At 36.7% G+C, this 72,089-nt stretch overlaps 5 protein-coding genes across 16 annotated transcripts; 1 reads left to right on the top strand and 4 right to left on the bottom strand.

Moving 5' to 3' along the window:
- Positions 1 to 15,786: 15,786 nt before the first annotated feature.
- Positions 15,787 to 27,091, bottom strand: LOC104088468 (uncharacterized). 12 transcript variants are annotated; one of them, XM_070181812.1, is made up of 10 exons: positions 26,869 to 27,075; positions 26,691 to 26,761; positions 26,108 to 26,179; positions 21,016 to 25,005; positions 20,642 to 20,944; positions 19,046 to 19,341; positions 18,628 to 18,872; positions 18,318 to 18,533; positions 17,940 to 18,056; positions 17,107 to 17,864 (listed from the first exon to the last, which is right to left on the bottom strand). In XM_070181812.1, exons 7-10 carry the CDS (start codon positions 18,709 to 18,711, stop codon positions 17,613 to 17,615), a joined length of 669 nt encoding a protein of 222 aa, XP_070037913.1. In that variant the 5' UTR covers positions 18,712 to 18,872; positions 19,046 to 19,341; positions 20,642 to 20,944; positions 21,016 to 25,005; positions 26,108 to 26,179; positions 26,691 to 26,761; positions 26,869 to 27,075; the 3' UTR covers positions 17,107 to 17,612. The 12 variants fall into 12 exon arrangements, 7 of the variants coding, with proteins under 7 accessions (XP_070037913.1, XP_033509934.1, XP_033509933.1 ...); XR_011409908.1 differs by lacking the exons at positions 20,642 to 20,944; positions 21,016 to 25,005 and adding an exon at positions 15,787 to 16,139 and having other exon boundaries at positions 17,417 to 17,864; XR_011409907.1 differs by lacking the exons at positions 20,642 to 20,944; positions 21,016 to 25,005 and adding an exon at positions 15,787 to 16,139 and having other exon boundaries at positions 17,439 to 17,864.
- Positions 27,092 to 31,896: 4,805 nt separating this feature from the next.
- Positions 31,897 to 32,295, bottom strand: LOC138896157 (uncharacterized mitochondrial protein AtMg00810-like). The gene has a single exon (XM_070180942.1). It carries the CDS (start codon positions 32,293 to 32,295, stop codon positions 31,897 to 31,899), a length of 399 nt encoding a protein of 132 aa, XP_070037043.1.
- A 16,672-nt stretch (positions 32,296 to 48,967) lies between these two features.
- On the bottom strand, positions 48,968 to 50,118 carry LOC104100482 (universal stress protein PHOS32-like). The gene is made up of 4 exons (XM_009607722.4): positions 49,815 to 50,118; positions 49,568 to 49,677; positions 49,369 to 49,487; positions 48,968 to 49,215 (listed from the first exon to the last, which is right to left on the bottom strand). Exons 1-4 carry the CDS (start codon positions 49,987 to 49,989, stop codon positions 49,125 to 49,127), a joined length of 495 nt encoding a protein of 164 aa, XP_009606017.1. The 5' UTR covers positions 49,990 to 50,118; the 3' UTR covers positions 48,968 to 49,124.
- Positions 50,119 to 52,620: 2,502 nt separating this feature from the next.
- Positions 52,621 to 54,337, bottom strand: LOC104100490 (universal stress protein PHOS32-like). Its single transcript, XM_009607728.4, has 4 exons — positions 54,036 to 54,337; positions 53,218 to 53,327; positions 53,004 to 53,122; positions 52,621 to 52,857 (listed from the first exon to the last, which is right to left on the bottom strand). Exons 1-4 carry the CDS (start codon positions 54,208 to 54,210, stop codon positions 52,767 to 52,769), a joined length of 495 nt encoding a protein of 164 aa, XP_009606023.1. The 5' UTR covers positions 54,211 to 54,337; the 3' UTR covers positions 52,621 to 52,766.
- Positions 54,338 to 69,681: 15,344 nt separating this feature from the next.
- On the top strand, positions 69,682 to 70,257 carry LOC138896156 (uncharacterized). The gene has a single exon (XM_070180941.1). It carries the CDS (start codon positions 69,682 to 69,684, stop codon positions 70,255 to 70,257), a length of 576 nt encoding a protein of 191 aa, XP_070037042.1.
- Positions 70,258 to 72,089: the final 1,832 nt, after the last annotated feature.

Genomic DNA, 72,089 nt, shown 5'->3' with positions numbered 1-72,089 from the left:
CAAGTGCTTCTTGTTGGAGTCCCCGACCGAAGAACAAGCAACCAAAATGAAGGCTTTTCCTCCGCGGCTGGGGGAAAGAAAAAGAGGGCGAAGAATGCTGCCCCCAAATTATCTCTAGAAATATGGTGACGAGCCCTCCACCCGGGCCGACCATAGATATCGTGATGATTGACAATGATGGAGAAGCTAGCGAGGAGGGAGCTTCTCTACAAAGAAGATGACGACCTTCCTCAACTCAAAAGACCGCTCAATTATTGAGTTAGTTACACCAACCGAGGACATGTCTCGGCGCTCTAGGGGAGTATGAAATGGTGGAAAATGTCAACTCCCGCTTCCGGATCCCAGTTGCTGCACACGGTACTGTGGGGCTGAGTACGGGGTCTATGTCTTCTTCGGTTGATGAACAACCAGTAACCAGCACTGCATTTGTCACTGCTGCTTCTCCCCATTCAACATTATCGGCTTCATCTCCATCTTTACCAACACCAGCAACTGCTATATCATCTCCATTGGCCGCATCTGCCCGAGAAAAGAGTGTTCTTCTCCCCCAGTCCCTAGTTCATGGGAATTTGGGGCTAAATTATGCTCCCCCCCCCCCAAGAAGATCCACAAAGGAGGAGGAGCGTTACTCGGTCTCCACCAAATGCAATTTGCTATCCCGGCCGGTGGAACTTGCTAATTATCTGAAGCCTTTGGCTTCAGAAAAAGATTGGGAAAAGATACATGCTCTCTCGGGAGAGTGCTTGTTGAACAATGCCATGCACAACGCTGTAGTGGTAAGTTCTTCACTTCTTTTACTACTTATTCTATTTTTTACTAAAAATATCCTGAGTTTGCCTTTCTTATTTTGTAGGCCAATTTCCTTGCTTCCGAGGGCCTCCAGAGGTTGATTCGATAAAAATAAGAACTTACCTCTGCATGGGATCAACTTTTGGTCGAGCGGGAGAAAACCGTTGCTCGCCTTTCAAAATTGGAAGCCAAAGCCGCTGAGGTCGTTGTATTGTAGACTCATTTGCAGAAAAGCGAGCAATAAGTGGAAACCCTTACCCCAAGAGATTGGCCTGCTGAGGGTTCAATTTGATGAGGCCAAGGCCAAATGGGCTGATTTCCATAGCGTCATTCTTGTTGCAAACGATCGCGAGGCTGTCTCTACGGAAAGATTGACCAACTTAGAGGCAGTCTTTGACTCCAAAACTAAAGAGCTTGCTGTGAAACATGACCAATTGGAGAAGGATTATAAGAAGATTATTGAGCACAATATGAATTTTAGCTCAACTATCCGTGACGTTGATGTTAACCTCAAATCCATTAGATCTACCCAAGAAAACCTTTCTGCCGAGGTTATCCAACTCAAAGAAAAACTTAATCGCCGAGCAGCTTCCTTCGTTGTTGAGAAAACTTATGTTATGTACAACATGAGGAGAAAAACCTTGGAAAAGTCTAAAGTGGGTATCATTGACTTTGATGCCAAAATCGCTAAGGCCCGTGAGCTTGAGTCGGCTGCTAAAAGGGGTCTCCCACAGGGCCTGATACTTCTGGTTCCAGTTCCGAAACTTTGGGAACTAAAGAGGAAACAAAGGAGAAGATGTTGAAGACCAAACTGATGAGGGACAAGATGTTGAGCTATCGGCGAATCTACCCACTTCCCCTGGGGGCGGGGACACTTCTCTTCCTTCAAGTTTCGGAGATGCAGTAGTTTAGATTTTCCTTTCTTTTTCCAACTTTTGTATCTGTGCCGCTTTGAAACGTTTATTGTGAATAAAAACATCTTTTGCTCAAGTATTGCATGAGTCTTTCTTTCGTTTGAACATTTATGCAAGTTTTAATCTTTGCATTCTTTTTTGCTTTAGTGTTTTGTGCAAGTTTTACTGTTTGCGTCTTATTATGTGAGGCTTTGGATGTATTTTTCCCCCGAAAGCATATGGATTTCGGGCACAAGTTCTTCTGAAATCAACCCTTTATCGTGAGAGTTTTTGTAAGAGAGGTCCCTCTTATGTTTATGGTGCTCTTGAAGAGGACGTCTCATATTCATCACAGCACTAGCATTTTAAGTACTTGTTTAACTTTCAAATGATAAAATCAATTCATCGGTCAAATAAGAAACAAGATGGAAAATAAATCCTTTTTAAAAAGTACATAAGCATTCGTTATGCTAAAAATAAATTGCCATTTCTAGTGGCTAACTTGTACAAATTGTTTATACGGGGCTGGCCGCGCAGTCCCCGATCCCGATGACACAACTATGTTCCCGATTTTCTTATTCCGTTCGACGTGGCAGTCTTTGTTGCCGTATTCACATATCATCCCCTCCAGTGTTCAAATGCGAAGAATGCGAATTGGAACACTGGAAGTTTTGCACCTTCGTGGACCCCACTAATGAATTGCTAGATAATCTTGAGCTCGGTAATAAACTTCGCTTCCCCTTAGGAATTTATGCTATCGAGCAAAATACTATCTAACAATCCTCTAGTGGCTTGCACTTGTAAATGGTTAGGTAACCTTTAGTTGATAGCAAATTCACTTTCCCGGTGGGAATTTTGCTATCGAGCCAAAGATTATCTAACAGCTCCAGAGTGGTTCTTCGCTTGTGTTCCTTGCTATTAAAGGTCTTATTGCTGCTGCTGAAATCTTCTTCGTAGTATGCTTTCTATTGCTGCGTCGTTAAAAACCTTGCCAGAAAAATCCAATTGGGATAAAAACTTGACGAAGGGAAAAAGAGAGCAGCACATACTTTTAGTACAGTTGATGTTTGTCACCAATAATATCTTTTGAGGTGTTCCACATTCCAGTTACTTGGAAACTTTTCTCCATCCTGATTCTACAACTCGTATGAACCTTTCCCAGTGACAGTTGAAACCCGGTAGGGGCCTTCCCAGGTTGGACCTACCTTCCCTACATTGAGTTCCCGGGTGTTTTAAGTTACTTTCCTTAAAACCAAGTCTCCCACTTTGAAATAACGGAGGTTGGCTCTTTGATTATAATATCTTTCTATTCTCTACTTTTGGGTTGCCATTCTTATATGTGCCAAGTCCCTGCGCTCATCGAGTAGCTCCAAGTTGACTAACATTACTTCATTATTCATCTCTTCACTTGCCTAGAAATATCTCAAGGTAGGATCTCCTACTTCTACTGGGATTAAGCCTTATGATCCGTACACAAGGGAAAAATGAGTTTCTCCTATGCTCGATTTAGCTGTTGTTCGGTATGCCCATAGCACTCCAGGCAGTTCCTCAGGCCATTTACCTTTAGCCGCTTCCAACCTCTTCTTGAGATTTTGTATAATTACTTTGTTCGTTGATTCTGCTTGACCATTTGTAACGACCCTACCGGTTATTTTTCTTTCTAGATACTTGTTCCCGTAATTAAAGACTCCCTGTATGTTCTTTTACTATTTTATGACTTACGGGGATGTTTAATTCGGGTTGAAAGGGTTTGGGTTGAAATCAGAACACTTAGTACACTAATAATGCCTTAAAATGGATAAGTTTGACTTGAGTCAACATTTTGAGTAAATGACCTCAGAATCGAGATTTAAAGGTTCCAATAGGTTCGTATGATGATTTTGGATTTGGGCGCGTGTTCGGATCAGGTTTCGGATAACCCGTGAGCGTTTCAGCGCTTAATATTGAAAGTTGGCACATTGAAGGTTTTTAAGTTCTTTAAGTTTGGTTTGGAGTAAGTTTGGGTGATATCAAGGTCTGTTTGGGATTCCGAGCTTGGGAATAGTTCTGTATGATGATTTAAGACTTGCACGCAAAATTAGACATCATTCCTAGTTGATTTGATAAGAATTTGACGCGCGGAAGTGTTTATAGAAGTTTTTGAGTTTCATAATTTGATCCATGCGTTTGGGCGTCAAATTCATACTTCTAGATATTATTTTGGAGATTTAATTGCGTGCGCGGGTCGAGTTATGTTGTTGGATGTGTGAGTGTGATTGGATGGAGTCCCGAGTGGCCCTGATATGAAACAAATTGGAATCGTACTTAGACATTTTGCATGGGGGACTACTGGTGCTCTAGTTGTGGTGCGTTCGCACCTGCATGATTTTGGCCACAGGTACGAGCTCGCAGAAGCGAGCCCGTGATCGCAAAAGCGGCCTAGGGTGAGTGGCCAGTGATCTGCAGATGCGGAGAAGTTTCGCGGAAGCGAACTCGCTTCTGCGATGATGGGGTCGCAGATGCGAACCAAGGTCAACCAGACGTGGGTCGCATGTGCGACAGGCTTTCCGCAGAAGCGGGTTCCCAGAAGCAAAAACCCGTCTGCAGAAGCGAAGGGAGGCAGGATATGCTAGAACCGCACCTGCGATTGATTTTTCCGCAGGTGCGGCGTCGCAGGTGCGATCCAAGGTCCGCAGAAATAGAAATCGCTGGAGGAAAAGGGGTTTTTAATCTGAGACTTAGGCCTTTTTCCTCACAATTTCACTTAGTCTTGTGAGATTTTGAGAGCTCATTGAAGGGGGATTTCCATAAATATCCTTAGGTAAGTAACTTCCACCAATTTCCAAGTTAATTGTACGGGTTTTAGGTAGATTAAACACGAAAAGATTATGAAAACTTGTAGGATTCATGAAGAACTTAGGGTTTTGGTAAAAGTGGAATTTGACCACGAAATTGGTTATGAAATTGAGTGAAAATTATATATTTGAGTTCGTGAGGCTATGGTGAATAATTATCTTCAAAAATTTTTGGAATCCGAGTACGTGGACCCGGGGACAAATTTTTAGAATCTTCTAATTTGGGTTGGGAAATTACTCTAATAGCTAAGTTATGAGCTTTTGAGAATATATTGATTAATTATTATAATATTTCGCTAGCTTCGGATTATTCGGTACCGACTTGAGGCTTTAGAGTGAATTTGTGGACCGGAAGTGAGTTTTGGAGCGAGGTAAGTCTCTTGCCTAACCTTGTAAGTGGGAACTCATTCGCTTAGGTATATTTTGTGGTGTATTTCTTGTGTGGGGATCTATGTACACATGAGGTGACGAGAGTCCGTGCATCATATCAGATAGAGGCCCTCAATTCACTTCGCACTTCTGGAGAGAAGTTCAGAGCGAGTTGCGTACCCGGGTAGAGCTCAGCACAGCATTTCATCTACAGACCAATGGGCAGTCAGAGCGGACAGTTCAGATTCTAGAGGATATGCTTAGAGCATGTGTCATTGACTTCAAAGGTCAGTAGAATAGATTCTTGCCCTTGGCCGAGTTTGCTTACAATAATAGTTATCAGTCCAGCATCGAGATGGCTCTATTTGAGGCTTTATATGGTCGGAGATGTCGTTCGCCCATCGGATGGTTTGAGCCCGATGAATCTAAGTTATATGGTACTGATTTGGTGAAGGATGCCTTAGAGAAGGTAAAGTTGATTTAGGAGCGACTTCGCACAGCACAGTCTAGAAAGAAGAGTTACGCGGGTGAGAAGGTGCATGATCTATCATTTATGGTAGGCGAGAGGTTCTCTAAAAGGTTTCGTCGATGAAGGGGATCATGAGGTTCGGGAAGAAGGGCAAGTTGATCCCAAGGTTTATTGGCCCATCTGAGGTGTTGCGATGAGTTGGGGAAGTTGCTTATGAGCTTGCTCTACCTCCCAATCTATCATGAGTTCATCCAATCTTCCATGTGTCTATTCTCCGGAGGTATCACGCTGATAGGTCGCACATGCTAGATTACAGCACAGTTCAGCTAGATGAGAGTTTGGGTTATGAGGAGGAGACAGTAGCCATTATTGACAGACCATCAGTTGAGGTTCAAGAAAATTGCTGCGATAAATTTCTAGTGGAGGGGTCAACCAGTCGAGAAAGCGACTTGAGATGTCGAGTAGGACATGAGGAGCAGATATACACACCTATTCAACACTCCAAGTATGATTCTAGCCCCATTCGAGGACGAACGTTTGTTTAAGAGGTGGAAAATGTAATGACCCGATCAGTCATTTTGCTTCCTAGATTCTTGTTCCTCTAATTAAGACTCCCCGTATTTGCTTTTACTATTTTATGACTTGCGGGGATGGTTAGTTCAGGTTTGGAAGGATTCGGGTTGAAATCAAAACACTTAGTTCCTTTATAATGGCTTAAAATGGATAAGTTTGACTTGAGTCAACATTTTGAATAAATGGCCCTAAAATGGATATGTTTGCCTTAAGTCAACATTTTGAGTAAATGACCCCAAAATCGGGATTCAAAGGTTCCAATAGGGTTTTATGATGATTTTGGACTTGGGCGCATGTTCGGATGACCCGTGAGCGTTTCGACGAGTAATGTTAAAAATGGGTGCATTGAAGGTTTTTAAGTTCTTTAAGTTTGGTTTGGAGTAATTTTTGATGATATCGAGATCGGTTTGGGATTCCGAGCCTAGGACTAGTTCTGTATGATGATTTAAGACTTGCACGCAAAATTTAGCATCATTCCGAGTTGATTTGATAGGAATTGGACGCGCAGAAGTGTTTTTAGAAGTTTTTAAGTTTCATAATTCGATTCATGCGTTTGGGCGTCCGATTCGTATTTTTAGGTGCTATTTCAGAGTTTTGATCGCGCGAGTGGGTCCGTCTTATGTTGTTGGATGTGTGAGTGTGATTGGATGAGGTCCTGGGGGGGCCGGATGCGAAATGGATTGGAACCGGGCTCGAATATTTTGCATGGGGGAGCTGCTGGTGCTCCAGTTCTGGTGCTTTTGCACCTGCATGATTTTGGCCGCCGATGCATTCGCACCTCCGTGATTTTGGCCGTTGGTGCGAGCTCGAAGAAGCAAGCATGTGATCGCAGAAGAGATCACATGCTTGAGCTGGGGTGAGTGGCCAGTGGTCCGCATAAGAGAAAACTCGCATGCAGAAGCGAAGGGAGGCTGCCTGGGCTAGGACCACACCTACGATTGATTTTTCCGCAGATGCAGCATCGCAGGTACGACCCAAGGTTCGCAGAAGCAAAAATCGTTGCAGGCAGTGGGGTTTTTAATCCTAGACTTAGACTCCTCACAATTTCATTTAGTCTTGGGCAATTTTGAGAGCTCATTGGAGGTGGATTTCCATCAATATCCTACGGTAAGTAACTTCCACCCAATTCCAAGTTAATTGTACGGGTTTTAGGTAGATTAAACACTAAAAGATAGTGAAAACTTGTAGGATTCATGAAGAACCTAGGGTTTTGGTAAAAGTGGAATTTAACCATGAAATTGGTTATGGAATTGAGTGAAAATTATATATTTGAGTTCGTGAGGCTATGGGTAATAATTATCTTTAATAATTTCCGGAATCCGGGCATGTGGGCCCGGGGCGGATTTTTAGAATCTTCTAATTTGTGTTAGGAAATTACTCTAATAGCTAAATTATGAGCTTTGGAGCATATATTGATTAATTCTTATAATATTTGGCTAGCTTCGGATTGTTCGGCACCGACTTGAGGCTTTAGAGTGAATTTGTGGACCGGAAGTGAGCTTTGGAGCGAGGTAAGTCTCTTGCCTAACCTTGTAAGAGGGAACTCATCCCCTTAGGTATATTTTGTGGTGTATTTATTGTGTGGGGATCTAAGCACATATGAGGTGACGAGAGTCTGTGCGTAGCTATATTCCATGATATGGCTCGGTAGACTTAGATCCACAACATGCTTTAATTGTACTATTGTGATTACCTTGCGTATTGACTGTCTTGAATAGAGCTAATACTAGGAATTTTATGTTTCAAGTATCTATGTAGCCTTCTCCTTTGGAAAATTGAGGAATATTTAATAACTATGAAAAATCCATGTCCTCTCGCGTCGCAAGTACTTCCGCGAGCGAGGTAAACTTCTCTACTCTAATGGGATCGGGCCGTTCGCCTTGGCAGTAGCACTACTCTTATGGGATCGGGCCATTCGCCTCGGCAGTATCTCTACTCTTATGGGATCTGGTCGTTTGCCTCGGCAATGCCACTTCTCTTATGGGATCGGGCCGTTCGCCTCGGCAGTATCATATTCTTGTGGGATCGGGCCGTTCGCCTCGGCAATACCACTACTCTTATGGGATCGGTCTATTCGCCTCGGTAGTATTGAGTACTACTATTCTTATGGGATCGGACCGTTCGCCTCGTCAATTTTGTGCTAAATAATAGGAACGTATTCCAGTTTGGGCATAATTGAGTTAGGGTCTTCATGACCAGTTATGAGATATTGGTTATATGCCACGGATTCCTGTTACATTATTGTAGTTGCTTCTATTTGTTTCATTGATACATGTTATATGTTAACCATGTCTACCATATGCACTCTCATTATTATTATCGAACTTTAGTAAGTGTCCAGTCGACCCCTCGTCACTACTTCTTCGAGGTTAGACTAGATATTTACAGGATACATGTTGTTCTTCGTATTCATGCTACACTTCTTCACTGATGTGCAAGTACTGAGACAGGTTCCACCAGTAGTCACGTGGGCGTGTAGCCGATCTGTTACGGAGACTTAGGGGTGAGCTGCTTGCCTTGCTACGATCTGCAGCACTGGAGTCTCCTTCTATATTATTTACTATTTTTGTCTATTACTTTCAGATAGTAGTCTTAGTGGTTTGTATATTCCTTAGATTGCTCAAGTACTTGTGACGCCGGGTTTTGGGGATTTGTAGCACTTTTGTACTATTGTACTCGTCCCTTCTATCGCAATAGACTATATATAGTTTTATATTGAAACTTGTTTAAAATGGCTTATCATCATTGCATGAAATTACTGTAATTAAAATATGTTAAAAAGAGGATAAATAAATGGTAGATTTGCATATGTGCTTACCTAGCGGTTGCATTGGGTGCAGTCTCGACCAAGTACGGAATTGGGTCGTGACACCATTTGCACTCGGATGATAGGGTGAAGATGTGATTCTCTTGATTTTTAAATCTTCAAGAAACTTTGTGATCTTTGTGCCTATAAATTATTACACGTTATTCCAGGCTATCTCTTTTAGTATTCCAAATCTCCAAATTATGTTCACCTATAAGAAATCCACCACTTCATGTTCGCCGATCTTCTGATAAGGACCTGCTTCAACACACTTAGAAAAATAGTCAGTTAAAATTAAAATAAACTTTACCTTACCAGGGGCTGGTGGCAGCGGTACGGCGATATCCATTCCCCACATCATGAACGGCCACGGAGATAGAACTGAATGTAATGGTTATGCTGGTTGATGTACCAGTGGTGCGTAGCATTGACACTTACCACATTTTTGCACGAAAGCTTTGGCGTCTTGTTCCATTCAGGGCCAATAATATCCTGCCCTTACCAGTTTCAGCACTAAGGAATTTGTGCCGGAATGATTTCTACATATCACTTCGTGGACATCTCGCATAACATAATTAGCTTCGGAAACTCCCAAGCATCGGGCCAGCGGGCCTTGGAAAGATTTCCTATACAGTTGGCCTCCTTTGAAGCTATATCCTGTTTCTTTAGCGCGCAGCGCCCGTGACGCTTTGGAGTCTTCGGGCAACTTCTCGTGCTCGAGCTAATCGTTGATCTCATTCCTCTAATCCCATACCAGATTAGTCGTATTTACCTTATAGTCGCTATCTACATCGAAAACCGAGTGCATGAGCTGTATTACCGTCCTGGAATCCTATCCCTTCATTTTCGTTGATGAACCGAGGTTAGCTAATACATCTGCTTCTGCATTTTCTTCCCTCATGATGTGAGTAATCGACCACCCCCGAAATCGATCTAGCAGATCCTGGACCTTCATTATGTATTATTGCATGCGCTCTTATTTGGCTTCGAAGATCCCGTAGACTTGATTTACCATCAGTTGGAAGTCGCATTTGATTTCTATGACCTCAGAATATAGTCCACATGCTAGTTCGAGTCCTGCAATCAAAGATTCATATTATGCTTCGTTGTTATTAGAAGGGACCGTTCTTATGGCTTTCCTTAGGTTTTCTCCCGAAGGCGTGGTTAATACTATGCCAAGCCCAAACCCCTCTACGTTGGAAGCTCCGTCCGTAAATAAGGTCCAAACTCTCGATGTCAATTTGGACACCATCACTACTCATTTGGTTGCTAGAGGAAGCAATCCCGGACTGAAATCGGCCACAAAGTCGGCCAAAACCTATGACTTAATCACAGTCCTTGCTTTATATTCTATGTTAAATTCACTCAGTTTGACAGACCATTTGGCCAATATACAAGAGAGTTTTGGTTTGTGGAGGATGTTTCACAGGGGAAAGGTGGTCACCACAACTATCGGGTGACATTGGAAGTAAGGCCTCAGCTTCCGAGCGGCGACTATGAGAGCTAAGGCCAGCTTCTCCAAATGCGAGTAGCGAGTTTCTGCTCCCATTAAAATTCTACTAATGTAATAAATGGGAAATTACGTACCTTCATCCTCACGGACTAAAATGGCGCTTACCGCTACCTCCGATACTGCGAGGTAAACTAACAGTGCTTCACATTCCTTCGGATTTGAATGTAACGGAGGGCTTGACAAGTACCTTTTCAAACCTCTCAAAGCCTTCTAGCATTCTGGGGTCCATTCCAAGTTGTTTTTCTTTTTGAGCAGCGCGATGAAACTGTGGCATTTCTCTGATGAAAGGGAAATAAACCTGCTCAAAGCGGACAATCTCCCTGTGAGCCTTTCAATTTCTTTCACGTTTGATAGATGGTCCGAGATATCTTCGATGGCTTTGATCTTATCGGGGTTTACCTCAATCCTCCTTTGTGATACTAGAAATCCTAGGAACTCGCCGGAGCTGACCCTAAATACATATTTCTCAAGGTTAAGCTTCATGTTATGCTTCCTTAGGATGTCGAAAGTTTCTTGCAAATTCTTAAGATGATCACCTGTGTTCAAAGACTTAACGAGCATATTTTCTATATAAAATTCCATAGTATTCCCTATCTGTTTTCAAATATCTTGTTTACGAGCCGTTGATAAGTGGCTCCGGCGTTCTTTAGCCCGAAGGGCATCGCATTATAGCAATATGTATCGAAATTCGTTATGAACAAAGTTTTTTCCTGATCCTCCGGGTTCATCTTCATTTGGTTGTACTCGGAATAAGCATCGAGGAAACTCATTAACTCATGCCCGGCCGTCACATCAATCATTTGATCGATGTTTAGCAGTGGGAACGAGTCTTTTGGGCATGCCTTATTCAATTCCTTATAATCTACACACGTGCAAAATGTATTGTTCTTCTTAGGAACTCCTACATTAGCTAGCCAGTCTGGATAATTTACCTCTCGGATCAAACCAATATCAAGTAGGCGAGTTACCTCTTCTTTGACAAATTTATTCCTGGCCACCGCAATAGGGTATTTCTTTTGTCTTACCGGAGGTATGTTGGGATCTAAGCTAAGCATGTGTACGGCCACTTCCGTTGGGATACCTGTCATATCCGCATGTGACCATGCAAAACAATCGGCATGATATTTAAGAAATTCAATAAAGTCAGACCTGATCTAGGGGTGAAGTCTTGTCCCCAAGTGGAATTTTCTCTCCAAGAACTTTCCAAACAACGCAACTTGCTCGAGCTCTTCTGCTATGGATTTTGTTGCATCCGTCTTTTCTGGTACCTGAAAATATCTCGGTACCTAGTAAGATTCTGACGTTTCTCCCCCAGGCTAACTTCACTCGATTCTAGAGCAGGTGCTAGTTCCTGTAATTGCTATGCCGTATGCTCCTTCCCTTTGCTGTTGGAGACCGAAATCGCATTCATCTCCCTTGCCGCCATTTGGTCGCCTCTTATCTATTTTATTCCTTCGGGTGTTAAGAATTTCAGCAACTTTGTACGGCTCTCATCTGGTGCAACCACGGTCTTCCCAGAATAATATTATAACTCATATCACCATCCACCACTTCAAGAAGAGTCATCTTCATCAACCCTTCGGCGTTCGTGGGCAGCAGGATCTCTTCTCGAGTTGTCACGCTTGCGAGGTTAAATCCGGTGAGGAGTTTTGTGGCCGGAATGATGCTTCTGGTGAGTTTGGATTGCTCCAATACCCTACATTATATAATAATGGATGAACTTCCTGGATCAACCAGAATAAATTTGATTTTAAAATCTAGTACATTTAAAGAAATTACAAGTGCGTCATTGTGTTGTAGCAACAGTCCGTCCGCGTCCTCCTCTGTGAAAGTGATATCATCTTCAATGACTTCTCGGAGTATCTTGCTATGGATTATTGATACCTTCATCTTTTTTGCTACTGAGAAGGTGACCCCGTTGATCTCGTTCCCCCCGAAGATCATGTTGATCGTCTGGCACGGGGGATCTTCTCCTACTTTCGAGGGCTCCGCATTATCACGGTTGTGGCTGTAGGTGTTCTTTGCCCGATCACTTAAGAATTCTCTGAGATGACCATTTTTAAGCAGTGGTGCCACCTCTTCCCCCAGATGTCGATAGTCCCCAGTCCGGTGGCCATTCGTCCCGTGGTATTTGCTCCACAAATTTGGATCCCTCTGGCAGGGATCAGACCTGATCGTCTTCGGGAATCGTGCTTCTTTAATGTTCCTCAAAGCCGATACCAACTCAATTACACTGACGTTGAAGTTGTATTCTGATAGCCTGGGGTAGGAAGGATATCGTGCATCTGACGCTTCTTTATCCTGCAATGATCTGTTGTTCCGGCCGCGATCGATTCTTCTGTCGGTAAAGAACCTGTATGCCTACCGGACCCTCTGCCGCGTCCTTCGGATAATTCGTAGGGCAAAACTCGGCCCCTCGATGACCGTCTTTCTGTGTCAAAATCTTCTTTTGATTTTTCTTTATTCTTCTCTCGTCCTTTTGCTGACGATGGGAAGCCAATTTGATCATCTTCAATCCTTATCTTAGACTTGTACCGGTTGTGGACATCCACCCTAGTCGTCACTTGGAACTCAAGCAAGCATTCCTTCAATTTACAGGAAGCATCAAAACTTCTTGGATTCAGATCCTTGGTGAATGCTTTAGCCGCCCATTCATCCGGAACAGTCGGGAGCAACATTCCTCCTTTTGGAACCGGGTGACGAATTCCCGCAGCAACTCGGACTCTCCTTGTGCAATTCTGAATATGTCGGCCTTTCGGACCTGAACCTTTTTGGCCTCGACATGCACCATAATAAAATAGTCCGCGAGCATCTCAAAGCATTCTATGGAATGCTCGGGTAACAAAGAATACCACGTCAAGGCTTCCCCCGTGAGGATCTCTCCAAATTTCTTCAGAAAAAAAGATTCAATCTCTTGGGGAGCTAAATCGTTCCCATTCACCGTCATTGTATAGGTGGTAATATGCTATTGAGGGTCTGAATTTCCATTATACTTCGACATGCCGGGCATTTGAAACTGTTTCAGAATTAATTCTGGTGCCGCGCTTGGTTTGTACGAAAATTGAGTATATTTCTTTGAGTCCGGCCATTTCAGCACTGGTGGTACACCCGGGATTTGGTCCATGCGGGCGTTCACTTCCCTCATAAATCGTAAGATTTTGCTCTTGAAGGGATCATTATCGTTGTTGGGGCCAGTTCTGCTCCCCCCAGCCTCATCAGAGCCAACCTCGCTCCTCGGGGTGTTGTTGTCGACCCTCTATGTTGTTTGATTCGCGGGAGCACCGGAAAGAACTAGACCTCGTCCATTTACATTATTGGAAGCCCCCCAACAACGCTTCCTTCAATTCCGTCATAACTTTATCCTGTCATATAAGATGGCCTAGAATGATCGCTTGTGGATCTTGCAGGACCCTTACCGCTTCAAAAACATGCTCCTCTTCAGCATCATCGGGAGTCGCCTCCCAAACATGTCGCGGGTACCGCCTGTCATGGACCAGCGTAGCATCGTTCCCCTCATTGCGGGTGTCACTAACTAAATCCTCGTGATGACGCTGGTCTCCTCTGGCCTCAAGATTGTGTGTGTTGTTAATACCATTATCTGCCATTTTTGTTATCTTTTGATAAGAAAAATAATCAAAACACGTTAATAAAAGAAGCAAGGACCAACTTAATTACATGACTTTTTAGGTCCCACGGTATGCACCAAACTGTTTACCCGTAAAAGGGTATAGTTGAATTTATATCTGGTTTCTAGATAAGTAAATTAATTTGATCCCGAAATAAAAAAAATAACTGAAGAAATATGTAATACATAGCCTTGAAATGAAGACAAAACAGCAAAAACAATAATTCCGGAAGCAGGGCTTCCGGGCACAACAGTAATGAAATCAAGGAGTAAGAAGATAAAATTGTATAAAGCTTTGAATTGATTATAGCATGAGTTTGCCAGAAAATTCGTGTGCTTTATAATGATAACAGAGCTCACTACTTATAGTTGCACCTAGGGAACAAGGTCCTAGGATCATGCCTTTCTTTAATGTCAATTTTGAGGGCCATTGAAGAATGTGTAACGGTGAGCATAAATGACAAATTCTTTATAACGGGCAGTGTACTAAATGCTATGGAATATTCTCCATTAAATGCTACCGGGTGAAAGGTATTTATTGCATCTTTATGAGCGTCATTGATTTCGATGACAAATGGAACAGTTGTCTTCGGTTTAAACTATCATCTGCTTTCGGCTCCACGTGTCACTCTCTTATGCAACTACTTGGCATAACATATTTTATCCTATACAATATCGATATTATATATCATTGGATTCAAGAAACGATAAGGGATGAATCTATGTAGGTTAAGAAGATCCATACAAGTGAAAATCCTTTAGATATGCTGACCACGGTGGTACCAAAAGACAAGTTCGAATTGTGCAAAGAACTTGTCGGCATGCACTCAAACTAGAACCTGGTGCTACCTCCATCAGGTGAATGGGACTGGAGGGAGAGATTGTGAGGTCCATCCCATTGGTTGAAAATAGTTGGCAATAGACTTATGCCTATTTTTCCCATAGTATGAAAGAGAAGCATTGGTGAAAGATCTTACTTGGAGCCAAAGTTTGAAAATAAGTGGAGGTAATTAAAAGTGCTCATGTGCATACTTGGAGTCTACGACTCTTTTTCTCCTATAAAAGGAGGACCTCTTTCACTTGTTTATGCATATCATCAGAAAGAGAGAAAGAAGAGTGATGCATCACAGACAGGATATAAGAAAATAGTCTGTGAGAAAAATAGAAAGTGTGAGCGATATTGTAGTGAGGTGAAAATATCAAAAGAGGGATATTTCTTTTGAGTGTTGTTGTGGTCTTTGAAATATTTTACTCGAACCTATAAAGTGTAAAATTTCTTGCTATAGTGATATCAGTTGCTCCTCTCGGGGTCTAACCATTCCCTTATTCATAAGAGTTTCACTACAAAAAATTTGTCTTTTAGTGGCGACCAAAGTCACAACAAAATCATTGATAGTCGCCACTAAATATTTACAGTAGTGACAATGGAACTGCTGCAAGTACTTCCATTACTGAATGTTACTTATGGCGACAACATGAGGTCGCCACAGAATGTATACATTTTGTGGCGATGTTGTCGCTACAAAAACTAAATGTACTCGCCACAAGAAAGAGTTCCACCAAACTGATTTTATTGAAGTCGCTACTGAAGAGTAACATTTAGTGGCGACTTAGTCGCCACAAAAATAATAAATCATCAGTGGCAACTCTAATAGCGCTACTGTAGAGTGACATTTAGTGGCGCGACTTAGTTGCCACAAAATGATAAGCCATCAGTGGAAACTCTAATAACGCTACTGAATAGTGGCAACACTACTGACAATGATAAGCCATTAGTGGCAACTCGCCATTAATATTACTCTAGTAGCAACTGAATACTAGAGTTTACTCTAGTATTAATAGTAATATTAATCTAGAAACTGATTAATATATAAGTTTAAGATCATCCAATAGTATTTAATAAACACCAAAAGAATTTCCTAAACCAAATACTAAATACTTCCATTACTAAAAGTTCAGTTACATAGATACTATGCAATACTTCATTGTCATTGTACACATATACATATAACCAAAAAGCAAAATTTTGAGTGCCTTAGCTTCAAGCTCCTCCGCATATACACTACGTAATACTTCATTGTCATTGTACGCATATACATATAACCAAAAAGTAAAATATTGAGTGCCTTAGATTCAAGTTCCTCCGCATATATACTACGTAATACTTCATTGTCATTGTACTCATTTATATATAACCAAAAAGCAAAATATTGAGTGCCTTAGCTTCAAGTTCTCCTTCATTGTCACAACTGTTTAAGAACCTTGTCCCTATTATTAAAGAAAAAAATACAACATAACATTGTTAGAGCATGAAGATAACATCAAGGTGAAAAAAGATACAGATAAGAACATTAGGTCGAAGAAGCGACTTAAGCTTCAATTTGAAGATGAGACATTTAGACCCCCTATTTGGCGAAGAATGACTAGATCATCTAATTTGCAATTAAAAGAATTACTACTTGATCTTTGGCCACTTAAATATCATTTGTTTCTGGCAGGAAGCAGCTATTAACTTGAAACTACCAAGAAGAAGTCTATTAGTGACGTTCACATGTAATGCTTGTGGTGTTCGATCACAAAGACTAATAAATAGATTAGCATATGAAAGAGGGACAGTGTTCATACAAGTACTTGGTTTGAGTGTGTGCAGTGTTGTTAAGCTTCTGATAATTGCAAAGCCAAGCTAATCTTTTTATGATTAATAGCAAAACCAAAATAACTTCCCTTAATTGTGTATGTTCACCAAGATTTGTTAAGGCTAGAACTGTTAGATGGGTGATTTAACCGTTGAAGGTATTAATGGGTAATCGTCTTACTAGAACTTGTTTTGTACAATGTTGCATTTATTCTCTTCAATTGGAACTGTTTTTTTCTAAAACATTTGGCTAAATATAAGCTTGCAAGTATTGATTGGAATATCTGAGCCAACTCAATTGTAAGAGACATATGGGATCTTTCAACACTACCTTACTGCGTGAATAAAATAACTTTTAGCTCATGCACATTTATCTATTGTGACTTTCCTTCAGTAGTATGTTGGACGCTAATGTTGATCGTATACTTCACATGTATGATTCAGACTTAACAACTACAATTCCAAGATTTAAGTATTTGACATCTTGTTTGCATCAGTACTTCTAACAATTGTCTTAAGTGAAATAATATCGCCTACAACTCTTTGTAGTCCAAATGTTGTAGGCGATAGTAGTACTTTCTACACCAAACTATCCAACTATAAGAAAAGTCAATTTATCTTTTACTTATCCAAAAAAGTCACTATGTTCATATCCAAAAGGGCTTTTAAAACACTGTCTTTAAATCTCTGTCTACAACTATCCAACTGTAGGAATATTTTCAACCTGACCATTACCACTTGGTTGATCAACAAGGATCCAAACTCTATTGCAACAATGTGCCTCATAAAAGAAGGTATTTTATCAAACACATTATATTCCTCACAAAAGATATGAAGAGAAGAATTTCCAAGAAGGAACCAAAATTCAAGAAAAAAAGAAGAAGAATAGTCAAGAAGGAAGGAAGAGTACAGAAACATTAAGAGTAGATCACTTGTTGCATTCCAGTCATGATAGCAGCCAGTTGTTCTTGAATCCTCTTGGCTACTTCTACACTGATCCGGTTGTCTACTTCCACATTCACGTACTCAAGTTTCTCTTCCAACTTCCTTTGCAACTCTTGCTCCATGTTACTTCTTAATTCGGCAGCCATTTGTTCACGTTTTTCTTACAACTTTCGACTCATCTCAGCTTGCATTTCAGCTTGCATTTTTTGACGTACAGTTGCCATAGCAGAAGACACATTAGCCTCTAAGTTTGCTGCTTGAATGTGACTCTTTTTTGGAGGATTCTTTCTGTACCCTTTACTATGAACATAGCTTGTTCTTTCACCGAGAACGAAGGATAAAATCTCATCTCTAGTCATGGGATGCTCGTTCTCTTCAGATTGTTGCTGATCTACTAGTTCCTGTAGTTGGCCCTACAATTAAGCGTAGTCATTTACAGTAAAAAAAAAACATAAAAAGATAAGAATGTAGTGATTTAAGAATATTACATGAATTTGTTGGGATTGTGGATCCACCCACACAATTTCTCCATTATCATTTTTATGTATATATTGGATCTCCCAAACTCGATCTGGTGTTTCTTTTTCTCCAGTGGCAGGATTTTTCTACAATATAGTTCAATAGGAAACATAAATAATCAAATAAATTAATAGACATGTAACAAGAAGTATGTATGATAGCATGATAATAAATATATTTTCACCGCCGATTCCTCTACTTCTACAAAAGACCTTATACCACAAGTATGCTTAGTTATCTGCTTTTCCATGTTCTTTCTATTTCTCTCACTTACAGCCTGCACTAAATCAACAGATTATGAAACTATTATTCAAAGAGTAGTGAACCAAACACTATTATTAAGTTACCTTAAATTCAGAACTTCCAAAATATTCTACTAGGTATTTCCAGTCCTCGAGCTCAACATCTTCAGGTCGATGAGATAATATAATTCTATCAGCAATGTGGCGAGAGTAGTGACTGGTCAATCGAATTTTCCATGCTCTAAAAAGTCTTTGCATAGTACTGATGACCAAGGCTTGCAACACACGCTCTCGCACACTGCCAAGAACTTCAAACTTATCCTAAACATATATAAATGTAAAATTATATTGATTTTAACTACAATAATAAACCATGTAATTTGAAGCCAACACAGTATTGAAAATAACTTGTTACCTTAACTATTAACCACATTATTTCTCCATTTTTCGAAACAATCTTTTGCCAATACCCATCCCGGAATGAGATAGTGCTCCTCATGATCAAACCACAGTAATTAACAATATCTCTTGCCCCAGCACCTACTGCTCTATCAATGTCATCTGGGATCGTAATTGTGATTTTTCCGCCGTAATTAGTTTTAATATCTACAGTTTTAGATTTATATTTTCCTCTTCCTCTATTTTTGTTCGTGGAAGAAACTGCAAAGGAAACAAAAATTTACTGAGAAAGCATAGTATTGATACTTGTACCAATCAATTTAAGAAATAATATATGTGGCCAAATATATATATATATATATATATATATATGTGTGTGTGTGTGTGTGTGTGTGTGTGTGTAGTTACATTAAAGGGAAAAATAAAAAACTAACATGCACTACCACTTTTAGCTTCTGGAGAAAGATACGCACTTCTATCCAGATTTCTTGATGAAACGGTCTCTATAGAAGGTCTTTGCAATTGGTTGCTTGATATCTGTCATGTCTCTATAGGTTCTTGACAATGATTATTTGATTCTCCTATCTCTAGGGATGCTCTAGTATTTCCCCTTAGCTGCAATTGTAGTTGAAACGTCGCTCCTGAATTGCTACGTCCTTGAAAATGGCCACGTCCACGGCCCGTTTCACCTCGACCTTTGCCACGTCCAATTCCTGTCATGTTGAACCTCCTGCATGATATAGAAAAATATTAGTAAGAACCAAGGCACAATTAGGGTTAAGATCTTATCATTATACATAAAAAATTAAAATTAAGCTTAGTGCACATAGAAGGCAGGTAACAATTCAATTCACAAAAGCTTAATAGATAACTAGTTATGAAATTAAAGTTACAATCATCATGATTAATGTCATCATCAGTTTAATAACGAGTAAGATACAGAGAACTTTTTAAAATAAAATGATATATCTAACTACATCCGTTTTTGCTTCTCAATCATCAAAAGCATCATCAGTGTCTTCTCCATCACCAAGTAAATCTTCTTCGCTTTCTTCATCATCAGATACATCTATATGATTGCCATCAATGAAACTCATATTCCTCTTCATGCATACTTATCTGAGCTTGTATGCTTGCATCAATACTTTATGGTTCAACATCGTCTCTATGTAAAGCCACATCGATATTATTTTCCTAGTCATTGGTTTGCAAAATATTCAATTCAACTTCCTCTTGTTGATAAGCTTCTTCATTCAGTAATGCTTCATCTTCAACTTCTACAGAATTATCATCAACTTCAGGCATATTGAAAAGGTCGCAAGGATTTGTCTCTACAACGACAAGCCAATCTTTATCAACCATGTCTTCTAAGTAGAAGACTTGTTCAGACTGAGATGCCAACACAAATGGCTCATTAGTGTTCAAGGAACAATGAGTATTTACACTTGTAAAGCCATATTTGTCAATCTTATATCCTCTTCCTAAGCGAGCCACATCCCACCAATGATACTTGAATAGGTAGAACTTCCTATTTCCCGCATATGACAACTCATAAATGTCCTCTAATACACCATAATACTCCTTATTAGAATCTGAATCATCTCCTTTTACAAGGACTCCACTGTTCTGAGTTTTTCTTCTCAACTCAAGATCTTTTGTATGGAATCTGAATCCATTGACTACAAAACAAAAATATCGATGCACCATTGGTGCAGGACCAACGGCTAAGCTTATGATCTCATCATTTGCGCGTCCTTGTGCAAATAATATAAAGCTTTACAAAGACAAACAACACCCTTGTGACTAATAACACTATGTGATAATTACACTAATATTAAAATTATCATTTAACTCGACACATACACGTGCACGAAACCAATCAAGAAACTCATTGTTAGGCCCGTCTCTCCTTGAACCATGTCTTTCAATCTCTTCCTTGTATTCCTTATATTTTGATAATGGAGTTCGTTAAGACAGTGTATTCAAACCATTTTAATGTGAGCCTATCTTAGAATTAATAATTAACTTACTCATTGAATGGTGAAACCTCTTCACAATTTTGAAGCACATACATACAAGCTTGTTTGAACTCATCATGAGATAACCTGATGCCTTCTGAACCACCTTTTGTTTGCTCACTTTTCTTAAAGATAGACATCTCACCATTTGACACGGAACCATCATCATTTCTAGCTGGTTTATTTAACTTGGTTGAGATATTCTTTAAGTATCGTGAGCAAAATATGAAACTTTCCGTTGCCAAATAACCTTCTACAATCGAACCTTCAGGACGAGCATTGTTGCGGACATATGACTTTTGTGTTCGCAAATACCTATATGCAAATGATTCATTAATGTAATGTGTCATTAACAAATATGGCATTTTTATTATAGAACACATTACCTCTCAAAAGGATACATCCATCGAAATTGAGCTGGTCCACCAAGTTTTGCCTCTCTTGCCAAGTGAATTGGCAAATGAACCATGACATCAAAAAATGCCGGAGGAAAAACAATTTCTAGTTTGCATAATGTGCATGCACATTCAGCCTCCAAGATATCAAGACCTTCAATTGTCAAGGACTTAGAGCATACATTTTTGAAAATTTTGCCTAGTTTTATAATTGGTTCACACACTTCCTTAGGCAATAAGCCACGTATTGCAACTGGAATAATGTCTTGCAATAATACATAGTGATCATGACTTTTCAATCCATAAATCTTTTTTTCAAGTACGTTGACACACCTTGAAATGTTTGATGAAAAGGCATCAGGAACCTTCAATATTAGCCAAGAAATTGCATAACTTCAACTTCTCTGCTGAGGACAATGCATAACATGTTGCAGGTAATAATACATTATCCCCATCCTCTATCGGATGCAACTCTTTCCTAATACCAAGGTCTACCAAATTATATCTACTTTTTAGTGTGTCCTTTGTCTTTTCAACCATATTCATCACGGTTGATATAATATTATCAGACGCATTTCTCTCAATGTGCATTACATCAAGGTTACGCCGTAACAAAAAGTACTCCAATAAGGCAATTAAAAAAAAAACTTTTCTTCCTCCAATTGTAAGAACTTTTTGGAAAATCATGATTTCGCTTTTTTCCCTTCCCATAACTAATATTTCCCAACCCTTGTAATTGTATAAGTGCTTCATCGCCTATTAAAGGATTAGGTGCAACCCCATTTTCTACCTTCCCATCAAATTTCCTCCTATTTCGGCACCATGGATGATCTATTAGGAGAAGGCGACGATGACTCATATAACACAACTTATTACGTAAAGAAACTAATTTTGTGTCTTTGTGGCAACAAGGGCATGCAAGCTTGCCTTTCGTTGACCATCCTGAAAGGTTTTCATACGCAGGAAAGTCATTAATCGTCCACATGATAGTTTCACGCATCTTAAAATTAGATTTTGAGTATGCATCATAAGTTTCCACTCCATCTCATAATTCTTTTAACTCTTCAATCATTGGTTGTAAGTATACATCTATATCATTACCTGGACACTTGGATCCTGGAATAAGAAGTGTCATCATAAAATATGAATCCTTCATGCAATCCCATGGTGGCAAATTATATGTAGCTAGTAAGACTAGCCAAATACTATGATTGGCACTCATGTTACCAAAAGGTTGGAACCCGTCACTTGCTAATCCTAATCAAATATTTCTTAATTCAGCTGAAAAGGTGGGATGTCGCTCATCAAAGGATTTCCAGGCAATGGAGTCGGACAGATGTCGCAAGATACCATCATCAATATTTCCCTCCTTGTGCCACCTCATCTTTTTTGCTGTCTCTTTTTCAATTGTCAAGGACTTAGAGCATACATTTTTGAAAATTTTGCCTAGTTCTATAATTGGTTCACACACTTCCTTAGGCAATAAGCCACGTATTGCAACTGGGATAATGTCTTGCAATAATACATGATGATCATGACTTTTCAATCCATAAATCATTTTTTCAAGTACGTTGACACACCTTGAAATGTTTGATGAAAAGGCATCAGGAACCTTCAATATTATCCAAGAAATTGCATAACTTCAACTTCTCTGCTAAGGACAATGCATAACATGTTGCAGGTAATAATACATTATCCACATCCTCTATCGGATGCAACTCTTTCCTAATACCAAGGTCCACCAAATTATATCTACTTTTTAGTGTGTCCTTTGTCTTTTCAACCATATTCATCACGGTTGATATAATATTATCAGAAGCATTTCTCTCAATGTGCATTACATCAAAGTTATGCCGTAACAAAAGAGTACTCCAATAAGGCATTTGAAAAAAAAAAAATTCTTTCTCCAATTGTAAGCACTTTTTGGAAAATCACATTTTCACTTTTTTCCCTTCCCATAACTAATATTTCCCAACCCTTGTAATTGTATAAGTGCTTCATCACCTATTAAAGGATTAGGTGCAACCCCATTTTCTACCTTCCCATCAAATTTCCTCCTATTTCGGCACCATGGATGATCTATTAGGAGAAGGCGACGATGACTCATATAACACAACTTATTACGTAAAGAAACTAATTTTGTGTCTTTGTGGCAACAAGGGCATGCAAGCTTGCCTTTCGTTGACCATCCTGAAAGGTTTTCATACGCAGGAAAGTCATTAATCGTCCACATGATAGTTGCACGTATCTTAAAATTAGATTTTGAGTATGCATCATAAGTTTTCACTCCATCTCATAATTCTTTTAACTCTTCAATCATTGGTTGTAAGTATACATCTATATCATTACCTGGACACTTAGGTCCTGGAATAAGAAGTGTCAACATAAAATATGAATCCTTCATGCAATCCCATGGTGGCAAATTATATGTAGCTAGTAAGACTAGCCAAATACTATGATTGGCACTCATGTTACCAAAAGGTTGGAACTCGTCACTTGCTAATCCTAATCGAATATATCTTAATTCAGCTGAAAAGGTGGGATGTCGCTCATCAAAGGATTTCCAGGCAATGGAGTCGGACAGATGTCGCAAGACACCATCATCAATATTTCCCTCCTTGTGCCACCTCATCTTTTTTGCTGTCTCTTTTGCCATATACAATCTATGAAGCCTTGGTTTGATTGGAAAATATCGCAATACTTTACAAGCTACGTTATTTCCTTTCTGTTCGTCTGACTTTCATCTAGACTTACCACACTTAGGACATGATTGAGCATTGGCATAATCGCGCCAATATAAAATACAATCATTCTGACATGCATCTATTTTGTTGTACCCCAAGCCTAGGTCACGAAGAACTTTCTTCGCTTCATAGAAAGAATTTGGTACAAATGACCCCTCCGGAAGAATTTCTTTCAAAAAGCTCAACAATGCATCCATCGATTTGTTGCTCCAATGGTTAAGGCACTTCAAATGAAGTAGTTTAACAACAAAAGATAACTTTGAGACTTTACTACAACCAGGATAAAGTTCTATCTAGGCATCTTCTAATAATTTATAGAACTTTGTTGCATGTATATTTAGCTCTTCATTATCCTCTGAAACATTATTATCATCCGCCACATTAGTATAACCACAAGCATCGTGAATCATTTCTGTAATATTATCCACTTCAATGCTATCATCTCCTACTTCATTATTGCGTGCTACATTAGAATTTTTACCTCTAACTAACACTTCTCCATGCAAGTCCCACACTTTATAAGAATCCTAGAAACCCTTCCTCTATAAGTCTCCTCTTACATCGGTTCTTAGCTTGAATACAGTATAAGAATCCCAGAAACCCTTTCTCAATAAGTCTCCTCTTACATCGGTTCTTAGCTTGAACACAGTATTCATACACCCTTTACAAGGACATCGAATCATAGTACTCACCCTTGGTTGGTCGAATGCCCAAATAAGAAAACCATCTACTCCATCTCTGTATCTTTGGTCTCTTCTATTCCTAAGATTCAACCAACTTTTATCCATTCCAATTTTTTTAGGATAAAAGGCAATCAATTAATTAACTAAAAGTGAAGTGCAACAAGAACCAACATATCAACAAGAACATAAGTGGAAAATATGAACAAATCAAATCACCCATAAAAAATTAGCATTGCAGCAACAACCTTTTCCTATTAAGAGTAGGATCACAATACAAACAGTGCATCAAACGAAAATACAATAATACTATACTAGTCAAAGAGGGAAATGTTTACTGTCCAACATGGTCATTTTCCATAAAATATCTCAATTAGATGTGAAATATTAAGCCAAGATGATATAGTGAGGCCATTAAGGCATCAAGTATTAGATGATTAATATCTGAAATCCACTTATATAAACACAAAAACAAAGCATTCCACAGGTAAAAACAATCTGAAAAAAGGATTTTGTAGCTTGCCATTATCTTAAGAGTATCTGTTCAGTCACAAATACTGCAAGAAGAGAAGACATTCCCATGTTAAATCATTCCATGTTAAAAATAACAATTTAAAGGACCAGTGATTGGATCTTTTGAAACATTTAATGAGGTACGAAGTGAAAAAAGAGGAAAATAGAGTCTATATCGGTCAGTAAGTGAATATATGAGACAAGACAGTTTAGCTCTTAGATTCATAAAGAGTGTGAGCAAATCAATGAAATTGAACCACATTGGAGATAAGTAGCAACAAGTTTCATGGAAAGAGGCATACGAAGTGGCAGGGCATGTTTATGGGACTAATTTGACCTAAATTCTTTGAAGGTTTATTTATTCCTCATAAGCAGGAAAATATGCCTTGGCATGATTCAGTTCTTGGTGTCATCACTCATGAGTAGTATTTTCTATGCCAATTCCAAGACTATAACAAGAATTAAAATGTTAAACTCTCTCCATTCCAGATTCATGACAACTTTATCATAGTTGATCCATTTCATAAGTATTTGAAACCGGCAAAAAAGGGAAACAAAAAACTTAAAGCCTCTATCATGCATGAGACTTGAGACTTAAGTTTCGATCACTTTATCTAAAGTTTTATAGTCTTTGAAAATTAATCAACTGCCAAAAATCAACCCTCTCCCTCCCCTCAAGACCTCCAAAATCCTAATGCAAGTGGAAAAATATCCTTATGACCATATATATCTTCCTTGATTATGATCTGAAGACAATGTCAGTATATATATTTTCCTTTTTCATTAATTAGTAAATATTTACAAAAGAGAATGTTATATATGTTCAGGTTATCGTGGGTTTATTCAGCATTGTATGCTTGTTCATTCTTTCATCAAGTTATAAATTCGTCGGAATTTGGGTTGCTCTGACCATCTACATGATCCTAAGAGCTTTTGCAGGCTTCTGGAGGTATGGTTAATTGCTAATGTACTCCAGATAAAGTGAATTTAAGTAAAGCACTTAGAAGCATAAGGCAATAACCAAGGCTTCAGAGCTCAGACAATTAACTTTTTTTTGTCAACGCAGAGAATATCAGTTAATGCATTGGTTTATGAAAGAAAAACACTATTGTTTAAAAGGAGAAACTAAAGAAGTTTTCAACTTACCCAACGAAAGAGCAGTCGGCACTGAGAAAGGGCTTTAGGCGATGGCTATTCAAGAAAAATTACTTCTGATTTCTGTATATTTTCAAATGGGTCAGAGAAATTAAAGGTGAAATAGAAGAAATAACCATTCTCGCTAGCTGCATGTACCTAAAAACGTAGTTGTAAAAACAGTTTTTGCATTTGGAGATTCAATTGTGGATCAAAAATCACATCAAAATCAAATTAATCATACTTAAAAATCAAAATTAGGGTTTTGCTAGTACCCCAATTATCTCGATAATTTAAGCATAACCCTAAAAGCAAATCGAAAGCTACAACCTTAACAAGTACAGTAAAAAAAAAAAGACGAGGAAAATAAATAAACCAACCAAATAAACAAAAAGGGAAAAACAAAATCGCTTAAAAAACAAAGAATTGAGTAAAAAACAAAAGAATCAGTTGAAAACTACTCTTTGGAATTTTGTCGAAAAATATCACGAAAAATAACAGACCCATACCACACAACATCTCATTTCAGCATTTTGAGAGGAATACCAAACATGCAATCACGAAAAAGTTCAGAATTTCAAAACAAAAAACTTACCCAGCGAAGAGATCGTCAACACCGAGAAGGGCTTTACACGATGATATTGTTCGAAAAATTACTTTCTAGTCCTGTAGATTTCAAATGGGTTAAAGAAATTAGAGGTGAATATGATGAAATAGTAACTCTTGCTAACTGCATTTAACACCCTAAAGGATTTGGGGTTTGGACACATTACCTGATTTGAGTACAATCTTAAAATACAAATGGTGTTAGGGCTTTTGGGTTTTATAAATTAGGTTCACATCTTGTGATTAAACAAAAGTGAAAGATTTAATTTGAGAATTTGGAAGAAGTAATGGAGCTTTTGCAGAGAGAAAACAAGAAGAGGGAAGAAGAAAGGGACCTTCGGCCTTCTTTTATTAAACGAGAAGATTTAAGTTAGGGTCTTTTATTTAGTTTTTTATTTTTAAATGTCAGATATTTAAACCATTAGAGGCGACCCAGTCACCCCAAAATACCTTCAGCGGCGACTCTCTATTAGTCGCTACTAAATATTTGGAGCCAAATTTTTTGTCACAGTGGGAACAAATAATTCAGGATTTAGTGGCACATATTAGAGGCGACCTGCAAAAGTCGCCGCTAAAGGTTTTTATTTTGTAGCCACTTATCAGTTCGCCCCAATTAATATACCATTTGTAGCAATAAATAAAGTCGCTACTAAATATCGCCACTAAAAGACAGATTTCTTGTAGTATTTTTCACGTAAAAATCTTGATGTCGTTGTCACTCTTTTATTCTTGTTGATTACCGTATTTCGGTGTTACGTTATTATTCCGCTTTTATTACCGTGAGTATTATTTATTGTGGGGGGTTTATTCCCGACGACAACTGACTTGTTACCATTTGTTGCACTTATAATGAAAGAAAAAGTTACAATGTTGATACTCCATAGTAGTTTTTCAAGAAAAGTGCTACATTTGGTTAATGAATTCTTCAAAATGTCTATTTATGCAACATTAGACACCTGAGTCATCATTCAAGCTTGAATATTCAGTGCCGTGAGATAAGTATGTATGACATATTACAGGAAGAGTATGTAGCAAGACATTTTTCGATTAGATAGAAGTCATATTCAGGTTACGGAAAAACCACATAACAAAAGGCTAGAGCCCTGAAATAAAAATTATTTCTCCTGAGTGCAAAACAAACTGATGGAATAAGTGATACAGTCTTGAAAATTAAGAGGATTGAAGATGAGTAAATTGGCGTCTTGGCGATGATCTGCGATAGGATGAGACGCGTGCTTGTTCAAGATGGAAAAACCAATTTATGTCTAGTGATTTTTGTATGTCTAGATGAAAATGCAGTTGCGTCATGCCTATAGATCCTTAGTAGAGCCACAGCCATTCTTGGCTAGAACTTTGTAGATGAAAACACATTGTTTTCTGTAATTCATGTTTTACCATGTCTGTATCTCTTCTGGTGCTTGCCTCTACGTACAAGTTGCAAAAGTTGATAAAAAGGAGGGCGCGCAACAGCAAGGGGTAAAATCAGTGAGCTGTTGAATTTCTTTGGAATGATTTCTCTAAGAAAAAACTATTGGATACTGTCAACACCAAATTTTATTTTGAGCTCCAAAATAGCTAAATATGCAATTGGATTTCACCCCCTAGTGGATCAAGGACAAGGCTATCAGTTGGACGCTACAGCCATTACAATTCACAAGTCTAATTAGACCAGCCAGAAACGCATAGTCTACATCCCATAAAGAACACTGTGAGAGTGAGCAAAGAAGTTACCACATCTCAATAACTCTTACAAGGTTTTTACCAATAGGAGGACCCGATCAAGTAACTACTCAATCGCAACTTGGTGAGCAAATGATGGCGGTTGAGCACTGCCAATAGAGATGGAGTGCGGGGGGTGAATTGTAATTTTTCTTTTCTTTTTCGAGATAGTCGACTAACTTGTGATCTAGTCGACTGGACTTTTGAAAACTGAATATGAAAAATAAATTGCAGAAAGTAAATGATACAGAATATTTTTATACTGGTTCGGATTCAGAATGAATCCTACGTCCAGTACCCTTGGGTTGCAAGAATATTCTCTTTCAAGTATGGAGTGGTTTAGTACAGATGGATTGATGTTGTTATACACCAACAGCTTTGTCACTTTGTTTTTCTCTCTATGCTCGATACAATGCCTCACCAATGTTCTTTTCTATCTTTCTTCTCTTCTTAGTTAAACAAGAAATCTATAGCAGACTACAGTGCTTGTTTGAGGTAGAAAAAAAAGATTGAAATTGGTTTGATCAAAGTATATCTTTCCTTGGCATCTTATGTAAAATATATAACAAGTTAGTCTCCATTCTTCACGGCGTGATAGTGTAATGATTGAAAGGCAAACCAAGAGAGTTGATTGTCATAATCAATCAAGATGATTTTCTTCCAAGAATAGAATGGACTTTCCTTTCGTTGCTTCCTTGATTTACCTTTCCTTGAAAGCCATTGAGATGGATATTCTCTGTAGATCTTTTATGTAGATCGATAGATCATCTATACTGATTGATTGATCTTCTATGCTGATTGATTGATGCCTTCCGTAAATAGTTGAATCGATTATATGTTTTCCATAAAACACGTGGTCGCCGTAATTTAACTCCTTGATTCTTGCCTTTGGATCTTGACTTGCACGTTTGACTCCTTCATTCTTGCTTTCAGATCTTCTACTAGAATCTTTCCAATTCTTATGACATCCTTTTTTGGAATTGGTTTCCTGCAAGTAGAATTAAGTTATTGTCTATTATTAAAATATATATCTAACAATCTCCTCTTTTTTCTGATGACAAAAAAAACTTAATTCATTTTACTTCCATATTTATAGACTCTTGCTCTAGTCGGCTCCCACTTAACTTGTGAGGTACGTTGAGTACTTGGAGTCGACTCCCCCTCACTCAGATGCCCAGTAGTTGACTTCAATCAGTCAACTGAGCCACATCCTGTAAGTTATTATTCTATTTGACTTTTGCTCAATTAGTCGACTACATCCTGCATCCTGCAAAGTTAGTATATTCTACTTCTCCACATTTGACATCAATCAAAAAGAAGGCTAAGCAAAGTTAACAAGTAGCAGATAAGATTAGTAGACAGTATGCTTAATTACAGTCATCCACAGAGTATCCAAAAAATTAATATGCAAAAGAAAATTATCTAGAGAGACCAAAAGAAATTGTCTAAACAGCTAACACAGATTAACGACGGAGGAAATAGGTAAGGGCGTTGCAGATAGCTTCTTTGATACAATCAAAACTAGCGTTCATTGTGACTGAAACTTCATCCACACGATCATGCACTTCCTTGAATGTTTTCACTGCTTTTTGCGATTTTCAGCACCATGATTCTTAACTTGGACACGTCAGATCCTGTTTCCTTTGCAACTTCATAGATATCTCCAACTGAGGTCTGGGTGGCCAGTAGTAGTTCCTTGACGGCAATCAGCTTATCATCAAGTGAAGCTATCTTTTCAAACAACTCTGGATTGTTGATTGTAGTCTGAGAGGTATCAACCATTACCTTGGAACTGTAGGGGATCACTTTGGCTTCAACTTCCTGCTTTTTTATCCAAGTACCATCCACAGCAACATATACCATACTAACAAATGCCCTTTTTGTTATAGCACTTGTAAATAGATGCATAGGGATAGTTTGAGAGAGGGATATTGAAGACCTAGAGGAGGTGAGTAATGACCATCCCGTAGGGTAGGCTTGAGGGATCTAGAGCACATTCAATCACGAAATTTATTACCCTGGAGGACAGTTTCACCTTATGCTTGGTGAGAAGATAGTAGACCAAAAAGGTGTCCCTTTGAGATAGAGTGGTGTAGGAACCAGTTCTAGGAATAATGGTGGTGGCAAAAATGTGGCAAGAATACGGGTTTCAAAATTGATATCACTGGGTCCTAATTGATTTGGCAGGGGATCAGACAGGGAATCAGCAAGACATTATTTGGCTTGTTCAAATAACACTTCAAAATATCAGGCCATGAGTTTTTAAACAGGGCAGAATAACCAGAACTTTTACACTTAAACAGGAAATCAAAAGTAGAACAGTCTAGAATAATACGATGACCTAGCACGAGTGACTCAATTTTATCAGATTTCTGGGAACGAAAATTTGCATAGAACATGCGAACCAAATCTTCATAGACCTTTGGAGGGGTTAGGGCAAAGAAGTTTTCCCAACCTTGAAAAGTGAAGAAATCATTTACTTGCAATTTAGGGCTTCCATCTCTTCCAAATTGATGATCCTTACATGAGCAATTGACTTACCTTTGAAGGAGATAAACTTATCTTTGTTGGGAGAATCTCAATAGTTCAGTTCGAAATCCAGTACAATGTCCAGGTCTATCTTCACCTTCTTTGGAGTGAACGTTTATGCTCCTTCTTCCATGGGTCATTTTTCTAGTGCTTTTTATGTCCGAGCATCATCGGAGAGGATTTCTTGAGAAGAAAAGAAACCCTCAGAGTGGTCAGATCCAATAGTGACTGGTTCTGATGGTTGAGAAATGGGTTTCGCTTTGGACCGGGTGCTTTTGCGAGTGGATGCTGAGAGATTTTTCGAAGCTTTAGCCATTAAAGAGGATGAATGAAGGATGTATAAATAGAACTTAAAAGGAGAGGCGGACTTACAGAGATGGAGATTGAAGTGAAGCAACGAGACTGAATCGACATGACTGACAGAGCAGATAACGGCAATAGACGTGACTAGTTGATTCAATTCCTATCTCGATAAACTAAAAAGGCAGAAATAAGTGCTAAAAACGGAGGCGCATAATAAATGATGCAGGCAGTAATAATGAAGTAATACAGTACAAAATATTTTCTACCAAAGTTATTTTGACACGCAATCTTTGAAGTACAAAAACAAAATCAATGCCTCATTTGGAAAATGTAATAATGCCAAGTAAATCTCTAAGGGTTTGAAACCTATCCTCTAGAAGAGGTTTAGTAAAAATATCAGCTAATTGATTTTTCGTGTTAACAAATGATAATTCAATGTCACTCCCCTTAGGAAGATGGTCTATAATAAAATGATGCTTGATATCTATATGCTTTGCTTTAGAATGATGCACAGGAATTTTTGAAAGAGAAATAGCACTAGAATTATCACAGAAAATTTTAACAGGCTTAAATGAGAGATCATAATCACTTAGTTGATGAGTCATCCAAAGTAGTTGAGCACAACATTGTCCAATGACAATGTATTAAGCTTCAGTTGTAGACAGTGTAATTGTTCCCTGTTTCTTACTGTTCCATGAAATAAATGATTTGCCAAGTAGTTCACAAGTTCCATTTGTGTTTTTCCTGTCATCTTTATCACCGGTAAGATCTGCGTCTGAAAAATCTTCAAGCTCAAAATTATTAAAGCGTGGATACCATAATCCATGTGATGTAGTTCCAATAAGATATCTAATAATTTGCTTCACAACTGTTAAATGTGACTCCTTGGGAGCTGCATGGAACCTGGCACATCTGCATACACTAAACATTATGTCAGGATGACTAGCAGTTAAATAAAGTAGAGAACTAATAATTCCACGATATTTTGATTCATCTACTGGTTTCCCTTCTTCATCTTTGTCAGGAGATATAGCTGGACTCATGGGAGTCTAATTGCCTTGGCATTGCTCATTCTGAATTTTTGTATTAGCTCCTTTGTGTACTTTGTCTGACATATAAAGATCCCTTCATCTGATTGATGAATTTGAAGTCCAAGGAAGAAATTCAATTCTCTCATCATGCTCATTTCAAACTCACTTTGCATTAAATGTGAGAATTCATTGCATAAAACAAAGTTAGCACTTCCAAATATAATATCATCAACATAGATTTGAATAATGAGATTTCCTGAAGATGATCTTTTGATGAAAATAGCAGTATCAATCATACCTCTCGAAATTCCATGACTAACCAAAAATGAGCTTAGTCTTTCATATCAAGCTCTAGGTGCTTGTTTTAGCCCATAGAGAGCCTTAGTCAACTTAAATACATGATTAAAAAACTGCAAATTTTCAAAACCAGGAGGTTGTTTAACATAAACCTCCTCATCAATGAAGCCATTTAAAAATACACTTTTAACATCCATATGAAATAGTTTAAAACCTTTAAAAGAGGCATATGCTAATAAGATATGAATTGATTCTAACCGGGCTACCAGAGTAAAGGTTTCATCATAGTCGACTCCTTCATGTTGAGAGTATCCCTGAGCAACTAGCCTTGCTTTGTTCCGGATAACTTTACCTTCTTCATTCAGTTTGTTCCAGAATACCCATTTGGTTCCTATGATTTGCTGCATTTGTTGGTTTGGCACCAATGTTCAAACTTGATTTTTGTCAAACTGATCAAGTTCCTCTTGCATAGCATGTACCCAACTTGAGTCTTTCAAAGATTCATCAACTTTCTTTGGCTCTATTTGGGATATGAGTGCGATGTTAGACTTTTTCTTTAAAGCTCTTCTTGTTTTCATTCCATCAGTTAGATTTTCAATTGAGGATATTTTGGTTTGATTCTCCATTCATTTGGTACTACTTCAAAATGTTGATCAGCCAATTCATTCTGAGGTTGATCATGCTCACTGATGACTTCATTAATCGACTTTAGGATTTCAGTCGTACTGTCAGCAGATTCATTTGAAGTCTTTAGTTCATTGATCTTTGGTTGATTTTGACTGATCTCTTCATTACCTGCAAAATCTCCTTTATCGGCCAAAGAGCTATTATCATCAAAAATAATATGGACTGATTCTTCTACGCATAAGGTACGCTTATTGTAGATTCTAAAAGATCTACTATTATTCGAGTAGCCGAGAAATATGCCTTCATCACTTCTTGGGTCAAACTTACCAAGATTATCCTTGTCATTGTTGTGGACAAAGAATATCCTTCCAAAGGGGTGAAAGTGTCCAATGTTGGGTTTCTTACCTTTCCATAGTTCATATGGAGTCTTCTTCAAAATAGGTCGAATTAAGCACCTGTTGAGAATGTGGCAAGTTGTGCTAACTGCTTCTGCCCAGAAGTGATTCGGAAGGGAATGTTCTAGTATCATGGTTCTTGCCAAATCCTGCAGAGTTATGTTTTTACATTCAACCACTCCATTTTATTGTGGTGACCTTGGTACTGAGAAATTATGAGTGTATCCCTAATCGTTGCATAATTCTTCAAAAGATCTGCTTTCAAATTCTCCTCCATGATCACTTTAAATGGTTGTGACAAGTTGCCCCTTTTCTCGTTCACTTCTTTTACAGAAAATCTCAAAGATTTTCAATGCTTCATCTTTATGATATAAGAAAATCACCCATATAAAACGTGAGTAGTCATCAACAATAACAAAAGCATATTATTTACCTCCAATGCTGGAAGGTCTAGTGGGTCCAAACAAGTCCATATGAAGCAATCGTAAAGGCTTGGTAGTAGACACAATGTCTATGATTTTGAAAGGGTTTCTAGTTTGCTTACCAATTTAAAATGCATCACATATATGATTTCTAGAAAAATTGAGCTTGGGAAGACTAATAACTAAATCATGCTTAGAGAGTTTCTCAATTAGATGCATGCATGCATGACCAAGTTTTTTATGCCAAAGCCATGAATCATCAGATATGGATGCTAAACAAATATGACTATCTAGATTTTCAATGCCATCAAGAACGTAGATGTTTCCATACCTTTTAACAGGAAGAATGATTTTACCTTCCTCGTCTTCAATAGCACATCTTATTTTCTTGAATTTAACTTCGTACCCCAAATCACACAGTTAACTTATACTCAAGAGATTGTAGTTGAGTCCATCTACAAGATATACCTCTATAATATCACAATTATTGTTGTATAGAACTGTGCCGGTACCAACTATCTTTCCTCTTGAATCATATCCAAATTTGACATTTCCTCCATTTATTTTTGTGACTTCTTTGAACAGATTTTTGTCACCCGTCATGTGACTGGAACACGCACTGTCTAAATATCATTTTCCTTTCTGACGCTTTCTGTGGTCTTCCTGCAAAATAGAATTATCACATTCTTTTAGGTACCCAAGCTTGTTTGGGTGCTTGTTGGTTAGTTCTACTGAAATCAGTATTATTTTTGGATATTCAAAATCCATCCCGAAATATTAGATTTACGAAATCTACAAAAAGGGTATTTATGTCCAACTTTGTTACATTAATGACACACATGGGTTGATCCAGTTTTTGATCTCTCACTTGTGTTAGTACTTGTGGACTCAGTTCTAGACAGTCCTTTTCTAGTTGACTTGTAAGTTGCCTGGTTAGATTTGACAGAACTATGACTGGTGGATTTGCGCATGCCATTAATTTGCATTTGTAATTCCTGAACTTTATCTTGAAGTACATCTCTTTCGATTTCACAGACTTCAAGCTTAAGTTCCCAGTCCTTATTTCCCCTATTGAGTCTCCTTAATTCATTCAAAAAAAATTGAGACACCTTCAGGGTAAGGTCAAGAATATCCTACAATTCATTACATCTATCACAGTCATATGATTTTACCTCGCTTGTTTCACCTCGTTCCATGAAACAGTTTTCAGTATCTTCTTTGCATTCATCGTCTGATGCATCTTCATCAGTCCAACAACCAGAGTATCTGTTCATGTCATTTTGCAAGATGGTCATGAAGCACAGATTTTCTATTTCTTCGTGTTCTGAACTATCTTCATCACTACAGCTTCCGAAGGATTTGTTTTTATTGAATCCTCTGGAGATTTTCCTCTTAAGTTTTGGGCATTCAGCTTGAATATGGTCATACCTTCTACATTCAAAGCATTGTCTACCATTTTTATCTTGTTCATTGTATTGCCTGGTTCGTCTGGATGACATCCTTCCTTTCTTTGTGTTTATGTATCTTCTCATCAATGTATTCATGTTTCTTAACACCATGGCGATTTCTTCTTCAAGAGCTTATGGATCATTATCAACCTCATTTTCAGGTCCCACAGTTGTAGTTTTGAAAGCAATTATTTTCTTCTTTTCTTCCTGGCGAGTTTTCTTGAGATGGGTTTTCTCAAATGCTATAAGATCTCCTCGTAGTTCATCAGACGAAAGTTTGTCTAGATCTTGAGATTGGAGTGCAATTGCCTTGGTCTTATAGGTAGTAGGCAGACTTCGCAGGATTTTTCAAACTTGATCACCGTTTGAGTAGGGTTTACCAAACTTTTATATCGCCAATGATTTTACTGAATCGTGCAAATATCTCCTCAATAGATTCTTCTTATTTTATTTGGAAGAGTTCATAATCATGAACCAATAGATTTATCCGGGTTTCTTTCACTTTATTGGTTCCTTCATAGGTGACTTCCAAATTGTCCCACATTTCCTTGGCGGTGTCACAGCTTGAAATTTTCTCATACTCTTCTCCACTAATGGCATTATAAAGAAAGTTTTGTTCCTTAGCGTTGACTTGAACAATAGCCATTTGCTCGTCTATGTATTGATATATATATCCTCAGGGTCAACGGGTGGTTGAGCTGCAGCTGGTAGTGGGTAGTTTTCCTTTTTGATAATGCGCTATACTTTGACATCATAAGATTTTGTATAAATTTCCATTCGCACTTTTCAGTGAGAAAAGTGTTGTCCATTGAAATATGGTAGCCTGACTTGCGACGTTCCTTCTTGAAAGAGTGCTCCAATAGTTACTTGATTTGCCATTATCTTTTCTCACAAGTTGTTATGAAAACATGTGAGACCTGCTCTAATACCAATTGAAAGTGCAAGAGAGGGGTGAATTGTAATTTTTCTTTTCTTTTTCGAGGTACTCAACTAACTTGCGTTCTAGTCGATTGGGCTTTTGAAAACTGAATATGGAAAATAAATTGCAGAAAATAAATGACACAAAATATTTTTATACTGGTTCAAATTCAGAATGAATCCTATGTCCAGTCTCTTTGGGTTGCAAGGGTGTTCTCTTTCAAGTATGAAGTGGCTTAGTACAAATGGGTTGATGTTGTTATACACCAACAGCTTTGTCACTTTGTTCTTCTCTCTATGCTCGATACAATGCCTCACTAGTGTTCTTTTCTCTCATTCTTCTCTTCCTAGTTACACAAGAAATCTATAACAGACTACAATGCTTGTTTGAAGTAGAACAAATAGATTGAAATTGATTTGATCAAAGTATATCCTTTTCTGGCATCTTCTGTAGAACATATAACAAGTTGGTCTCTATTTTTCACGCCGTGATAGTGTAATGATTGAAAGGCAACCCAAGGGAGTTAATTCTCAAAATCAATCAAGATGGTTTTCTTCCAAGAATAGACTGACTTTCCTTTCGTTGCTTCCTTGATGTACTTTTCCTTGCAAGCCATTGAGATGAATATTCTATGTAGATCTTTTATGTAGATTGATTGATCTTCTACACTGATTGATTGATCTTCTATGCTGATTGATTGATGTCTTCCGTAAATAGTTGAATCGAGTATCCGTTTTCCATAATACACGCGGTCACAACAATTTAACTCCTTGATTCTTACCTTTGTATCTTCACTTACACGTTTGACTCCTTGATTCTTGCTTTCAGGTCTTCTGCTATAATCTTTCCAATTCTTATGACATCCTTCTTTGAAATTGGTTTCCTACAAGTAGAATTATGTTATTGTCTATCATTAAAATATATATCTAACAGATTCAAGATTTAAACTTTATGAATTCCAATTCGAGATTCTACAATAAATTTGTACTTACTTACTGAGTTTTTAATACATACAAAATTTGAGCCAAAGCTATTCGAATGAATCCATAACTAACACCCTACATCAGCCCCTAACGGTAAGCCAAATACGTCGTGCACCATCTAATGAGACTTTGCCTTGATTTTCTTACCATATTTTATTTTCATATCTCTTGTATGAAGGGCAATATATTTACTTATTAGAATTTTCTTTTCTTAAATTATAAATCTTTTATACTTGTCTAGTTTTTTTTCTTGGAGGAAAAATTTTTGGACTTCTATAAGTTGAGAATCCTTCTTTCTCATTTAATAGCATCCTAATATAGCAATAAGGATTTTGAGAGTCTTTTTTTGGGGGGGGGGGGGAGGGGGTGGGAGAGTTGAGACAAGTGTTAGACTACTATTTGTGTGTGCCTCCTTATGAGATTGTTCTTTTGATATTTTATATTCTCTTTTATATAGTAGATTGCTCATCTCCGCCTATGGATGTAGGTCAATTGGCTGAATCACGTTAATGTTAGTGTCTCTTTTGGGTATATTTCTCTTTTGTTGTCTAATTTATCGTCGTTGAGAGTGTACTTTATTAGCTTCCACATGATATCGGATTATTTTGATCCTAACACCAGCCCATCTCATCTCAGCTAGATCGTATCTAAGTTTTTATATACAGAACTTGGAGCATATTCAGATAGTGGCTTTGAGCATGTTCATGGCTTTGAGCATATTCACTACCTTGTACATTAATGGACATTACCCAATCACTACACAACAATCAGTCCAATTCAATTCTATTTTCAAGCATTCCTTATTACTTTCGGCATTTCCATGCTTCCTTTACTGATATTTTGCACTTCAATACCATACAAGAGGGGGGTAATTTGTGCGTTGTCCAATTTTACGCGTGCATAGATTATAGAAGGACGTGGTTCTTCTATGCGTTCCTTACACTACAATTACGGAATAGTAAATGCATAAAGTAAAGAACACAAGTATTTTTACGTAGAAAACACCAGGCTCAAAAGGAATAAAAAAACCATGACCTACTTCCCAGTAGGATTTTTTCCAACAATCCACTAAATTACTGAGCCAAAAACAGTGTTTAGAAAACTCTTGTAAACCTAGGAATTACCTCTTACCCTTTGTGGCAACCAGTCTCAGGCTGTTGCGACGATTTCAAGTTAACTCTAACTTGAACAATACACTCAGAGTACCTAGTACAAGTACTTCTAGATAACGCTTAAAGGTACAACTCAAAAGACCTACTACAATGAAATTAGAATAAAAGACACACACTTGGAACTGATTCTTCTATCTGGTTCATGTAGCTTCAGGTTCGCACATTTGAATCATAGCTTGCAAAATGCCTTGCTATTTTACTCTCAACTCTTGTTTAACATCAATGTTTGTGCGTACCTGTAAAAGAGAAAACAACTGATATATATAGAGTTAGTAGAATAAGAATTAACTAGAGTTCTAATGTTATACTCTTCCATGGAGGAAGAGTTCTAGGTATCTTCAACTTATACCTCATCCCTTATCTAGGATAGAGTTCTCTTCAAGTAAGGAGTCCTACTCCTTATCAATTATGCAACCTTTTCGTTCAAGAGATATCAGATATAATCACTTATGCTTATCTCCTTCACGTGCATGTCTTGTGATTGAATCTGCCTGTTCCCTGTGTACACTGTGTATGGACCTGGTTCATGCATGTGTTTCTTTGTCAATCATCAAAACAAACTTATTCAGGCCAACAAATTCCCCTTTTTGATGATGACAAACTTTGTGCATTTCATAAGCAAGAAATTATTTCAACTCAGCTCAACTTCAACAAAATGTTAGAACATTTTTCATTTTAAAGCCACAAATCATCAAGGACCAGGTTCATTAGGTTATAAACATCACAGACCAAAGTAAAAAAGCACAACCTACCTTCCCTCTTTTGGCATCATCGAAAAGTTGCATAATTATGTTAGATAATCAGATTTTAGCAGATCTTACTCATGCCATTTAGGCTACTTCAAATGCAATCATGAAGTCAAGTATCGCTTATCAATCTAAGGATATTAGCCATCTAAGAACAATCAGTAAATAATTAGAGCAAAAGCAGTGATTATAATTTATGAGAGTCATCCACAAAGCATAGAAGGAAATAAAAGTACTGCACCATGAGCAAAAAGACAAAAAACAAATATACCATCCGGGTCACTGCTTTTATAACTAGGCTAGGAAGGGTTTAAGTCTAGGAAGGACCAGGTTCTTGGTTTCTGGCCTGAAGCAGCTTCAACATGTCATGAAGAATTCCTTCATTCTTCTCCTTTTCGTTTCCAAGCTCAGTCCTGAGAGCATCCCTCTCAGATTCTACTTCAGCCATTCTTTTCTTCAGCCTCTCAATCTCAGCATCCTTAGCCCTACTCTCCTGCTTCAAGACTCTCACTTTGCTGTTCACAAGCACCCTCTTGGATGAACCAGGTTCTTTGGGAGTAGCATGAACTTCATAGTCACAGGCAATCAAGGTGTTTGACCCAAAGTGATCTTTGCTTGTATTAACATCCTATTTATTGAGGGGAACCTTAAAGTGAGCAAGCATAGCTGTGAGAATGAACCCATAGGGTATGGCATAAGTTTTGGTGCCAGCGAGTACCCTATCAAGGAGCTGGATGATAAACCCGGCCAATTGAACTGCCTCTCACTACCCAGGTACTCTATAAGGACCGGGTCCATGAAGGTTGCAATGTGCCTTCTTTTCTACCTGAGCAGAACAACATTGTTGACAAATTCAAAGAGCAGCTTGTGGGCAGGCTTGATCTCACTTTTGTACACAACCTTGGGTTATAGCTCTAAGTCATTGTTAGTAAATTTCCTTGTAATGGCAAGGGAGGTAGGTAGGTTTTCTAGGCTTGGCCATTTCAGCTTCTTGTAATCATTGTACCCTTCAGCAGGTACCCCTAGAATTTCTCCCAGTTCCTTGGCATCAAAGATCACAGTCACCCCTTTCACTACACTGGTTACCCTGCCATTCTTGATCACACAGTTAGCCATGAACTCCACAATTTCTGCTCTGGCTAGTTTTCCTTCCATCTGAAGAACCATGTCATTCCATCCCTGAAATTCTACCTTCTCCAACAGCATCACCATTCTTTCCTCCTCCAAGTCCCTGAGGAGTCTACCCTTCAAAATTGTTCTTTTTCCAAGCTTCATTGTTTTGTCCTGTACTTCATCAGTTTCCTCTTCTTCTTCACTCTCTTCTTCCACTACTTGTAATTTTCATGATTTCCTGGCAGACCTGATTCTTTTTGTCAAGGAAGAAGGCTTTGTATCAACAGTCTTTGAAGGGGACTTCTTTTAAGAAGTTTTTCTTTTCTTCGCTTTTGGAGTCACAACCTCCACCTCCTCTGCCTCGTTTTTATCGTGAAGGAACAGGTCCATCTCCTCAATCTCAATTGCCTCAATTGGTTCACTCACTTTCTTCTTTCCCTTTGCAGCAGCTTTTGTTTTACTCTCTTCTAAGGCCCTTTCAAGTTCAGCCTCACTCTGCTTCTTCCGACTCCTTGTAGCTCTTCCTCTTGTAGGAGGAGTCTCTACAGGGATAGAAGAGGCAGCCTTTCTCTTCTTGTGTGCCCTAGCAGTTCCAGGGACTTTAACACTTGAACTTTTCTTCTTCTTTGGGTTGTGGCAACCAACCTTAGGCTGTTGCGATGATTTCAAGTTAACTCTAACTTGAACAATACACTCAGAGTACCTAGTACAAATGCTTCTAGATAAAGTTGAAAGGTACAACTCAAGAAGCCCTACTACAATGAAACTAGAATAAAAGACAGACACGTGGAATTGATTCTTCTATTTGGTTCATGTAACTTCAGGTTCGCACACTTGAATCACACAGGAATGGCTTGCAAAATACCTTGCTATTTTGCTCTCAACTCTTGTTTAACTTCAGCGTTTGTGCGTACCTGTAAAATAGAACACAACTGATATATATAGAGTTAGTAGAATAAGGATTAACTAAAGTTCTAATGATATACTCTTCCATGGTGGGAGAGTTCTAGTTATCTCCAACTTCGAACTCTTCCTTTATCTAGGATAGAGTTCTCTTCAAGTAGATATCTCCTTATCAATTATGCAACATTTTCGTTCAAGAGATATCAGATATAACCACTTATACTTATCTCTTTCACGTGCATGTCTTGTGCTTGAATTTGTCCGTTCCCTATGTACACTATGTATGGACCTGGTTCATGCATGTATTTCTTTGTCAATCATCCAAACAAACTTATTCAGCCCAACATTTTTCTTTATCGGTTTTCTAGTTTTTATTTTAGCCAATACTAGTCAAGATCTAACTTTTCACACAAATTTCCAGCATGTGATTTTGCCATCTTTACGCTTTCTTTAGTATGTGTAGAAACGTATAGAGGATCATTAGAATCCCATTTTTCGCAATAAATTGTCTGGTCACAAACTAGATAATTCGTCTGGAAGTGAAAAACTGAAAATTGGACCACTTGTTAGTCCGATTCGACAAAAAAATTCCCTCAATAAATACATTGAAGTTTTCGCCGATTTCATAGAGTTAATGGCTTGAACTTTGGAGCGATCAACGAAGCATTACGAGTGGACCATGGATGTATTAAAATGTATTCCCTCCGTTTACGTGATGGTGTTTGAGTGAACGTAAAATTTTAAAAAGAAATGAAATTTTTTGAAACTTATTATCTAAAATAAGTCATAAATATTGATTTTACTTATCTCGTTATGGGTATAATTGATATTTTAAAGTAATTTTTTATTCAATATATAAACATGTTATTTCTTTTGAATTGATTAAAAAGTAAAGAGTATCACACAATGGGACGGATGAATAGAACTTAGACACAATTATCAAACTAAAGTTGAACTACGAAATGCTGCTGGATAAAATTGAACCTTTACTGAGTCTTAATTGTTTTTTTAAAATAGCTTGTCTGAGAAACGTGATGCCACACTTCTCTTGTTTGTTTGGACCATTTGGTGTGCCAGCCAGGTGACAATAATAAAAGCTAACATTCCTCGTAGCCTCTATACATTATGACGATGGGACATGTAATATCTCATAAAAATTACGCGCGTATATATATATATATATATATATATATATATATATATATATATATATATATATATACTTCATCATAACATGTCATAAGAAACCAGAGCCATGCGAAAGTTTCATTCCTATGTAGCAAATATTGCGTAATGATTCGCTTAAAATATCAAGCCCTAGAAAATAATGCAAAAGTTTGGGCTAACTTAGCTTACAGATACAGCAAAAATACATATTACTACTAATTAGTTGGTCCTAGTAAATATGTTGGTAAAATCATTTATTTGTTCACTAATGTTCCTTGAAAACTATCTCCACATTACCCGTTCAAACCTCACCAACCCTCAGCAGCCCATGTGCTTACTACGGTTTTGTGTCAGTAAATTACCAGTTTATGATCTCAAGCTGGCATATTTTAATGGTTAATAATTAATCCAAAATTAAAAACTAATCGATCATATTTCAGAGCCATGTGGGGGAGCTATGCCATCAACTTGGACCATTAGTCAAGCAAGTTGGTGTAGATCTTTTTATTTTTGTTGGTGTAAATCATTATCAGCAAGGTCTTGACTTGTAAATACTTTTAAATAAATTGAAAAAGTTCAAAAAAATCCAACCATCCACGTGACATGTTGAATCAAGATGCCATCTAACATTCACCAAAGAGTTGAAAATGTTATAAGAAAAGTCAAATTATGGTGGATGTCTACTCTTCCTCCATGATCTTCTCAAATGCTTAATGACATATTCAATGACATATTTCTATGCTTAATGATATATTCAATGACATATTTTTCTTCACTTTTTATACCTATATAAAGGCCTTGTAATAGATAGGAAAATACACACAATTGAAGAAGAAAATCTCTTCCTTCTCTCTATCTCCATTTCTTGTTCATGTTTTACTAAATTATTTTTATTTCATAACAACATGTCTTGTTCATGTTTTACTAAGTTGCTTTTATTTTATAACACGTTATCAGCACGAATTGCTCATTTCATAATCTTCTATGTCAAGACTATGTAAGTTATAAGCAGACAATGAGATCAAGTACAATAAAAAATGTCTTGGATGATAATACAAAGATAAGTTTTACATCCATCTAAACCCATTCATATTTTCATATCTTTGCATTAACTGTATGTGCAGTGTTTAGTAAAAATATTTTTTTCAATTGTATCCAGTGAAATAAAGAACTGGAAAGGTATGTCTTTATTTGCTACATCTCTTATAGGACAAAGATAATATTCTAACGTATATATATGTTCTGACATTTTACATACTATGATAAATAATTATTAAGGTAATTTAGTAATAATATTTTTACCATCATATGATGTATTTTATTGAAAGCAAAATTATCAAATATGTAGGCGATTTTACAGTACCTTGCAAATTTGGCATTCGAATATACAATTAATATAAACTCACTATAGTTATAATTTATAATAGTCACAGTTATGCATTAAGCCTTAAATATTTTTGCTGAAAACATAAGGCTCATTCCTCCGTATTGGATTTTTTTGGTGAAATTCTTATAGTCTTTGAAATATAAGTGGTTATAGGTTATCTGCACCTTTTCCCTAATTAATTTATTAAAATATAAAAGTGATTGTATCATTTGAAAACAACATGGCATATATCCTTACTAGCATTTTTGTTGCAGAGGAACTGTTTCAAGATTGAAATAGTTATATATGTCTTCTTGAAAGTTAATTTACTTATGCCTATAATTATGAAGTAATAATATTTTAAAGGCTCGAGTACGAGTCCTAGTGAATTTTGGCCCATTATGCCAAAGTTTGAGGGTAAGATAATGGGTTCAAGTCCCAATACACTAAGTTGATGAAAAGACGTTGGATTCAAGTTCCAACGCATTATGGTCTAGCATGCCTTTATATGGGTAAGGCATTGGGTTTGAGTCCTAATGCACCATATTGATAATAATAATAATAACTAAAGAAAAAATAATGTAATTTTCATGAAAAAGCATGAAGCTTGTCCCACTTGATTTGCTTCATTCTTGAAGTGAATGTGATAGCAGTGCATGATAAGTCTAAATAAAGATAAGTGGTTGACCAATGAATGTGGGCGTGCGAAAGGCCAAAATAATAATAGTTATCACTATGGTAATTATAAAAAGGGAGAAATTCTTTGAAGAGAATGTGACTTGTGATAAACATTGAGATTGCATACTCATTCCTGAAAGTGAATGTGAAAATATATATATATGATAAAGATTATGCATAATAATGTACTTGTGCATAGTTGGATAAATACTACAACTCACCTCTAAGGGAGGTTTGAGACAAAGAAAGATAATGAATATTATTGTGTAGTTACATAAATATATCATTGGTCGCATGCATATGATACGCCAAAATATATTTTGTCATACCTTATGAAAGTTATTAAAAGTAAAATTAAAGCAAAAAAAAAAAATTATTTTGCTTGTGATGATTTTGAACATTACAATTATTATGATATGATTCTCTTTGTGAATGAGACATTCATTATATGGATGGTGTGACAAAAGATCTTGTAGTACAAAAATAGTTAAGAGCTCTGAAAGAACTAATTTGTTACTACCCGGATGAATGAAATTGTTCATAACATTAATATTGTAGTAAGTCTCAAAAGAAATATTTTGATTTATAAATATATTAGCCAAAGTGGTTGGCATATTGAGACTATAAATGAAAAGAAGATTGAATATCTTTATATTACTATAATCATACCGGATAAATATGAAAGGTTACCTGACTTTTCTTTTATTTGTACTACACAAGTATAAGCATGATGATGCAATCACAAGCCACAAGTAAACTAGAGGTTTACTGAAATAAATATTAGTTGGCATGACCGTTTGACCATCTCGGTTCAATTATGATGCGAAAAAATTAATTGAGAATTACATTGGCATATATTGAAGAAATATAAGATTCTTCAAGAATTCTCTTGTACTGCTTATTCTCATGATATACCAGTTAAGGTTAGGGATTGAATCCCTTGATTTCTAGAATGAATAAAAGGTGATAAATATATGGGCCCAGTCACCTTCCATGTGGACCGTTTACTATTATATGATTTTCATATATGCATCTATTTTATGGTCACATGTGCATTTGTTATCAACTTGTAGTTTGGCTTTTGCAAGATTGATTGCTCAAATTATTAGAGCACAGTTCCAGAATATAAATTATGATGATTTATCTTGATAATACTGGTTTAAATCCAAGTTGGTTTAGTAGAAATTGTATGCCTCCAATTATATCTAAACCATTGGTTATGAGAACAAAATTGCCAAAATAAAATTTGGTATTTGATGTATTATTTAATATACAACAGCACTTGTAAGCATCTAGCCAAGTTATGATAAGTTCTCCCTATCACAATCGGTTCAGGGTTAGGAACCAAATAATTTTCATCTACAAATATGAATATGCTATATGATTTAATTGTTCCACCACAGTGCACAAAGATGGATCCCAAATAAGGCTAGGGATATGTGTTGGTGATCCCAACAATAGGGGGAGAAAATGGGCAGCTGAAAAAGTAATGCATGTAATGAATTATTATGAGTACATCGAGATCCCTGTACGAGAAAATGTGAACTTGAAGTTCAAGTGATAATTCATTTGCAAAATATTGTCGGGCGTATTTGCTGACCCAAAGCTAAATGTCATATTAAGCTGCTAATGCTCCAAATAAAATAAAGTCCATAATGAATAGAGTCCATGGCATGCATAAAGCATAATAGACTAATCGGTTCCAAAGATAAAACTCCTTGAAGAAGGAGAGGAGCAAATGTTCAAGATGGTCATAATAAGGAGGCAAGTGCTCTAGAAGAGCACCACGACATAACACTTCATAAGACCTCATGGGAGAGGCTCAGGTACCTGAAAATAATAAGATAAAGAGATCTCAATAAGTTATGTCTTTATTGAATAATAGTAGAACCGATATAAAATGATCGTCGACGATATTGTTAATATAATGTAGCGCTCAATATTATTAATATTGACGAGGATCTTGAGCTCAAATCTGTCATAAAATTTGGACAGATAAATAATTGGCCAAATGAAAAATACGCAATGAAAATTAATTTCACATGAAAAATATGAAGTTGGACGGATAGTCCCAACACCTGAAAATATAAAGCCAGTTGAGGTATAAATGTGTTCTTGTGCGAAAAAAAAAAGGTCAAGTCGATAGACATAAAGACGACTTGTGTCACAAGAAGATTTGCAAATATCCTGGCATTGATTATATAGAGACATGTTCTCCTGTGGTGGATGTCGCCATTTCAGGTTTTAATCTGGCAATACAAGAAAAACGTGATATGCGTATAATGGAAATCATTGAAGGATTTAAATTGTTCTGAAGCATATTAAGGTTTCCAAGTAATTTATTAAATAAAGCTTCAAAAATCCATATACGGATTGAAACAATTAGGGCACATGTGCTATAATCGCCTGAGTGAGTACCTGTTGAAAGAAGGGTATAAGAATGATTCAATTTGTCCTTGTGTCTTTATAAAAAGATCTGGATCTAAATTTGTTATAATCACCGTGTATGTTGATGATTTAAATATCATTGGAACTCCTAGGGAGCTTCCTAAAGCAGTAGAGCTTCCTAAAGTAATAGACTATCTAAAGAAAGAATTTGTAATGAAATCTTGGAAAGATAAAATTTTGTCTTTGGTCTACAAATTGAGTATATGAAAGATGAAATTTTTGTCCATCAATCAACATACACTAAAATAATTTTAAAGCGATTTTATATGGATAAAGCACATCCATTCCGACCTCATGAAAATAATGAAGAGCTTCTTGGTCCTGACGTACCATATCTTAGTGCAATTGGTGCACTAATATATCTTTCTAACATTACAAGGTCTGACATAACTTTTTCAGTTAATGTCTTAACAAGATATAGCTCTGCTCCTACAAGGAGACATTGGAATGGAATCAAACATATATTGCGATATCTAAAAGGGACTATCGGTATGGGATTATTTTATGAAAATGATTACAGTTCCGATCTTGTTGGTTATGCCGATGCTGGGTATTTATATGACCCACAAAAGGTTCGATCTCAAACAGGCTATGTGTTTTCATATGGAGGCACTGCCATATCTTGGAGATCGACTAAGCAATCAATCGTGACTACTTCATCTAATCATGATGAGATAATTGCTATTCATGAAGCAAGTCGAGAATGTGTATGGTTGAGGTCTATAATACACCTTATTCGAGACAAATATGGTTTGAAGTGTGACAAACTACCCATAATTTTGTATGAAGACAATGCAACATGCATATCCCAATTGAAGGGAGGATTCATAAAATGGGATAGGACAAAGCACATTTCACCAAAGTTATTTTTTTACACATGATCTTCAAAAGAATGGTGATATCAATGTGCAACAGATCCGTTCAAGTGATAATATGGCCGATTTGTTCACCAAATCTCTACCGACGTCAACCTTCAAGAAACTAGTGTACAAGATTGGGATGCGAAGGCTCAAGGATGTGAATTGATGCTCTCATTAGGGGGAGTTAATACGCGTTGTACTCTTTTTTCCTTACAAGGTTTTGTCCCACTGGGTTTTCCTTGCAAGGTTTTTAACGAGGCAACCAAAATGCGTATTTCTAAATATGTGTACTCTTTTTTCCTCACTAGGATTTTTTTTCCATAGGTTTTTTTTTTTCTAATAAGGTTTTAACGAGGTACATTATCTATGGACATCCAAGGGGGAGTGTTATAAGAAAAGTCAAATTATGGTGGATGTCTACTCTTCCTCCATGATCTTCTCAAATGCTTAATGACATATTCAATGACATATTTCTATGCTTAATGACATATTCAATGACATATTTTTCTTCACTTTTTATGCCTATATAAAGGCCTTGTAATAGATAGGAAAATACACACAATTGAAGAAGAAAATCTCTTCCTTCTCTCTATCTCCATTTCTTGTTCATGTTTTACTAAATTGCTTTTATTTCATAACAACATGTCTTGTTCATGTTTTACTAAGTTGCTTTTATTTTATAACAGAAAATTGTTTATATGAATTAACTTAGGCATTTATTTGATTATGTTTTAGATAAATTTCATTATTTTGGCAATACAGAGCTTTTGCTAGCAAATAGGTGAACCAAAAATTTGAATTTATGAGTTCTGGATTCTAAAAAAGATAGCTTATTGAGTTCAAGATAAATTATTTTTACATATTCAGTGAATTTCTTAACCGTGTTTTGTCCAAAACTGTTGAATTCTGCTTAACCCGTATCTAGAACTCTAGATCCACCTCACAAAATCTCAAGAATTCTAACGTAAGAACAGTAACAGCCTTTTTTTTTTTTTCTGAATAGTGGTGTTCACATGCACCTCAACCAATCCACCGGATACTTGTTATCTGGTATCAAATACAAATACCAAATAACTCTGCCTCCAAAAAGACTATAGTTCTTATTCCAGAAAGAAGGGGAGATAATATAGACCAGAAAAATTAGAGAAAGTCATCAATCTCATTAGTTATTGAAACCAGAAACAAAGTATGTCTCATTTAGCATTGAAATTAAGGAAATTGCTATCATAAGAGAAAATAAAACATGTAAAAGCCTTCATCTTATTAAAATGGTGCATATTCAACCCAGAACTCTTGATCAATGCTTGTGGAAATCTGGATCCTTAACAACAGTCACAGCACATGTCGCATTAGTCAATACATAGTTGGTCACACTTCCCATTATTATCCTGTTTTATCACCAAACCAAAAGATACATATCCAAATATTAATGGCAATACATATTACTTGAATGACAAAAGGTAAATTAAAGATCAATTTTTAGCTAGTAAATTGTCAAAAAGGAATAAAAAAAATTTGGACAGAGCATTAAAAAGAAGTACCTTTGGAGGGTACCAAGACCTCTGCTACCCATAACCAAAGAATCCAACTTCAGATCTTCAGTAGCATCTATGAGTTTCTCCCTAGCATCTCCCCAGTATAATTTGGTGACAACTTTTATCTATACAAAGATCAATGAAATATTTTCAGGAAAATTAACCCCAAAAAAGAAAGAGAAAGATTTGATGATAAAAAGGAAACCTCTTTCTGCCTAGTAGCAGTATCAAGCAAATCAAGAACATCAATATCAGTCTCCACATCATATTTCTTCATAACTTCAGGCTCCCTAAACTCCGCCAACGGAATTAAAGCTAACAAAACAAAACGAAAATGAAAGTATTAACAACATGATCCACACAAAGTATAACAGATCGCCTAAAAGATAACTACAATTAACTGCTCATATAAAGTTAAATTAATAACAGAAAAAATAAGGTAGATTACTTACGAGAACCAGATTTGGCCCAGAGCTTATTACGTGACTCGTCAGAAGAATGAGTCTTGATATGGATGATGTAAAAGGTGTCGTCTTTGTCAGCTAAGTTATCAATGGCCCATTTAAGAGCAGTTTTGCTGCTCTTTGAGAAATCCATTGCTACACCAATTGTCCTGTCTTTCACCATTTTCGCTTACTAGTTTCTTCTTCTTCTTCTTCTTTGTTTTTTCTTCTTAAAAAAGAGATGCAGAGCACTTTCTTGCGTGTGAAAACTGAAAGCGGAAACACAAAATACGCGTTAAGGCAAAAAGATATAAAGCTAAGGTTCGCTTGGGACAGCTATTTAAGGATATCGTTTTCTTAGTGCCGCTTGTCTTCTTTCGCTTTCAAAGTACACTAAGAATTTACGGATGGACACGTTATAGTCATTTTACTCGGCAAAAAAATTATTCTCATCCGATGTTTTCATTAAATCACATTTAATTAATCATTGTTAAGTGATCCTCAGTCTCAATTTACGTGACGTTCACTTTTAATTGTCTTAATTATTCTAATTTACTTTTGGCGAGATATTTATAACTGTACAAATATTTATAACTTATTTTTTATCAAAAATTATAATTAAAAAAAAAATTAAATTTTATATCTAGTTAAATATCATTACATAAATTTGGGGCAAAGAGAGAAATATATTGAGCTAGGGACTATACATATTAATTTATTAATTAACTTTAGATAAGTGACAAAAGTGTATATAAAAAACTATATAATCTGCTTATCAATTTATTGTGAACATGAATGGATAAGTTTTAGTGCTCGAGTTGCTCATTTCTTTTGTTTTAGCTTAAAATGTGCAAAGAAAATAAAGAAAACCGCGTACCGTACATGACATTACAAATTTATTATTCCTTAATGAGTAATGTATGTGCCTTGTTAATTTTGATATTACTTCTTTTGGCAGTACTAGTAGATGAAGAATTATATACGTACCGTCGGGGGCGGCCCGATCAATTTCGTGGCCTAAAACCAAATTTTACGAGGGGTCTTAACATGTTTATTAATAAAAAATATTTTATTTTTATTTGAAATCTATTTTTCTAACTTTTTTTAGATGCAAAGTTATTATTAATTATTTATAATCAGCTTCTCCTAATAAGTTTTTCTCAATTGACAATATAACTAATTTATTTAATATCTTTGAGACATTGTTAATCTTAGGTAAGGTTTTATCAATTTTAATTTTGAAACACTTTTTTCCGCTGAAGCAACGGTAATAGGAGTTATTAACATTATTTTAAAATAATCAAACCTTTTTATTTGATTGAGTATATCAATTAAATTATTATCTTCTAATTGTACTATTTTTCTTAATATTTTTGATTCAAAATATAAATCTAAACTATCAATATCGGGTTGATTATTATGATTTAAGGAGCGTTCAAAATGAAGGCAATATTTATTCAAATTTCCATCAACTAGTGATCTCAATTTTTACCGCTAAATATAAAACCAAAAATATTTTCATATGCCTCTAATTGTTCAAATCTATTTTAAAGTGAAAAAATATCCTTGTCTACTACTCTCTCTGGTCCATAATAAGTGATTTTTTGGATTTTATTTTGGTCCAAAATAAGTGTCCTTTTATATAATCGAGAAAGAATTAACTTTATTTTTTTAAAATTTGCCCTTATTTACATATCTATTGGTGTCAAGTTAACAACATATAAATTTTAGTTAAGGATAATTCAGTCAAAATATATTTTTATTTTAGGAGTAAGTATTTTCTTAAGGGGCATATCAAAGGTTAAAAAGTCATTTATTATGGACCAGAGGGAGTATGTATAAAAAGTAATCAACTCTAAAGGACACAGAGAGATTTTGAGATTTCACTATTAACATTCTCCTCAAATTGTTTCTTCATATATATTACACGTTTCTTATGAAATTCGGGTTCGATATTAATTTCAAATGCAATTTCCTTGGCAGAAATCAAAACAGTTACAAATCCTTCATCTCTTTATTCGTTAAATAAAGAAATCAAACTTTTTCAATTCACATAACTTTTTTTTTAAAAATTTATATATAGCCTATTAGGTGTAAAAAAAAAAAAAAGGGTCTCCACAAATATAAGGCCTAAAGCAGTTATTTTACCTGCTTTATGGACGGGTCGCCTCTGCGTACCGTCTCTACAATACCTTCAACTATATTATCGTGTGATTTTGAATATCATTGAACCTGATTTTCATGTACTGTTTGTAACATAAGTTACAATTTTGATCTCATGAACAAGTTTGTTTATGTAACTTCTTTATGCATGCATTCAAAGAAATTGTATGTAAATAAGGCATGTCATTTGCTTATTGATTTGGTATAAATATTTAATATGATTAAATTTTTTAAGTTTGAGTTGCTTTTCTTTTGTTTAAGCTTAACATTCAAAGAAATAAAGGCGTACTTTAATATTTTCCGTCTCAAATGACATTATATAATTTATTTTTCCTTAATATAAATAATGCGTGTTCTGTTGTTAATTTTGATAATCCCTTTTTGGAAGTTAAGTAAAGAGAGTATTTTACATGCATTCCCTATAGTATGAATCCGCAATGACCATAGGGATAAAATAGTTTAATTTTTTTTAAGCGGTAAGTTGTGTGTATGAGTCAGCTAAATGTGCACCTTAATTAAGTAGATACTTGATACCATGTGCTCCGACACTAGTATCTGATAATAATATCAGAAAAAAATTATTTATAGTTCTTTTTTATCCAAGGAATTAAAAGAATGAAACATAACATATATATATATGGATTAGGCAAAATTGAGCAAATTATCAATCTCTGTTTAGTTATTGAAACCAAAAACACGATCTTATCACAAGAGAAATAAATGCATTTTAAGCTTATTATCTTATTCAACGGGCATCATAAGTCGCAATGCTTGAATTCAACGACGAAGAGTTGTTGATCAGTGCTTGTGGAAATCTGGATCCTTGACTACAGTCACAGGGCAGGTCGCATTAGACATTACATAGTTTGTCACACTTCCCAAGAATATCCTGTTTTACCAAGAAATACATATAAATATTAATGGCATATTACTTGAATTATTAAAAAAAAAAAAAAAAAAAAAAAGAGACCAAATTGTAACTAGTAAATTTAGAAAAATAGAAGTGGAAATTATGGACAGATTAATAAAAAGTACCTTTGGATGGTAGTAAGGCCTCTGCTACCCATAACCAAAGAATCCAACTTCAGATCTTCAATAGCATCACATAGTTTCTCCCTAGCATCTCCCCAGTACAGTTTGGCGACAACATTTATCTATAGAAATATCAATGATTAATAATTTTAGAAAAATTAAACAAAAGAAAATTACCAAAAGGAAAAATGAAAAGTGTGGATGTTTGATGAAAAACCTCTTTCTGCCTAGTAGCAGTATCAAGCAAATCAAGAACATCAATATCAGTCTTCACATCATATTTCTCCAACACTTCTAGCTCCCTAAACTCCACCAACGGAATTAAAGCTAACAAACAAAAGAAAACATCAAAGTATTAACAACCTGATACGCAAAGAATTTAACTTTAAAACAGAGAAAGAATTTCCGTACTATCATATCACCTAAACTATAAATACAAATAACATGCATGTCCATTGAAAGTAGGATCAGCAACCAAAGAAATAAATCAAAGTACTTACTGCAATAAACTCAAGTAATAGAAAAATAAGAAAACACAATTGAAGAAGAAAAACACTTTTCCTTATCCTTAAAGATATATTATATGTATATTATTTAGGAGATTATAAGCAAATCTCTTGAAAATTCAACAAACCAAAGTATACCGCATATTAATTATGCTACTTCACGAGAGTCCTTATATTTATAGAACTTTTGAGATGACTTTTTAGAAGTCATTCTCTTTTGACGAACACATATGTATGTTTTAGGGCAGCCCAGTGTACTAAAGGGCCAGACTACAAGAGTTTATTATACGTAGCTTGACCTTGCATTTTTACAAGGGATTGTTTTCACAACTTAAACGCGTGACCTCCTGATCACATGACAACAAATATGTTTGTTTTAAGACCCCTAAATATTACAAATTAACTCAACATGACAACAAATATGTTTGTTTTAAGACCCCTAAATATTACAAATTAACTCAACATAAAAGCTAAGTCCATCCACAAAAGAAAGAAAAGAAGAAGAAGAAAGGTTGAAGGGGTATCTTACGAGAACCAGATTGAGCCCAGAGCTTGTTACGTGACTCATCAGAAGAATGAGTTTTGATGTGGATGATGTAAAAGGTGTCGTCTTTGTCAGCTAAGTTATCAATGGCCCATTGCAAAGCAGTTTTGCTGCTCTTTGAGAAGTCCATTGCTACACCAATTGTCCTGTCTTTCACCATTTTTTGCTTACTGATTTCTTCTTCTTCTTCGTGGTTCTCTTATTACTAAAGAGATGAAGAGCACCTTTAATTCTTTTCGTGTGAAAACTGAAAGCGAAAAACAAGATACGCAAAAAGGTACTATAAACCAGGTTCGCTTTGGGCCAGCTATTTAAGGATTTCGTTCTCTTCTTTTCTTTTTCAAGTATATAAATAAAGATTTACAGATGGATAAAGTATAGTCAACCTTGTTGGAAATACATATACTTATTCTTATGCCTTGTTTGTAACTAGGGGTAATAAATGAGCGGGTCGGATTGGATAGAATAGGATCGGATATGATCAAGCGGGTCGAAAACTGCTAATACAAACCAAAGTGCTTTAATATTTTCTGCCCAGAATGACATTACAATTTATTTTTCCTTAATGATTACTGAACGTTGTGTTATTAATTTTGATCATCCTTTTCGGTAGTATAGTAGAGGGAGAATTTTACATGCATTCTCTAAATTAAAGTATTTGACGTATAACTCATATTTTTCTTATGATTTCAATTTTCAAATATCATAAAAACCTACTCTTCACATACTTTCTGTAATAAAACTACATTATAATCTCAAGTGGACAAGTTTATCCGTGTAATTTCTTTACGCCAAAATGACCATATTTACCTATAATTTTACACATTACCAATGCACAGAAAATCGTTAATTATCTCAATTATATTAGATAATGAAGCTGTACTAAAAAGAATAGCTTTCAAAATTCTTCCAAGAGGCCCTAGTGTTGGTAGGTAATATAAATATATATATATATAGAACTCAAAAGCCGCCTTCAAGTGGATTTCTAAAGAATAAAAAGTGAATAAAGAAATTAAAATGACATGCTGCATAATGCATATACACAGCATCAACGACAATTAGCCGTTGGATAGTATGGTGGTATTAGTCTGTAATCCACTGGTTTATTCCATCGCCGCCTCCACTTGTCTTAAAAAATCTTTTAGTTTAAGATTGATGTTTAATTTGATGGACCACTATTGTCATTTGGTATATAATTAATAGATAAAATTAATCTAAAAGTTAATTACAGATAAAATCAATCTAATACTTAAATTCTTTTTTCAGAACATCGTTTTTACTAGAGATGAGACCATTGATCGTTGCTTCTTTTAAGGGAATCCTATGAGAATATGTGTGGTTGACTCTGAAATGAAAAGTAGTTCTTTATGAAAAGATAATAAAAGGAAAAATGGTCAAATTTTCCTTACACTACTTGAAATCGAGTAAAATTTTTCCTTTATTAATTTTTTTGTATAAATCTTTGTTGTTAGAAAAAAGTTTTAATTTTGCTCTTGATTTTTGGCGGAGCTCCAACTTGAGAATTATTTTAAATCATTATTAAAAATTAAGGGTTAAATTTGAATATTTATTTTCGAAGAACTCGGATTCTTGGAGTTCACCGAGGATGCAATTTATTAAAGGGCTTTTATATTTAATCAGTCGGTCAAAAATTAATTACAATCATTAATCAATATACAAAAATTATATAGTATTGATTATGTATATGTATATTATATTTTAATATATAAAAAATATATATATATCGGTTATTATTTTAAGGCGGCCATATTATTAAAGATATAGCGAAATCTTTACCGATCATGTCAATCTATTTTACTGTGAAATATTTGGAATTTAGTACACGTACTGTGTATGAGTCACAGGGTTGAATTGTCGAAATATTAATAATTTAAATAATCTAATATTAAAAGATTATTCATGCGATGCTCAACTAATGTTGTAAAGAATATTGAAGTAATATTTGGTATGAGTAAAATCTACAAATTTAAATGAAAGTGACACTTGTCTAACATCTTAAATCTTTTTTAAAAAATAAATAAATAAGTACACATTTAGCTTGATATAGTATAGGTTTTAAGTTTCAGTGTTACCGTCACCCAAATTTTCACGTGCTTACTAAAGGAAACAAAATCAGATTTGTTATAAAATAAAAGCAATTTAGTAAAACATGAAGACATATTATGAAATAAAAGCAATTTAGCAAAACATGAACAAGAAATAGAGATAGAGAGAAGGAAGAGATTTTCTTCTTCAATTGTGTGTATTTTCTTATCTATTACAAGGCCTTTATATAGGCATGAAAAGTGAAGAAAAATATGTCATTGAATATGTCATTAAGCATAGAAATATGTCATTGAATATATCATTAAGCATTTGAGAAGATCATGGAGGAAGAGTAGACATCCACCATAATTTGATTTGTCTTATAACACTCCCCCTTGGATGTCCATAGATAATGTGCCTCGTTAAAACTTTATTAAGAAAAAACCCTATGGGAAAAAAATCCTAGTGAAGGAAAAAGAGTACACATGTTTAGAAATACGCCTTTTGGTTGCCTCGTTAAAAACTTTGCAAGGAAAACCCAGTGGGACAAAACCTTGCAAGGAAAAAAGAGTACAACGCGTATTAACTCCCCCTGATGAGAGCATCAATTCACATCCTTGAGCCTTCACATCCCAATCTTATATACTAGTTTCTTGAAGGTTGACGTCGGTAGAGATTTGGTGAACAGATCAGCCATATTATCACTTGAACGGATCTGTTGCACATTGATATCACCATTCTTTTGAAGATCATGTGTGAAAAATAACTTTGGTGAAATTTGCTTTGTCCTATCTCCTTTATGAATCCTCCCTTCAATTGGGCTATGCATACTACATTGTCTTCATACAAAATTGTGGGTAGTTTGTCACACTTCAAACCACATTTGTCTCGAATAAGATGTATTATAGACCTCAACCATACACATTCTCGACTTTCTTCATAAATAGCAATTATCTCAGCATGATTAAATGAAGTAGCCACGATTGATTGCTTAGTCGATCGCCAAGATATGGCAGTGTCTCCATATGTAAACACATAGCCTATTTGAGATCGAGCCTTGTGTGGGTCATATAAATACCCAGCATCGGCATAACCAACAAGATCGGGACTGCAATCATTGCCATAAAATAATCCCATATCAGTAGTCCCTTTTAGATACCGCAATATGTGTTTGATTTCATTCCAAGGTCTCCTTGTAGGAGCATAGCTATATCTTGTTAAGACATTAACTGAAAAAGTTATGTCAGACCTTGTAATGTTAGAAAGATACATTAGTGCACCAATTGCACTAAGATATGGTACTTCGGGACCAAGAAGCTCTTCATTATTTTCATGAGGTCGGAATGGATGTGCTTTATCCATATATAATCGCTTTAAAATCATTTTAGTGTATGCTGGTTGATGGATAAAAATTCCATCTTTCATATACTCAATTTGTAGACCAAGACAAAATTTTATCTTTCCAAGATCTTTCATTTCAAATTTTTTCTTTAATTAGTCTACTGCTTTAGGAAGCTCCCTTGGAGTTCCAATGATATTTAAATCATCAACATACACGATGATTATAATAAATTTAGATCCAGATCTTTTTATAAAGACACAAGGACAGATTGAATCATTCTTGTACCCTTCTTTCAATAGGTACTCACTCAGGCGATTATACCACATGTGCCCTAATTGTTTCAATCCGTATAAGGATTTTTGAAGCTTTATTTAATAAATTACTTGGAAACCTTAATATGCTTCAGAACAATTTAAATCCTTCAATGATTTCTATTATACGCATATCATATTTTTTTTGTATTGCCAGATTAAAACCTGAAATGGCGACATCCACCACAGGAGAACATGTCTCTATATAATCAATGCCAGGATATTTGCAAATCTTCTTGTGACACAAGTCGTCTTTATGTCTATCGACTTGACCTTTTTTTTTTCGCACAAGAACACATTTATACCTCAACTGGCTTTATATTTTCAGGTGTTGGGACTATCCGTCCAACTTCATATTTTTCATGTGAAATTAATTTTCATTGCGTATTTTTCATTTGGCCAATTATTTATCTGTCCAAATTTTATGACAGATTTGAGCTCAAGATCCTCGTCAATATTAATAATATTGAGCGCTACATTATATTAACAATATCGTCGACGATCATTTTATATCGGTTCTACTATTATTCAATAAAGACATAACTTATTGAGATCTCTTTATCTTATTATTTTCAGGTACCTGAGCCTCTCCCATGAGGTCTTATGAAGTGTTATGTCGTGGTGCTCTTCTAGAGCACTTGCCTCCTTATTATGACCATCTTGAACATTTGCTCCTCTCCTTCTTCAAGGAGTTTTATCTTTGGAACTGATTAGTCTATTATGCTTTATGCATGCCATGGACTCTATTTATTATGGACTTTATTTTATTTGGAGCATTAGCAGCTGAATATGATATTTAGCTTTGGGTCAGCAAATACGCCCGGCAATATTTTGCAAATGAATTATCACTTGAACTTCAAGTTCACATTTTCTCGTACGAGGATCTCGATGTACTCATAATAATTCATTACATGCATTACTTTTTCAGCTGCCTATTTTCTCCCCCTATTGTTGGGATCACCAACACATATCCCTAGCCTTATTTGGGGATCTATCTTTGTGCACTGTGGTAGAATAATTAAATCATATAGCACATTCATATTTCTAGATGGAAATTATTTGGTTCCTGACCCTGAACCGATTGTGATAGGGAGAACTTATCATAACTTGGCTAGATGCTTACAAGTGCTGTTGTATATTAAATAATACATCAAATACCAAATTTTATTTTGGCAATTTTGTTCTCATAACCAATGGTTTAGATATAATTGGAGGCATACAATTTCTACTAAACCAACTTGGATTTAAACCAGTATTATCAAGATAAATCATCATAATTTATATTCTGGAACTGTGCTCTAATAATTTGAGCAATCAATCTTGCAAAAGCCAAACTACAAGTTGATAACAAATTCACATGTGACCATAAAATAGATGCATCTATGAAAATCATATAATAGTAAACGGTCCACATGTAAGGTGACTGGGCCTATATATTTATCACCTTTTATTCGTTCCAGAAATCAAGGGATTCAATCCCTAACCTTAACTGGTATATCATGAGAATAAGCAGCACAAGAGAATTCTTGAAGAATCTTATATTTCTTCAATATATGCCAATGTAATTCTCAATTAATTTTTTCGCATCATAATTGAACCAAGATGGTCAACCGGTCATGCCAACTAATATTTATTTCAGTAAACCTCTAGTTTACTTGTGGCTTGTGATTGCATCATCATGCTTATACTTGTGTAGTACAAATAAAAGAAAAGTCAGGTAACCTTTCATATTTACCCGGTATGATTATAGTAATATAAAGATATTCAATCTTCTTTTCATTTATAGTCTCAATATGCCAACCACTTTGGCTAATATATTTATAAATCAAAATATTTCTTTTGAGACTTACTACAATATTAATGTTATGAACAATTTCATTCATTCGGGTAGTAACAAATTAGTTCTTTCAGAACTCTTAACTGTTTTTGTACTACAAGATCTTTTGTCACACCATCCATATAATGAATGTCTCCTTCACAAAGAGAATCATATCATAATAATTGTAATGTTCAAAATCATCACAAGCAAAATAATTTTTTTTGCTTTAATTTTGCTTTTAATAACTTTCATAAGGCATGACAAAATATATTTTGGCGTATCATATGCATGCGACCAATGATATATTTATGTAACTACACAATAATATTCATTATCTTTCTTTGTCTCAAACCTCCCTTAGAGGTGAGTTGTAGTATTTATCCAACTATGCACAAGTACATTATTATGCATAATCTTTATCATATATAGATATTTTCACATTCACTTTCAGGAATGAGTATGCAATCTCAATGTTTATCACAAGTCACATTCTCTTCAAAGAATTTCTCCCTTTTTATAATTACCATAGTGATAACTATTATTATTTTGGCCTTTCGCACGCCCACATTCTTTTTTCAACCACTTGTCTTTATTTAGACTTATCATGCACTGCTATCACATTCATTTCAAGAATGGAGCAAATCAAGTGGGACAAGGTTCATGTTTTTTCATGAAAAATATATTATTATTTTTTTAGTTATTATTATTATTATCAATATGGTGCATTAGGACTCAAACCCAATGCCTTACCCAAACTGGGCATATTGATCCTACCGCCTTGTTCATTGCTCATTCAACAACCAAACCAAGGAGAAATTATAACTTAGAATGTGATTTTTTCCATTTGAAAGGTCATACTAGAAATGAATGTTATAAACTAATGAAGTGTAAATTTTGTAATAAGACAGGGCATCTAAAGGAGAATTGTTACAAGATTGTTGGATATCCATCTGACTTCAAGCAACTGTATGCTTAATTTGCCAATATTTAAGCCGAACACCAACAACAATCTATTAATGGAAATTGAAAACGAAGAATGTAGGGTAAAATTGATTTATAACAGATGGTCGAATGGTAATATGACACGTAAAATCTAAGATAGGAAAAGGGCAAGTCAAGGAATAATCAATACCGAATACAATGAATGTAATCGATATCGGATAAATCACGAAGGGAGCATAGTCGACAGGAGAAGGTCAAGGGTTTGTCATCGGATAGCATTGAATGAGAGAATATTTACTAACATTAAATGAGCGACCGTTGCAGAGAATATTTGCATTCATGGTCTGCCGTTACGCGTTCATCAATGACTCTTTTATTATCATTTAAGAGAAGTTTGATCCTAGTATCTTGTTTCCCTAGGTAAAGCTATAAATAACAGGCTCAACAACCATTATAAGGACATGAAATATTCTATACAAAAGGCTATATTTTACTATTTTGCTCTGAAATTAACATTTTAATTTTACTTTGTAGTTATTTTTATTTGTGCTCTCGGAGACGCTGGGTTCGGATCCAGGCTTCTCATCTTCTTCAATTAAATCTCAATTTTAATCTAATATCCTTATTATTTTTGGATCAAATCAATTCAATTGTCTATAAACTACGTAACAAATTTAACTCTACCGTTTTACGGGTAACAACTTGGCGCCCACCGTGGGGCTTAGACAGTTGTGTAATTGCTTTGATCCTTACATTTATTAGTAACTAGTTTTGATTCTTTTCTTAGTGAAGAGAAAAGATATGGCAGTTAATGATGTCAACATCAAACATAATGTTGAGGGGCACGAAGAATTGTCACAATATAATGACTCAATCAGTAAGACTCACAATGAAGGGGATGAGATGACCCCGGTTCGAGATGGCCATTATCCTCGACATGTGCGGGAACTGAATCCCGATAATGCGGAGGAGGAACATGTAATGATCCGACTTGTCGTTTTAAGAATTTACGCCCCGTTCAGTAACTTAAGGTCTCGAGAAGCTTTGCAATATGTATTATGACTCTCGGGTGTGGTCGAATTTTATTTACTGAAGATTCGGAATTTAATTAAAAGAACAATCCTTATTTAGAAACTTAAATGGAAAGAGTTGACCGGAGAGTTTACTTTTGAGTAAACGACTCCTGAATGGAATTTTGATGATGTCAATAGATCCGTATGGTAATTTTGGACTTAGGAGTGTGTCCAAAAAATTATTTGGAGGTCCGTAGTGGAAGTAAACTTGAAATGGCAAAAGTTGAATTTTGGGAAGTTTTAACCGGGGGTTGACTTTTCGATATCGGGGTCGAAATCTGATTCTGGAAATTGGAATAGCTTCGTTATGTCATTTATGACTTGTGTGCAAAATTTGAAGTCATGCCGTATTGATTTGATATGTTTCGGCACAAGATATAGATTTTGAAAATTCAAAGTTCATAGATTTTGATTTGAGGTGCGATTCGTCGTTTTGATGTTCTTTGATATGATTTGAGGCCTCGAGTAGATCTGTGTTATGTTATGAAACTTGTTGGTATGTTCGGACGGGGTCCCGAGGGCCTCGGGTGAGTTTCGGATGCTTAACGGATCAAATTTGGATTTGGAGGAGGAACTGAAGCAGTTGGGCATCTGATGTGATCGCACCTGCGCGAAAACGGGCCGTAGGTGCAAGCTCGCGTATACGAGGAATGATTCGTAGAAGCGAAAATGCATGGGCTGGCCAGGCACTGCGGGTGAGAAGACTGCAGGCGCAAAGAAATCATCGCGGGTGCGAAGACCGTAGACGTGAAAAAATCACCACGGGTGCGAAGACCGCAGGCGCGAAGAAATCACCGCGGGTGCGAAAATCCTAGACAGAATGTTAGAAACAGAAGGGTTCCGAGTTTTGCCATTTTTGGGCCTTCAAGCACGGTGTTTGGGGCGATTTTGAGAGAGAATTCAAGGAAAAATTGAGGTAAGTTATTTATGATCATTTCTACTCCATAATATTGAATTATCATCGACTAATCCGACTAGATTACATATTTTTGAGGTGTAAATCGGGGGTTTGAACTTAGGGATTTGAAAATAAGATTTGAAGATTTGGAGGCCAAGTTGAAGTCGGATTTTGGTAAAATTAGTTTGGTTAGACTCATGGTTGAATGGGCTTTCGGATTTTATAACTTTTGTCGGGTTTTGAGATATGGGCCCCACGGACGATTTTTGAGCTAATTTCGGATTTTTGTTGGAAAATTAGTATTTTTTTATGGAATTAATTCCAATAAATTTTATTGACTGAATCGAATTATTTGTGGCTAGATTTGAGGTGTTTGGAGGTCAATTCAAGCAAGAAGGCGATTATGAAATATTGGCATAACTTCAAAAAGGTAAGTATCTTGCCTAACCTTGAGTGGGGGAAATGACCCCTTAGGCATTGAGTCTTATAAATTGTTTAATTTAAAACCATGTACGCGAGGTGACGAGTACATACTTAGTTTATATGTGCAAATTACATTGGTTAAAATTCTTAGACGCCCTTATGTATTAAGTTGGAAATTATTGGTACTTATTAAATCCTCTATTTGTCATGCCTAGATCTTTGTTTGTTGAAATTATTTTTATATGATGATTTGGTGTGATTGCCACCTTGAATTTATGTGAAATATTATTATGTTGAGTTATTCACTCCCGAATATTTTTGTTAAGATTTTGTGCACATTATGGTCGAGCAATGGGCTTCTTATTGTGGAAAATAATGTATTGTTAATTTCTGTGATATGTTATAATATTTGAGCACTTGATGAGCCATTTGTGATATGTGAGTACTTGATGTGCAGTTGTTGAAATCATATTTACTTTGGAACTACAGAACGGTATTCCGGGAGATCCCCATGCCCTGCATATTTACTTTGGGACTACAGAACGATATTCCGGGAGGTCCCCCTGCCCTGCATATTTACTTTGGGACTACGGAACGGTATTTCGGGAGATCCTCCTGCCCTGCATATTTACTTTGGGACTACGGAACGGTATCCGGGAGATCCCCCTGCCCAGCATATTTACTTTGGGACTACGGAACGGTATTTCGGGAGATCCCCCTGTCTTGCATATTTACTTTTGCGACTATGAGGCGATACCTTGGGAGATCCCCCATGTCTTGCATATTTACTTTTGGGACTACGAGGCGGTACCTCGGGAATGCCCTTTTGTTGATATTTTTTATGGATGCACTTGCCTTTGGTTATTTTGTTTTTCCATGATATATAAATTCTTGTGTTCTTCTGTGATGTATTATTTGATTTTATTATGTGTTTTGTATTTCTTGTTGTATTGTGTTGGCTTTGGCTCTTTGTACAAGATTCTGCAGATTTGTTTTTACCCGTTTTTACTAGTTTTCGAGAATTGAGTTGTTTCGAATAAAAGAAATTGCTATTATGTTTTAATTTAATAAATTTTATATCCAAATTAGTAGTTATCAGATGCTTCATTTTAATTGAAATGTCATTTTCTTTACCCAAACGAGTTCAAAAATAAACTCATTTCTTGATGATTTCTCACTTGGTTTAAAAATTATAAACTTACTTTATTGAAAATAAATTGTTCATGCGGTTGTGATAGAGAAATTGGCACGAGGTGCCGTGGAAATATGAAAGTGGGCTGAGACCCGTATTTTATGATTTTGAAATGATGTGTCACATGGTGACTTTTATTGAAAGAAATTTATTTGAAGAATTTTATTTGAAAGATATTTATTTGAAGGAAAGAGATTTGAAAGAGATTTATTTGAAAGAATTTTATTTGAAAGTATTATATCCTAAAGATTTCTATTTGAAAAACATATAGGCGAAAGATTTATATTGGAATGACTTGATTAATTGGTTGTACGTGTATTCATTATTTGTTGCACAATATTTATGGTGTTCTTGTCGCTCTGCTGTTTATATTACTGGTTGATTATTATTGCCATTATTGTTATTTGTTTCCTATTATTTTTGTATGCTATATTACACAGGTTATTAGGCTAGTGAGTGTCTTGATTGTACCTCGTCACTACTCCACTGAGGTTAGTCTTGATAATTACTGGGTACCGACTGTGGTGTACTCATTCTACACTTCTGCACATTTTTGTGCTGAGCCAGGTATAAGAGATGTCGGGCTTGAGCAGAGTTAAAGCGGGATCGTAAGGATTCAAGGTAAAGCTTCTTAGTCGTCGCAGTCCCTTAGAGTCTTTTCATTTTATTGTACTGTTAATGTGTAATCAAACAGTATTGTATATTCGGTCCTCGTGATCATTCCATGTATTCAGTTGGAGTTTGTGACTCAGTACTACCAGTCTTGAGAAGTTGTATATTTATATTTGTTCAGCTGTTAGTTTTGATTACTTTTTTAAAAAAAATGGCTTCAAAAATGTAATTGAAATCGGCTTACCTAGTCTTAGAGACTAGGTGCCATCACAACGCCTGTGGTGGGATTTTGGGTCATGACAGAACATGTCATGGAAACGGTTAAAATCCTACGAGAATAGCATAAAGCAATTATGAAAGCCCTCTCAAGGCAGGATCAGCTGATGACGGAGTTAAAACAAGCATTGTGAGGCGCCTCCAATAATGTGAACGGAAGGGGGTCGGTTCCTCCCAGTGTTCCTGCAAACCAAACGTCTTAGAGAGTCGATAATAACACCCCCAAGGGGTGAAGTTGGTTTTGACGAAGCCGGAGGGACCGGTAGTGAATCTGGGAATAACAATAGGAACGATCCCTTCAAAAAACCGAGCTCATGAGGTTTATGAGGCAAATGAACGAACGGATGGATCAAAATGCGAAGGAGTTTCATGCTCGGATGGATCATATTCAGGGCGCCCCACTGGTACTAAAAGGCCCCGATTCAAAAAAATACACGCAATTGTCATTTAAACAAAGCGTAGCACCAAAGTTAATTCCAAAGATCTTTAAGATGCCGGACATACCAAAATACGGTGGGACTTCGGATCTACAGGAGCACATCACAACCTACACCACAGTTGTAAAAGGGAACGATTTGGCTCAACATGAGATTGAGTCGGTCTTGCTGAAGAAGTTTGGTGAAACCCTCACAAAGGGGGGCCTGACATGGTATTCTCTCTTACCTGATCATTCAATTGACTCTTTGAGATGTTTGCACACTCTTCATTAAGGCCCATGCCGTAGCAAGGAAGGTTCAAGCCAGAAAAACGGACATATCCAGGATTGCGCAGGGCGAGTCCGGACTGCTACGAGAATTCGTGATCCAGTTTTAGCAAGAGAGGATGTTGTTATCGGTGGTACCAGATGAGTGGGCAGCGGAGACATTCACAAAGGATCTAAATCCGCGTAGCTTCGACGCCTCCCGAAAGTTGAAGGAAAGCCTGCTCGGGTTTCAAGCAACCACATGGGAAGATGTCCATAACCGTTATGAGTAAAAAATAAGGATAGAAGACAATCATCTCGGGTTCCCGGTATCAACCAAGGAACGGGATCGAGACAAAAACTAGGACAAGTTTAAAAGTGACTTTGATCAGCGGTCCTCTAGAGGTCATTTTCTACCATATGAAATAACCGAAGGTCGTAGCAGCAAAGGATTTCAGTCATCGATAACTTTGCTCCCGATAGAAGAACCGATCGTGGCCTGAACAGCAGGTTGTTATAGGAGAAGGAGGTGCCAGGGTCCTGAGACTCTGCATATCTCAGGTTATCAGGTTACAACTTTAATATCATCTTAGTACAGTTGGTATCGGTAATGAGGAATATCAAAAAGAACTGTTCTCGAAGCCAATCTGATCTGATCCTAGCCAGAGGGATCCAAGTTTATAGTGTGAATACCTTTGGACTCATGACCATACAACCGGGGACTTCTGACATCTTCGTGAAGAGGTGGCGACATTGTTGAAGAATGGCCATCATAGGGAATTTTTAAGTGACCGAGCCAAGAACAACTATGGCGGAAGCTGGGACAATGCAGAGCCTCCGAAAGTAGCAGAAGGCCCCCCCCCGACTAACTATCAACATGATTTTTGGAGTAAATGAAGTCAATGGTTAATTATTAAGGGGACAACAATTCACGTGGGGCTATGGGAATGTGGCAGCTCTGATACCACTTTTGTCACGACCCAAACCGATGGGCCGCGACGGGCACCCGGTACCCTACTCAACCGAGTACCAGCGTAACGTATCTTTCATATCATACTATCATAGGTAAATGAGCCGAAGAGGATGTCGTGGTAAGATAAGTAAAATAAAACATGAGGAAGTACTCGACCTTTATGGTATTTATCTACTCTTAGAGGCTTGTAGACATATGTCATGTACGTGAAAGATTGTATGGCCTTGTCGGCCTATGTTCAGTATACTAGTGATCATTTTGGTCTTTTGTCGTATGTCATATGTTTAAGTTTGTATTACATATTGGGTTGTCCTATGTCAAGTACTTCCTCATATTTTATTCTACTTATCTCACGACAGCCTCTCCGTCTTATTTACCTATGATAGTATGATATGAAAGATGCGTTACGTTGGTACTCGCTTGAGTAGGGTACCGGGTGCCCGTCGCGGCCCATCGGTTTGGGTCATGACAAAATCCTTTTCAGCAGCAAAGAAAACGAAAATATCGGTGACTCACAACAAGAGACTCGAGTAGTCGCAGAAGATGACATCTCTTTCGCGGAGGAAGACGTTGATGGACTTCTTCTGCCACATAATGACACTTTGGTCATCTCTCTCAATGTTTTAGATTTCAAAATTAAATGTGTTTTGGTTGACCTAGGAGGCTCAGCCAACATAATACAATAGAGAGTTTTGGAGAAAGCAAAATTAACCGAGAACATCGTTCCAGCGACAAAACTCTTAGTTGGCTTCAACTTGACAAGTGTGACAACCCGAGGAGAGATTTTGTTGCCTACACACATCGAAGGAGTCATAAAGACTACTCTATTCGAAGTAGTAGATGTCATTATGAGGTATAATATAATCCTCGGAAGGCCGTGGATACATGAGATGAAGGTTGTACCCTCAACATATAGTCAATTGTTAAAATTCCCAACCCCTGAAGGAATCAAGCAAATAATAGGAGATGAACACAATGACCATTTCCAGCAGCAAAGGGAAAGAGTCCAACAAATAACAATTATAGGAATTGATGCCTTCTCTGTTACCGAATAAAGACGATAAGAGCAACGAGTCATTGGAATCCTATTAGGTTCCAAGATACTTTCAGGTACCAGAGGAAATGGGTGAGACCAAGTCGACCATAGAGGAACTTGATAAAGTGGCCTTATTCGAAGAGTTTCTAGAGAGGAAGTTTCACCCGAGGACATGATTAAATCCCGAATTGAGGTTAGGGTTTATAAATTTTCTTAAAGTTAACGCAGACTGCTTTGCGTTGTCGCACTCAGATATGACAGGTATCCCATTGGAGGTAGTCGTTCACAAGCTATCTCCGGACCCAAATTTCCCACTGGTAAGGCAAAAAAGACGCTCGATAGCAGAGATCAGGAGAATGTTTGTTAAAGAAAAGGTAACATGATTACTCAACATTGGTTCAATCCGGGAGGTAAAATATTCAGAATAGTTAGTCAATGTAGTTGTAGTACCAAAAAAGAATAACAAGTTTAGGATGTGCGAAGACTATAAGGATTTAAATAAGGCGTGCCTTAAAGACTCGTTCTCATTGCCGAACATTGATCAAATGATTGATGCTACGATCGGACACAATTTAATGAGTTTCCTTGATGCTTACTCTGGGTACAATCAAATCAAGATGAACCCGGAGGATTAGAAAAAAACTTCTTTCATAACGAACTTTGACATATATTGCTATAATGTGATGGCATTTGGGCTTAAGAACACGGAGCCACTTAACAGAGGCTCGTTAATAAAATGTTTGAAAATCAGATAGGCAAAATAATGGAGGTATAAAATTACGACATGTTAGTCAAGTCTTTGAATGCAGGAGATCATTTGAAACACCTCCAAGAGACTTTCGACATCCTAAGGAAGCATAACATGAAACTCAACCCGAAGAAATGCGCGTTCGGGGTTGGTTCCGGTAAATTCTTGTGGTTCCTAGTCTCGCAAAAAGGTACCGAGGTAAATCCTGTTAAAATCAAAGCTATCGAAGATATTCTAGACCAATTGATAAGTGTGAAGAAAGTACAAAGGCTGACCAGAAGGTTGGCATCTCTAAGCAAATTCATCTCAAGATCCTCTGAAAAGTGCCATCACTTCTTTTCACTATTGAAAAAGAAGAACGATTTTGAATGAAATTCGGAATGCCAATAGGAATTGAAAGACCTAAATAGGTACTTATCGAGCCCCATGTTACTATCAAAACCGGGGGAAGGAGAACAATTGTTAATATATTTAGTGGTCTCTAGGGGTAAGTGTCGTTTTGGTCCTAGAAGAAGAAGGTACGAAATTTCCCATTTATTACGTTAGTAAAATATTGTCTGGAGCAGAAACCCATTATTCACACCTTGAAAAGCTGGCCTTAGCTCTCGTAGGTGTCTCTCAAAAGCTCAGACCTTATTTTCAATGCCACCCGATAGCCATTGTGAAAACCTTTCCCTTAAGGAATGCCCTTCACAAGCTTGAGTTGTCAGGTCGCTTGGCTAAATGGGCAGTCGAAATTAGTGAGTTCAACATTTAGTACAAACTCAGGACTGCGATTAAGTCATAAGTTTTGGCCAACTTTATGGCCGATTTCAGTCCGGGTTAATGCCCTTGGCTGCTAAAGAGGCAGTGCTGGTGTCGGAAACGACATTGGAGTTTGGAACTTGTTTATGGATGGATCTTCCAATGTAAAAGGGTTCGGTCTCAGGATAGTTCTAATCGCACTCTTGGGGGAAACCCTGAGGCAGGCCATTAAAATTGTTCTGTTAACTAACAATGAAGCCGAGTATGAAGCTTTGGTTGCAGAACTTGAACTAGCCTTGTGGCTATGCTCTGAGGTCATTAAGATAAAATGTGATTCCCAGATGGTAGTAAACCAAGTGTATGGGATTTTCGACACGAAGGAAGAACGCATACAATAGTACTTGAACAAGGTTCAACATTGCTTGTACGATTCAAGGAATGGTCAATCATACGTATTCCAAGGGAAGAAAATGTGGAAGTAGATGCACTAGCTAATTTGGGGTCATCCACATAAATGAAAGGGTCTGACAGCAGAACGGTCATCCAACTTCTTCATTCAGTGCTGGACGTGGATGGTTATTGTGAGGTAAATTCGTCCAACTTCGTCTGGGACTGGAGGAACGAGTTCATCGAGTATCTCCAGTATGGTAAATTACCTGAGGACCTGAAGGCGTCTCGGGCACTAAGGACTAAAGCAGCTCGCTATTGCCTCGTAGATGTGCAGTTATACAGAAGATCATACGAAGGACTATTGTCCCGATGTCTGGGAGCCTCGAAGGTGTATTACGTGATAAGGGAAGTCCACGAAGGAATTTCTGGGAATCATTCTGGTGCAGATTCGCTAGTTCTAAAGTTGATCAGGGCAGGTTACTATTGGCCTCGGATGGAATATGACGCAAAGATGCTCATTCAGAAGTGTGACCAATGTCAACGCCATGCACAGTTGATGCACCAACCAACAGAACTCTGGCATTCTGTGTTGTCCCCATGGTTATTCATGAAATGGAGGATGGACATAGTTGGTCCTCTGCTACCGACTCCCGGAAAGGTAAGATTTGTTTTAGTTTTAACTGACTACTTCACTAAATGAATTGAAGCAGGTCCTTACCAGAAGATCGGGGAGCGCGAAGTGATCTACTTCATATGAGACCACATAATCTGCCGATTCGGAATATCGAAGGAAATTGCCTATGACAACGGGTCGCAGTTCATAGGTTCAAAAGTCACAAAACTTTTGGAAGATTTAAAAATCAAGAGGATTACATCTTCATTGTTCCATTCAAGTGCTAACGGACAGGCGGAGTCAACCAACAAGGTAATTATTCAGAACTTTAAAAAGAAGTTAGAACATGTTAAAGGCAAATGGCCCGATGAGCTACCGGGAGTACTTTGGGCATATCGGACAACGGCAAAATCGAGCACGGGAGAAACACCTTTATCTCTTGTGTATGGCGCGGCAGCTCTAATACCGATGGAGGTAGGGGAACCAACATTAAGGTTTTCCCAAACAAACGAAGAAGCAAATAATTAAGCATTGTTGGTAAGGCTGGACTTCCTCGATGAACACAGGGACTTGTCATACGTGAGGATGGTGGCTCAAAAGCAAAGGATAGAAAGATATTATAATCGCAGGGCCAATCTCCGTTATTTCAAAGTAGAAGACTTGATTTTGAGAAAGGTGACTCAGAGCAATCGGTAAGTCAATGCCGGGAAGCTGGGACCAACATGGAAATGTCCACACCGGGTTTCATCTATCACCGGTAAAGGGATATACGAGTTGTAAAATCAAGATGGAGTCAAATTGCCCAGCAATTGGAACGTGACTCACCTCAAAAGAAATTATTGATGATGGATGCTACCAATACTGAAAGTATATGCCGCACTCTATTTTCCTTCGTCCAGTTTTTGTCCCAATCGATTTTTTATTGCAAGATTTTTAACGAGGCTGCGACGGAAAGCATACTACGAAGGAAATGTCATCGTCAAAGGCAAGAACTTTAAATATCAATGCACAAAATTTTCACATTGATGGTAAACGGCTATGTGGATGATTAAATAATCTTTGGTTCGGTGGCAAACTTTGCCTTCCATCACTAAAAAGGGATTATTTAACCATTCACAAGTCATTTTCACCGGTGAAGCAAGACTTCCAGTGTTCAAATTTACATGCTTTGCATTCGAACACTGGGGGAATAATATTTGATACGACACCTAGAGTGCCACGAAAACCAAGGACTATTAGAACCAGGATCAATAATGTCTCATCAGGATCAAGGACTGCATGATCAGCCTCGAAGAAATAAGTTGTACAAGTTAATCACATGTATTGGCAGTTTTATTTACTTTAGCATGATGCTTATCTACTTTTAAAGATAGAAGGAATAAAATTAAGTCCTTTTATTTTTATCTTACTTCTTGTCCAAATGATGAGTTAAATTTATCGTTTGAAAGTTAACTAAAACTTCAAATGCTTGTGCCAGAATGAACAAGAGACGTCCTCTTCAAGAGCACCGTAAAAATAAGGGATCTCTCTTATGAAACCCTCATAGTAAAGGGTATATTCTGGAAGACTTTATGCCCTGAATCAAAAGCTATCAGATGAAAATATACTTGAAGCTTTAATCGATTGAACACAAAAGAAATATTTTTGCACAACACTTAAGCAAAAAAATATTTATTTATTATCATGTGCCAAACTCGGTAAAAATTTGGCACAATTACAAAATACAAAAAAAGGGAAAAAAAGAAAAAGAAGTTATGCATCGTTGCCACCATAACCCGAAAGGAGAGAGGGATCTACGTTTCGCCTGGTACAGGAAGGCGGATCTACTGCCGGTTTGGGGCCTTCATCTTCATCAGTCTCCCCTTTGATTTTCGAGTACTCGGAGTCAGTACTCGAGGAGTCAGTCGCAGCGGGTCGGG

Source organism: Nicotiana tomentosiformis, chromosome 7, assembly GCF_000390325.3.
Source record: "Nicotiana tomentosiformis chromosome 7, ASM39032v3, whole genome shotgun sequence".
In the NCBI taxonomy this organism is placed as follows: Eukaryota; Viridiplantae; Streptophyta; class Magnoliopsida; order Solanales; family Solanaceae; genus Nicotiana; species Nicotiana tomentosiformis.
The sequence above is the reverse complement of the archived record's forward strand: the minus strand, read 5'-3'. Positions and strand labels throughout refer to the sequence as shown.

What these genes read in the sequence shown, in the direction of transcription:
- LOC104088468 (XM_070181812.1), bottom strand. Translation starts at nt 18,711, where the DNA reads ATGAGGAGCACTATCTCATTCCGGGATGGGTATTGGCAAAAGATTGTT. An exon ending in TAATGTGGTTAATAGTTAAG is followed by an intron (nt 18,534 to 18,627) that starts GTAACAAGTTAT and finishes ATATATGTTTAG; the next exon opens with GATAAGTTTGAAGTTCTTGG. An exon ending in CACAATCCCAACAAATTCAT is followed by an intron (nt 17,865 to 17,939) that starts GTAATATTCTTA and finishes GCTTAATTGTAG; the next exon opens with GGCCAACTACAGGAACTAGT.
- LOC138896157 (XM_070180942.1), bottom strand. Translation starts at nt 32,295, where the DNA reads ATGAGTCCAGCTATATCTCCTGACAAAGATGAAGAAGGGAAACCAGTA.
- LOC104100482 (XM_009607722.4), bottom strand. Translation starts at nt 49,989, where the DNA reads ATGGTGAAAGACAGGACAATTGGTGTAGCAATGGATTTCTCAAAGAGC. An exon ending in CTGGGCCAAATCTGGTTCTC is followed by an intron (nt 49,678 to 49,814) that starts GTAAGTAATCTA and finishes TTGTTTTGTTAG; the next exon opens with CTTTAATTCCGTTGGCGGAG. An exon ending in GGTCTTGGTACCCTCCAAAG is followed by an intron (nt 49,216 to 49,368) that starts GTACTTCTTTTT and finishes GTGATAAAACAG; the next exon opens with GATAATAATGGGAAGTGTGA.
- LOC104100490 (XM_009607728.4), bottom strand. Translation starts at nt 54,210, where the DNA reads ATGGTGAAAGACAGGACAATTGGTGTAGCAATGGACTTCTCAAAGAGC. An exon ending in CTGCTACTAGGCAGAAAGAG is followed by an intron (nt 53,123 to 53,217) that starts GTTTTTCATCAA and finishes ATATTTCTATAG; the next exon opens with ATAAATGTTGTCGCCAAACT. An exon ending in GGCCTTACTACCATCCAAAG is followed by an intron (nt 52,858 to 53,003) that starts GTACTTTTTATT and finishes TTGGTAAAACAG; the next exon opens with GATATTCTTGGGAAGTGTGA.
- LOC138896156 (XM_070180941.1), top strand. Translation starts at nt 69,682, where the DNA reads ATGAAAGGGTCTGACAGCAGAACGGTCATCCAACTTCTTCATTCAGTG.